The sequence below is a fragment of the Spinacia oleracea genome, chromosome 3, assembly GCF_020520425.1.
Source record: "Spinacia oleracea cultivar Varoflay chromosome 3, BTI_SOV_V1, whole genome shotgun sequence".
In the NCBI taxonomy this organism is placed as follows: domain Eukaryota; kingdom Viridiplantae; phylum Streptophyta; class Magnoliopsida; order Caryophyllales; family Amaranthaceae; genus Spinacia; species Spinacia oleracea.
The window spans coordinates 132080802-132152890 of NC_079489.1; the positions used below are offsets into that span (position 1 = coordinate 132080802).

The window sequence follows — 72089 nt, forward strand, 5'->3', positions numbered from 1 at the left end:
TGTGGACTTTCTACGGAGGGACGACGTTTGGCGTTCTAACTTGTTCTTGTTCGGTTCGGGAGCAGCAAGGGAAGGCACGCATAACAAAGTGTGTTCACTAAATTATGCTAAATGATTATGTACATTTAATTTGGATTTTGGCATTTATGATTTTTCCGCATGACATTATAAACCTTACATGTGGTATGTATGCAACTGAAGAAAGCAAAATTTTAGAGGTTTCGGGTTTCACCAAAGGTACCGTGCCATTCAAAAACCTAGGGGTACCTATTTGCTCTAAAAGACATTTAGCTGCTAATTGTGGTGTTTAGTTGAGAAAATGACTGCCAGAATAAGAACTTGGAGCTCGAGAAATCTCTCATATTCAGGTAGAGTTCAATTAATAAATTTTGTTCTACTTATTATAAATTGCATGTGATCATGAACCACATATTTATAAGGTGGAAATAACGGAGTTTGAATTCTACTAGGAATCGATTAACTAAATCCATTAGGATTCTAATTAATTAAAAACATTAGAATTTTAGGTTTAATCAAATACTTAAGTATTTCAGATTTAACTAAAACATCTAATTTCACTAGAATTAGGAAAACATGATTACTTGACAAGCAGGTAATCCTAGCCGGCCAAGGCTTGTGTAGCACGCAGCCCGCAGCCCCGCAACCCACGAGTGGGTGCTGCTGCTTGGCCCATGTGCGATGGGCATTGGCAGCAAGCATGTGGCCCACTTCGTTGGGTGCTTCTTTGCTCGGCACCTTTGCCTCGCTGCTCCACGCGCGGGCTTGCTAGGAGCTGGGCCTGGCGCTTGCGCTGGGCCTTGCGTCTTGCAAGCTTGTTCGTTGATCGTCCGCACGTCGCGCTTCCGATTCGTTTTCCGATTCCGGAATTCATTTCCGATTCGAACAAGTATTTAATATTTCCGATTCGAACAAATATTTAATATTTCCGATTCCATAATTTATTTCCGATTCCGACAATATTTCCGATTCCGACAATATTTCCGATTTCGGTAATAGTTTCTGGTAATATTTCCGATTCCGGCAATATTTCTATTTCCAATAATATTTTCCGATACGTACCATGTTTCTGTTTCCGGCAACATCTACGACTTGGATAATATTTATATTTCCGTCATGATCCATATTTTCGTTTCCGGCAATATCATCATTTCCGAAGTATTCTATATTTTTCCTTTTGACGATTTCAGCTCCCACTGGAACCGAGATCCGTCGTTTCCGAATGTTCATAAATAGAGTATTTAATGAATTATATATTCACTTAAATACTTGATCTATTCACGCACTATTTGCGTGACCCTACGGGTTCAGTCAAGAGTAAGCTATGGATAAATATTTTTAATTCCACTTGAACTAAAGTGGCCTCTAGCTAGGCATTCAGCTCACTAGATCTCATAAATTATTAACTTGTTTAATTAATACTGAACCGCATTTATTAGACTTAGCATTGAATGTATACTTGGACCAAGGGCATTATTTCCTTCAGTGTCACACTTGTCCTTATGGAAAAGTGTGCATTGCCTAATTCCTTTGTCGCTTGATGCTTGCTCATGAACATAAGGTAAGAGTAGTCATCCTTATTAAGTCCAGAGGTATTTCTCGGTTTCAGAGTTCAACTGATCAAATAAACAGATAATCATAGCCTATGATTCATCTGAGCACCGCCATGCATTTATCAGTTTCTAGCCTTGTACAACTTTCGGCATCTCATCCCGATTTATGGGAGGAAAATCCCAATCTTGTGATCTTGAGGTTAGACTTCGTTTGATAGGTGATTACCTGAGCGTTGCCGTTATAGTCTCCTTTTACTGTGCGACGTTTAACAACGTCAAAGTAACCAGTTCTCAAACAAGTATTCTCAAATCACTCAGATATTGAGGATTAGTGTCTAATAATGTAATGAAATTTACTTATGACAGATTTTCATCTCTTACAGTAAAGTTTCATAGGTCTGTCTGATACTAATCTTCTCAAGTAAGAATCTATGCAAATGATTGCGACATCGCCATGTCCACATAGTTCAAGAAACAGTACTACTAGTCATCTTGCATTCTAGTTGTCTAGCGTTTTCTATGCGTCCACCTTTATAGAAAACTTCCGACCAGGGACCATTTTCAATTTTTGACATTCAAGTTCACTTGATAGACATTTCTTACTCACAAGACTGGTCCTGACAGTCTATTTCGAATATATCGTCAAATTGAAAGGACTCATCATTTAATAAACCACAAATTAAATGGAAAAATGAATTATATTCATTGATATGAATGGTTAACCAAAACGTTTTACAAAGTATTAAACTCTAAAACTTTAAAATATTTATTAAGGACATCAAATCCATTCTCCAATATGCTTGATTCACATAGTTGCAATGTGCGAGTTGTGCTTCGCTTGCGGCAGAGGTTTAGTTAATGGATTTGAGATATTGTCGTCAGTTCCAATATTGCTTATCTCGACTTCTTTTCTTTCAACGAAATCTCGTAGAAGGTGAAATCTACGAAGTACATGCTTGACTCTCTTGTGGTGTCTAGGCTCCTTTGCCTGTGCAATATCTCCGTTATTGTCACAATATAGAGCTGGTCCTTTAATGGAGGGGACTACACCAAGTTAACCTATGAACTTCCTTAGCCAAATAGCTTCCTTTGATGCTTCATGTGCAGCAATGTTCTCTGCTTCAGTTGTAGAATCCGCAATGGTGCTCTGTTTAGCACCTTTCCAGCTTACTGCACCTCCGTTGAGGCAGAAGACAAACCCAGACTGTGATCTGAAATCATCTTTGTCGGTTTGGAAACTTGCATCCGTATAGCCTTTAAAAATTAATTGATTATCTCCACCATAGACCAGGAAATCATCTTTGTGCCTTTCAGGTACTTCAGAATATTCATGGCAGCAGTCTAATGTGCCTCTCTTGGGTCTGACTGGTATCTGCTCGTAGCATTGAGTACGTACGCAACATCCGGGCGTGTACATATCATAGCATACATTATTTAACCAATCAATGATGCATAGGGAATCCCACTCATTCGTCTACGCTCATCCATTATTTTTGGGCACTGAGTCTTGCTTAAAGTCATTCCATGAGACATGGGTAGGTAGCTAGCCTTGCTTGGAGTCTTCCATATTGAATCTTTCAAACACCTTATTGATATAAGTGCTTTGACTAATTCAAATCATCTTTTTAGATCTATCTTTGTAGATCTTGATGCCCAATATGTACTGTGCTTCTCCTAGATCCTTCATCGAAAAACATTTCCCAAGCCAAATCATGACAGAGTTCAACATAGGAATGTCATTTCCGATAAGTAATATGTCGTCGACATATAATAGTAGAAAAGAAGGTTTGCTCCCACTGACCTTCTTGTATACACAAGATTCGTCTGCGTTCTTGATGAAGCCAAAGTCACTGACTGCTTCATCAAAACGTATATTCCAGCTCCTTGATGCTTGCTTTAATCCGTTAATGGATTTCTTAAGCTTGCATACCTTTTTAGCATTCTTTGGATCCTCAAAACCCTCAGGCTGTGTCATAAACACAAGTTCTGTTAAAACGCCGTTTAAGAAATCGGTTTTGACATCCATCTGCCATATTTCGTAATCGTAATATGCAGCGATTGCTAACATTATCCGAATAGACTTTAGCATTGCAACTGGTGAAAAGGTTTCATCGTAATCCACACCGTGGACTTGCCTGTAACCTTTCGCAACCAATCTAGCTTTAAAAGCTTCTAGTTTCCCATCCTTGTCCTTTTTAAGTTTAAAAACTCAATTGCTTCCTATGGCTTGGTAGCCATCTGGCAAATCAACCAAATCCCAAACTTGGTTTTCAGACATGGAGTCTAATTCAGATTGCATGGCTTCTTGCCATTGCTTGGAGCTAGGGCTCGTCATATCTTGTTTGTAAGTCGCAGGTTCATCGCTTTCCAGCAATAGATCCTCATGTCTCTCATTCATCAAAATACCTAAGTATCTTTCCGGTTGAGACCTATATCTCTGCGATCTACGCGGGGTTACATTTCTAGTTGGTTCTTGATTCTCACCAGATACTTCTAAAGATGTCTGAGTTTCAACCTGAATGTCATCTTGAGCATTCTCTAGTGTTTGTTGTTCGACTCGAATTTCTTCTAGGTCTACTTTTCTCCCACTTGTCATTTTGGAAATGTGATCTCTTTCCAAAAAGATACCATCTCGAGCAAAAAACACCTTGTTCTCAGGTGTATTGTAGAAGTAATACCCCTTTGTTTCCTTTGGGTAGCCCACAAGGATACATTTGTCAGATTTCGGTTGAATTTTGTCAGAAATTAATCGTTTGACGTATACTTCACAACCCCAAATCTTAAGAAAAGACACATTTGGAGGCTTTCCAAACCATAACTCATATGGTGTCTTTTCGACAGCTTTAGACGGAGCTCTATTTAGTGTGAGTGCAGCTGTGTTTAGTCCATGTCCCCAAAATTCTATTGGACGTTCGGCCTGACCCATCATTGATCGAACCATGTCTAGCAAAGTCCTGTTCTTCCGTTTTGACACACCGTTCCATTGAGGTGTTCCAGGAGGAGTCATTTCTGACAAGATTCCACATTCTTTCAGATGGTCATCAAATTCATAGCTCAGATATTCACCGCCTCTATCAGACTGCAGTGCCTTAATCTTCTTGCCTAACTCATTCTCTACTTCACTCTGAAATTCCTTGAATTTGTCAAAGGATTCAGACTCATGCTTCATTAGGTAGACATAACCATATCTACTGAAGTCATTAGTGAAATGATAAAGTAGCTGAAACCACCTCTAGCATTTGAACTCATTCGTCCACATACATCTGTATGGATTAAACCCAATAGATCAGTTGCTCTTTCTCCAACATTAGAGAAAGGTTGCTTTTTCATTTTGCCAAGTAAGCATGATTCGCATTTACCATAATCCTCTAAGTCAAATGGTTCTAGAATTCCTTTCTCTTGAAGTCTTTCTATGCGCTTCATGTTAATATGGCCTAATCGGCAATGCCATAGATAGGTGATATCTGAATCATTCTTTTTGGCCTTTTTGGTATTTATGTTATAAACGTGTTTGTCGTGATCTAGCAAATAAAGTCCATTGACTAATCTAGAAGATCCATAAAACATCGCTTTAAAATAAAACGAGCAACTATTGTGTTTTATTAAAAAGCTAAATCCCTTAGCATCTAAGCAAGAAACAGAAATGATGTTTTTGGTAAGACTTGGAACATGGAAACACTCTTCCAGTTCCAAAACTAGCCCAGAGGGCAACGCCAAATAATAAGTTCATACAGCTAATGCAGCAATCCTTGCTCCATTTCCCACTCGTAGGTCAACTTCACCCTTACTTAACCTTCTACTTCTTCTTAGTCCCTGTGAATTGGAACATAAGTGTGAGCCACAACCTGTATCTAATACCCAAGAAGTTGAATATTCAAGTATACAGTCTATAACGAAAATACCTGAAGATGGAACGACCGTTCCGTTCATCTGATCTTCCTTATATTTGGGACATTCTCTCTTGTAATGGCTAATTCCATCACAATAAAGACAGCTTGATGTGGACTTGTCCTGCTTTGTTTTCCTTTTGGGAACTGACTCAACATCGCCCTTGAACTTTCCACCACTACCTCAAAATCGGCCAAAAGAATCATCAATAAGAGACCTCTTTTGCAAAATAAGAGGTTTCTTAATAAAAAGAAACCTATTACCTTAGAAAAGTGGTTTCTTTGATTTGATATGTAAGAAACCCCTCCTTCAGAAAAATGGTCTCTTTATATGCTTTAGATATCATATCTTACATAAGGAACCATATTTCCTTTTAGGTGGTTTCTTTGATTTCTGGAAAAAATAAAACATTTTAAAAATAGATAAGAAACCTCTTTTTTAAAGTGGTTTCTTCAATAGTATGTTTTTAAAATAAAAGAAATTAAAAAAATGTGAACGCCGCATACTCCATTTCCTGGCCTCCATTATCAAGGGAAAAACTCCCTCTCACTTTCCCTCCATATTCTTCATACCTTCGATGGGTCGCTCGCCGTTTTATGTTATTCGAACTTAATTATTTGGCAAATTATTAAGCATAGTTTAATCTTAAAACTATATGAATACTTATGATTATGTGTTATAAATTGTGATTATGTATCACCTATTTATAGGAAGGAAATATCGGACTTAGATATCCACTAGGATTCAATTTACTAATTCAATTAGAATTCTACTTAAATCAATCCTTTGTATTTTGGTGTTTAATTAAACGACTAACTCTAGTGGATTTAGGAAAACAACTAACCGGACAAATCCTAAGCGTCTAAGGATTCGTAGCATGCACGAACACAACACACACACACGCACAACCCACGAAGGGTGTAGCCTAGCTTCCATTGTTTGAGTCATTACCGAAGTAAGAACCTCAAGCGATATATGATACCAAGAAAGTTTGATTGCTAGGTCACTTCACTTTTAAACATAAACTTATAGGTAGAAACGGAATCGTAAATTCCTTTCATTTGTTCCTTGTTTTCCTATTTCTTGTACCCTTTCTTATAGTGTTAAGAATTGAATTCTCTAGTGTTGACTTTTGTACTTTGTTTAGACATGTCCAATGTCACTCCAACAAAGTTCTTACCATTTAATTTATGTTGAATATTCTGTTTCAACTAGATGATATTACCAGAAGCTTCTAAAGTTCTCTAAGAATCGATCTATTCGAATGTCTAGGGACTAGACTCATTCGAGAATTAAATGGACAAAGATATTAAATTGTTAACCATTGGTCAAGCTGAGTGTTTAAACTCAATGCTTTATGATCTCAGAACTACATTGTATTTTGAATTCACAAGCACCAATCGGTTTTCCATTCGACTTTGATATTGGAAAACAACCATAAAAGTCGCTAAAGAAACGTACATTTAAATTGATCACTTTCTCTCATTTCCGTGAATCGTTCTTAGATTCACTACCAGTCGAGGAAATTTACTGTTACCTTTCTAAAAGGATTTACTGCAGTGCAAGATATTTAATTATAAACAATAATTAAAACATACATTGAAGCATGCAAAGTCTAAACATTTATCATGAGTAATAGCTTGAAAATTAAAGCAATCATGCAATTTAAACAAGTTATTGGCATTTAATTCGAATTTATTGTTCCGGCATGTGTGAATAAAATGAATCCAAGATCCTAAAATCATCGAAGAATTAAGCACATATATTTTATGCGGAAAAACCATAAAGCCAGGAATCCAAATTAATTGTCACATAGTCAATTAGCATAATTTAGGACACATACATGTGACGCGTGCCTTCCCTAGCTGCTCCCGAACCGAACAAGAACAAGTTTAGGACTCCAAGTGTCGTCCCTCCGTAGATAGTCCACAGCACGTTCGGATCCGCCTTAGATTCAATTAACTAGAATATAGTCTAAGGTTTTATGTTATTCGAACTTAATTATTTGGCAAATTATTAAGCTTAGTTTAATCTTAAAACTATATGAATACTTAAGATTATGTGTTATAAATTCTGATTATGTATCACCTATTTATAGGGAGGAAATATCGGACTTAGATATCCACTAGTATTCAATTTACTAATTCAATTAGAATTCTACTTAAATTAATCCTTTGTATTTTAGTGTGTAATTAAACGACTAACTCTAGAGGATTTAGGAAAACAACTAACCGGACAAATCCTAAGCGTCTACGGATTCGTAGCATGCGCGAACACAACACACACGCGCACAGCCAACGAAGGGCTTGTTGTGCGCGCGCGGCTCTGCCCAGCAGCGCTGGCACGCGGCCCATCGCAAGGACGCTGCCAGCTGCTGGCCTTGCCTTGCTCGCTGGGCCTGGCCTGGCTTCGTGCTGGGCCCTTGCGTCTAGCAAGCTCGTCCGATGTTTATTTCGTACTTTGCGCTTCCGATTCGTTTTCCGATTCCGGAATTCATTTCCGATTCGAACAATATTTAATATTTCCGACTCCGGAATTAATTTCTGTTTCGAACAAATATTTAATATTTCCGATTCCGATAATATTTTCGATTCCGGCAATATTTCCGTTTTCGGCAATATTTCCGATTCCGGCAATATTTTCATTTCCGATAATATTTTCCGATACGTACCATGTTTCCGTTTTCGGCAACATCTACGACTTGAATAATATTTATATTCCCGATACGATCCATATTTCCGTTTCCGGCAATATCATCGTTTCGGAGTATTCATAATTTGCCTTTTGACGATTTCAGCTCCCACTGGAACTGAGATCCGTCGATTCCGAATATTCATAAATGGAGTATTAAATTCACTTAAATACTTGATCCGTTCACGTACTATTTGTGTGACCCTACGGGTTCAGTCAAGAGTAAGCTGTGGATTAATATTATTAATTCCACTTGAACTGAAGCGGCCTCTAACTAGGCATACAGTTCACTTGATCTCACTTAATTATTAACTTGCATATTACTGAACCACATTTATTAGAATTAGCATTGAATGCATACTTTGACCAAGGGCATTATTTCCTTCAGATTCGGTATTTATCTCTCTTCTGTTTTCTCTTTAAGTGGTTAAGAACTGAATTCCTCCCTAATATTTGTGTTGTTTATCAGTTATATTAATTTTATTTTGCTTAGTTGGTGTGATTTTTAAGTTTTGTGCCTATAATTCCATTTGTAATTGATGATTTAGAATGTAGTGAATTTTTAGGGTATTGAATTCGATCAATTCTTTGGTATAAAGGGACGATATAGTAGAGCAATAGAGCATCGATTCTCCTTATTGTTGATTCTGCTTCATCTAATTCTCCTTATTGATACAGGATCACAGGAGAACCATCCCCAAAAGCTAGCTCAAGGGGAGGAGAGCCCATGATCCTATATAAACCCCACATCAGCCACCCATATGACCGATGTGGGACTTAAGTCCCATACCTTACAATGGACCGTAACATACCACCCCTCTTCGCAGCCACATGCCCTCATGTGGCAGGCTTTGCGCTAGGCAAAGAGAGAAGGTTCCTAGCCCCGGACGAGCACCAGCGTCACCTCCATCGGTCACATGTGGTGCTAGGAGCGGTGGTCGGCTATGATACCATTGATAAGGGAGCTCGAATAGCTCTCCTTTAATGGAGACCAACAACAGAATCTAAGAGAATTCAGATAAAAGAAGAGAGAGAGAGAGAGAGAGAGAGAGAGAGAGAGAGAGAGAGAGAGAGAGAGAGAGAGAGAGAGAGAGAGAGAGAGAGAGAGAGAGAGAGAGAGAGTTTGGGATACAGGACCACAGGAGAACCATCCCCAAAAGCTAGCTCAAGGGGAGGAGAGCCCATGATCCTATATAAACCCCACATCAGCCACCCATATGACCGATGTGGGACTTAAGTCCCATACCTTACAATGGACCGTAACATACCACCCCTATTCGCAGCCACATGCCCTCATGTGGCAGGCTTTGCGCTAGGCAAAGAGAGAAGGTTCCTAGCCCCGGACGAGCACCAGCGTCACCTCCATCGGTCACATGTGGTGCTAGGAGCGGTGGTCGGCTCTGATACCAATGATAAGGGAGCTCGAATAGCTCTCCTTTAATGGAGACCAACAACAGAATCTAAGAGAATTCAGATAAAAGAAGAGAGAGAGAGAGAGAGAGAGAGAGAGAGAGAGAGAGCTAGAGAGAGAGTTTGGGAAGATTTGTATTGTATTATGATGCCAATACAATGTACCCGGAATTAGTTTATAAGCTGCCAAAACAGCTAACTAACTCTCTAACAAATCCCCTATTTTTAAGCAACTTATTCTTCAAGCTAGCTAACAACTTTAACTAACTTTCCCGCCAAAACTTTCAATGACAATATTTGATCATTTTGGATTTAAAAACTGAAAATTAAAGAGAATAAAGACTTCTCCTATAACATAAGGATGGACTTTAATTTGAATGTTTGGTTTAATATATAATTGACTTGTTTAACTAGTCACTTGTGCTTGTTTTGGATCCGTTATGTCGAATTACTTGATTTTGAATGTATTCGGTTAATTTTACACGTCTTTTGCCTTTTGGATATTTGTTTTGCTGTGATGTTACAAAGACATGAATTTGAATCTGATTTAGTTTATACAGTATATATGTAAATAGTAGTTTAAATTACAAAAAACAGTAATAAGTTAATTAAATGGTGTTTAGGAAGTTGTTCTATATACGCAAGGTTTGATTTGAAAAGTTGATGTCTGGATATTATTAGAAATTAGTGGTTTGTATGAATCTTTGGTCTTTTTTCCAATTTAGTTACAGTTCAGATCACTAGTGTACTTCGCAAAACTCTAGAGTTAAATGGAACTGTGTTGTCGGTTGAGTCTGATTTTTGTTACTTATTTACCAAAGCGACTGATTTCGTTATTAGTCTTTATGAATGATTTGAGTCATATGTATAATATGGTCTTGCTTGTTGTAGTGGCAGGTTAAGTATTTGTGGATTAGGAACATAAATTTTTAGATGACATTCCCTTCTAAGAAATAGAGTCATACGTATAATATGGTTTTCAGGCCTCCCTTATAAGAAATCATAGTTTATAGTGGTCAGGTACTTTTTAGCTTGTTTGTAATAGTCTGAAGAGTCGTCTCCTTTGCATAGACAGTCTGATAAAGTCGTCTTCTTTGAATAGAATTGTATTATTGTACCACATGTTTCTTCTTGTGAGTTTTGTGATGTTTGGATTTCAGGTTTTGGAGAAAATCAGACTGGGTTTAGAGTTGAATGACTTCACTATGCAGCAACGATTGATTGCATACATGTGTTTCTTACGGGAGCTATATAAAAAATTAACAATGAGCATGTGGACTCATCTGTTATCTTTGAGACGATATACTTTATTCTTGTTTTTGGCCATGGTACTGCTAAGATATTAAACTGTACATCTCTATGAGCTCACTCTTCTTTTATAAGATGATTTCTCCTGAAAAAGTTTGCTGATACTGACAGAGTGACATGTGTGTTATGATAGTTTTTATAGCTGTTCAAGTTGTTTATATTTTTTTTTGCCTTCCTTTTACTTAATGAGCCTTGGCCAATGTCAATGTTGACCTATGCTGACTTGAGGCAACATGGTCAAGCTTGATTCAGTCTTTTGACATGCCAGACTGGCTTTAGCTCTTGCCAAAATCATTCACTAGTCACTATCTTATGTGGTGGACAATTACAATGCTATCGAAGATGAATGTCATGAAGAGTCCGACACATTTTTATATTCAGGGAATTTTTTTTGTAATATTGTTTTCATTATAAGCAAGTTAAACTTTTTATCTACCAAAATGTGTTAGAAAACATAGCATAGGCTTCAAGTATATGCATTTTGTGAAAATGGAGCCTTGTTTATGGTGATGTATTTGTTGGATTGTTTCCAATAGTCTGATACGTCTATTTTGCTTAGAAATGTGTCATATATATACGTAATGCTAAGAGAGAGACTTATGAAGTTATGATAGTTTTGTTTGTTTGTGGTTAAAAATTCAGAATGAATGCATATGATTTTTGGTGAATTAATTTCTTAAAACTGAATGTGGATTGTGGATTTGTGATATTTTTTACTCAAATTTTGAGTGCCAATTGATGTTCCATGATGTAGCCTTGAATGAGCGCTTAAGACGAGTCTAGATGTCTGCTTGTTAGCATTCGTTTTTAGCCATTAAGGTTCTGTTTTGCATTCCCTCTTGGAATTCGGTTCTGTTTTGCAGAAAGTGGCCAATTTGTATCTCTGACAGCCATCTAGAACTCTTATGAGTACTAACAAGCATATTCAATGCCCTGGTCATGAGTTGTGTATGTGCGTGTCCACTTTAAGGTTTTTTGTCCTCTGATTACGGAAGCATGGAAGCTCATGACCAATATGCAATGGTGTGTTCTTCGAATCAGAACGGAAGCATGGAAGCTCATTTCTTATTAAAAAAAATAAGCGTTTGATGTCGCATCCCATGGTAATGGTGCCCATGTTAAGCTTCCTAGACCTTCACAGAGTAAACCTAATGTTTATAAGTTTGGTACTCCTTATAAGAAAATGTCCAAGGAGCTTTGTCGCAAAGACCCCAAATTGTATCCTTCTAATGGTTGGGAAGTTCAGTTTTTACAGCATTTGAAATGGGTTTTGATTTTTTTTGTATCACTACTACAAATCGCGTCTGTTATCGACGCTTTTTAGACCGTTTTTCGACGCCTATATGCGTCGAGAAATTATCCCTCGACACTTTCCTGAAGCGTCGAGAAAATTAGAGTCGAAAATATTTGCGGCGCTTTTTGGCGCCGAGAATGTAGACGCTTTTTGGCGACCACCTTTTCCTTTCAGCGTCGACAGCCTCGCCGCTTTTAAGCGTCCACATATCTGATTTATGAGCGTCGATAAGATTTTTTTCCCGGTTTGCCCAACATTTTCCTATTTAAAGTTCTCGACACTTACGGGTGTCTAGAAATTTGTGTTGGCGGGAATTATAATTCTAAATGACCACCATAATACGACCCCAAAAAAGCGTCCAGAATTATTTGTATAATATTAATTACAATAGCATCAAAAATTAAGAGTTATGATTAATTATCATTTCGGGGGTCCAACCGACGCTGTACTCAAATTTTATCCACAAAGAAAATTCAGTGAAGGTAAAACTTACCATAGAGATCAAAATGAATAAACGACAAGAAAATCTATTCATTACTAATGTATAAATAGAAGAAAAAATGAGTCTTACATGAATTTGTTCAAAATTGATATATACTACAACAAAATAATTATTTATACCGTACATTAACATTGTAATATTATGCACACTTCTACCATTTGTTTACATTAAAGGAATTGAACAACTTATATTGAAGTGCTTGTTTTCAAAGAACTGCTGCCAGACACATCCTTCAGCACATTTAGCACACTTAATACAGTAAAGCCTGCAAATCCAAAAAAAGAGAAATAAATCCAGTGCATAGTCTAAAAAACTTCGAAGAAGAATCTGCACTTAAATATGTCACAATATCATGCACGGATATCTTACGGGAAAATTACCTTCTGACATGGCTGTAAGCTAAATACTCTTCTGGAACAAAAATTTGATAGCTCATTTGCATTGTCAATTTTTAACACACCTGAAATAGCATTAATATTACTACATGAACATTAATATAGAATGTGGAGATTCAACATTATTATATCACTCAACCGATTTCCTAATCTGACTCAATATGATTCAATAAGTTCACCCAACATATGTCCTACATTTACTACACATAAACCAGTTAAAATTGGACCACAAGTACAGCAACGGAAAATAGAAAAGTTGTGAAATGTGTACTTTATATCTTTCCTTTCCTTCCAACTTCTTTACAAATTTCAGGATCCAGACAGGTTAGCTAACATACCCAGTTTGATCACAACGGGTGGCTAATATAGACGAGATGACACAATGCTCATCACATTATATGGCTTGATTAACCGAACAAAATATTTTATTTCACGAAAGTAGGAGTGATCAAAATAGGGACTGAAAAAATGTGATTGTGAACCTTCTCAACGAACCTCACATTCACGCCAACTCGAGTCCCAGTACTTGCTAGTATCCTTCTGTTTGTTGAAGAAACCGTTAGAGAGAAGCCATCTATATTTCTTCCCTCAAAGGGTCGCAATACTCAAGGAAGGCCGGATGGCATAATTCCTATCGCCGACTGTCTAGCGTTTAAGCCTCTAAGATGTTTAAGCTAAAACTGTAACGGGGAATATCTCAAACTCTTGTCAAGAAAATCCTGGTTGTGAAGATATCTGGGTAGCCAACCAGATGCATGGTCTGCAACCATTCAGCCACACCCAGACATTTGAAAGTGGACTGAAAAAAGGAGACATAATATTAGGTGACAAAGATAGAACATATTGTTAAGGAAATATGAAAACTTTTAGCTTTTTTGTGTTTAGTTTAATGAGGAAAATGAAGGAAAGAGTCCAAATACTCCAAATATATGACGGGTAATACTAAGAACGAACATGTACTTGTTTGGTGTAAACTCTAATTACTGCCATTATTAATGATTCTAGCAAAACTACAAGAAAAATATCGCTTTGGATTTTGAGATGCCATTGAGCTTTAACTTATTAACTGAATGACCTTAAGGTCCTTAACAGAACATTTAGAAAATCAAGAATATCACCCGCATCTCCCTCGAATGATAGGTCATAAATTATGCAGACCTTTCATAAAATCATTTTACTTCATAAATTCTGCAGACCTTTAATCTCTCAACTTGCTTGAATGATATTCATCCTTGAAAACCTTTTTTTAGGTTTTCATGATCAGGGTAAAATATACTTGCAAATTGCTCTTTTCTATGTGACGGGCGTAATAAAAATTATTCCCCTGTTAATAGCGCAAGATAAATAGGAACTTCGGATCAGTTTATAAGAACTTTTTCTATTTAAGGCACTTTATGAAGATTTAGAGGAGCGATGAAATACAAAAACAGTTTAATGAGAAAAAATTAGAATAATTACCCGTTGGTGTGCCATTCCCTAGACTTGTTGTAGGTCTAACCCTCTTGCGATAACTCGTCTCTTACTATATAGCAACTGCAAGACAAATCACACAAAAATAACCAAACAAGCCACATTAGTAACAAATGTTTACAAAACACTACTATTACATATCTCATTAGTAATAAAGCCTTTGTTAATCTTACTCCATGTTCCCCTTAGGCTAATATGAATGATAGAATATGAATAAGTCTATCATACGAGCTACAATTAAGAATAATTAGAATGTTCTAACCCTAATGAAAAACCAAATTTCAGATTTGATGGTAATAATAAGAATAAGAACTGTGATACAGTTAAACAACACAAAAAAATAACTTTTCAATGGGATTTGAAGATACACTAAACAATACATTTTCAACAAGCTCACATTCATCTGAGACAAAAACCTTATGGATTAAGTTAAAAGACAGCCTTTACGATTCAGAAATTCATCATTTCTTGGAGATTTTTTTTAGGATCATACCTTCCTACATTGCCTTTCAAAAGTCGGTGAAAGGTATAAATCAGAAGCAAACAAAAAGTGGATATTTAGTTAACTCACAGATTTCTAGTATCAACCACATAAACCTAGTGCTCTAAGTTGCCAAATCAAGGCCTCCAGGGCATACACAGAACATTCTCTAAGAAACTGCAACAGAAACGTGTCTGTTTGAATATTTGATCACCTCCCCGCTCATCCTCATCCCATGCCTTCAGTTCACATCCTATAACATCACCCAACTGACAGTTACGCTTCATCAGAGTGATTTAAGGTAAGGGTATATTAAGCCTAACTTTCAAGTTCAAACATATATAATGCTTCGCCATGAGTTAACCATGTTCATATTGAGAATACTGATTCACAGCTAAGTTACGATTTGTTGCCCAAACCTGTCATTCGTTTTCTAATGCCAAATATCAATTTTATCATGTTTGTAATTTAGAATACTGATTCACACCTAGGCCGGTTAAGATTTGAAACTTAGAAAGAATTTCAGACGATCGATACCTTAATACCTTCCCAAACTAATTCCACAGTCCTAAATCTTAAGCCCTATCTAGACAAATAGGAACGAAATTTACCACTTTCTCATTATAAGCCTGCATATTATAGTAATCACTAAATATCTGAGCTCCCAGCTCCTAATGTCATTGAAACAGATTCTCTGCATATTCACTCTGTAGAGAAGACTGTTATTGCTAGTTCACATAAATTCAGACCTGAAATAGTAGGGCCAAAGCCAACGGAAATCAAACTGAAGACCAAAATGGATAAAAAAAAAAAAAAGGTATTTAGACCAAGGTACTACCCAAAAAAGTTGCTAGTACAAGTGTGGGTATAGTTCACTGCAAGTTATTGTTAAATACAAAATATTTATGACTGGTAGCTGCATCTTTACCTGGTATTATGTGTTATTCAGAAAATGTTCCTCGATCAGCAATTAAACTCTTCGCCTAAGCAACAGCTCTCATGATAAAAGAAAAATGAGTGTTTCGGATCGAGAGAGCACAAAGGTTTCTTTTAAGTCGGATGTGGGCCATGTGACTAGTGATGTACCAGGTATGCATATCCCCGTCTGATATAATAGCTAATTAGAGAATCAAAAGCAGATGGTGAGGATTTATATTCTTAGTAGGGGTTTATAATTGACATGCAACTTATAAGTTGGACTGTCGTGTAGCAGATTTGCCTAGATTATTCACCACCAAACCGAATTGGTGGGGCTCTTTGCCAAGAAGTAATCAACTATTCAAATCAAGAAGAGGACATAAGATAATTGATATGTAAGGTTTCAGGAAGGTAGATTGATCTCTGCTGAGTTCATTAGCTTGATTTTTAGGATAATAATAATAACATTGCCAATTGAGAGTTTATAAAAGTATTATAAAAGAAAAGAGAGAAATTGAGAATCACATGGCAATGGTATAGGCAGCGAAAAGCAACATCCCCAAAATCCAGCCTTGAAATAAATTGAAGAAACAAACTACTTGAACATCTGAAATTTACATAAGAAAGTCATCTCTTCTCAATGGAGGCACCAAACATTGATTTATACCAAAATTGTACTCTCAATAGATGAAATATGACTGTAAAAGAAAAGTGAGAAATTGAGAATTACATGGCAATGCTATAGGCATACAACGGAAATGACTTTATTCCCAAAATCCAGCCTTGAAATAAATTGAAGAAACAAACTACTTGAATATCCGAAATTTACAGAAGAAACACAAATAACAATGTCAGTTCTTCTCAATGAAGGCACCAAACATTAATTTACCAAAATTTTACTCTCAATAGATGAAATATGACTATGATATTCTCTTAAACCATCAATTTACCCAAATTTGAAAGTAAACCCTTAACACACAAATCTAAAATTAACAAGAATAGAAAAGAACAAAAATCAACTTAAAAAAATGCATTGATGTATTGTTCGAATTACCCAGCGCCAGACCAAACTTAGGAAACTAGATTCCGCGAAATGTAACTGCAATTTTTTTTCACCCAATATTTCTCTACCAAAGAAGAAGGTAAGTAAAGAATCAAGAAGAAAATAATCTATAAATCTGCTCAATATAAACCCTAAACTCGTTTAAACAAGAAAATAACTAATTTATCGTGCAAAATATTTGCATTGAGTTGACAGATAAAACTAATTACAATAAGATAAAACTTGGAATTCACTCAATCAAAGAACAAAGAGCAAATTGAATTCCCAGTAATACATTCAAGATCTAAAGAAGATAAGAAAAAAGTATGATAAGAGAGCTTGAATAAAGAGAAAGAGAAATTATTACCTGAAAGTTGAGTTAGAAATGTCGACCGAGGACTACATGTATGTTAATGTTGATCTGAAGGCAGAGAAATGCTTATTCATGTAGATCTGGAAGAGAGAGAGAGAGAAGAGAGAGAGCGGTGTTTAGGGTTGAATGCCGAAAGTTTTCCCCCAATTTGGACCCGGGGATGTGAAGTATGACACGTGAGCCTCACATGGCCATTTTCTAAACTCTCGACGCTTATATTCATCGAGAATTTCAGAGGACACAGATAGGCGTCGAGACGACGCGCGGACTATCATGTAGTTCAACGCTCTTCCCCTTGCGTCGAGGCCAAAGCGTCGTGAAACCACGGTTTTTGTAGTAGTGTATATTGTTCTTAAATTTTAGAAGTGTGGATTTATTTTAATGTTTTACAGCATACCGTTATTTTAAATTGGTGAATTTCAAGTGGAGTAGGTTGGATTTCGATATTTCTCTTCTTAAAGATCAGTTATGTGTGTTCGTAAATGACTATATAGTTTATATTTGGAGTTGTTTGGTTTAATTAGAATGCTGTTGTAGCTTTTGGTGGATCAATTTTTTTATACCATTTTGATCTATGTTCTTGTTTTCAAGGGTAGTGGGTCTTTTAACTAGTGTTCATATAAAAATCTTTCAGTGTTAGTAGTAATTCATTAGTCAGGCATTATTTGGTCAATATTTGTTTTTGCTCTAGGGCAGTCATTTCCCTGATAGAGGACTAGGAATCAGAAAAATATCGACTGCATCTTATACTTCCCTTGGGGTGAAAGCATTTAACTTTGAGAGGTGCAATGAAATTTTTGCTTAGAAATTGTAGCAAGGAATCATGGTGACAGCTAGTATCTGGAGTTCTTGACTGACTCTAATAGGACAGGGAAATAATGTTTGAGCATATTTCAATAGGACTTAGTGACCCAGATCCACTCATACTACATTTTGTTGAAAATAAAAGGACCTATAAGCAAGATGTGAGAACTAGAAACAAAGTATTTGTAGTATGGAAAATATAGTATATTCGGAATGTTGCATTGAATTCCCTTCATGGGTTCTTGAATGGTTATACTCCAACATATAATTTAGAGTTGTGTGTGTATCTCAGCCTGCTTCCATTAATTACTTAGAATAATCTTATAACTTTACCTTGTACATTGAATAATGGTAGTCAGCATTTTCGGGTATAGTTAAAATGTTTAAGTTATATCATAAGATAATATTGAGATAGCCTATGTTTTAGATTATTATCATGTTGCGTATATAACTGAATCACTTTCATAGTTATTACATCAATATTAGCTTTTACTTCGGGGTGGTTTGCATTCACTACTTTTAAGTCTCAAGCTTTCACCTCTTGTTTGTAGCCTCCTCACTTAGTATCAGTCGAGTCATGCTTGATTATACTCCTAGAGATTCAACTGAAGTATTCATGAAGCACTTGTTGTTGGACAAATTTATACAACCGTGACCATGTACTTATGAAACATGTTGCCATCACCAACCTTGAGGTTAAAGACAATCACGAGGATCGAGGAAGTTATTGGTGGTTGCCTTACTCTTGATTTATGCCAAGAGGTATGCAATGTTCTACTCTTTTATTAGTAATTAATCTCTCGATTCTATCTCATTATCTTTTTCTGAAATCAATGTTGGTGTTACTTGATGTAAACTTGGGGGGAGTTTATACTAATTATTTTGGTTGCAGTTAAATGTTAAATAGAAGCGCTTCTAGCTTCATAGAAGAGCGGCAATTTCGCTGTTTGTTTATGCAATGTAATTCCATTGTTGGTAGTATTGATGTTAAGAGTGTATGTTGCTCTATTTTCTTGGTTGTTGCTTTGAAAAGTATTTTAATTGTTGGAGCTATAGATGTAAAATTAAGTTCATTTTAGGGTATTGGGACTCCAATTTGGCTAGCTGATTCTTTGGACCAAGTTCTGATGTCAGTCGACCAACTTTCTGTTGATAGTCATGGAAGAAGCCCATATGAATTATGGTGGGATGACGATATAGTCAACCTAGACGACCTATGAACATTGGATGTGTACGTATTCATCAAGAAATGATCAGAATACTTGGTTTCTTTCTGTGTCCTGAATCTTTGGCGTTATGCAAGAGGCTTCATACCTCTAATAAACCATTGCTGGTTTTTCTGAACCTGGTTGATTCATTTTAGGGAAGACAGGAAAACTGAAACCATTGCTGGTTTTTCTAACTTGGCGATCTCCCATAATTGGGACTTTTGTTGTTAATTTTTCCTATATTGTATGGCTTTATATAAATTAAAAAGCTGATATTATTTCATTTGGTCGTGTTTTATAATATTGATTTTTGATACAAATTTTTGATGTTTTGTAGTATTATAGTGGAGAGTACCTACTACTTATTCTCAAGCGAAGATTGATAGTTGAGAGATTTGTGGGTTACCTATGTGTCCGAGCATAACGAAATCGATGAGGAATCTGAAGATGATGATATGATGTAGGTGATTTGTGACTTCATTTTAGTTTTAGAATTTTGTATTTCTTTGCGGAGAAGATTATAGGACGAAACATTAAGTACCTTTAGACGCTAACATTTTTTGTAATGTTTTTTTGGGATTAAAGAAATTAAGATTTGGATTATTTTGGCATTATAAGTATGTGATACTTTTGTAAAACAAAAATTGTACTATCAGGTGGCAAAAAAATAGTTACACGCTTCGGATTCGAAATATAGGGTCGTACGTACCGTACAATTGCACACAAAAAATATAGAGTGCAATTCAACGCAAAATAAATAAATAAAAAATAATCAGTGTAAAAAAAGGTTAAGAAACCTCTTTTGCGGAAAAAAAAAAAAAAAAAAAGTGGTTTTTTAGGTATATAATTATTTATGCCCAGTAAAATATAAGAGACTTCTTTTCTGAAAAGTTGGTTTCTTAAATAAAATTAAAGAGACCTCTTTTCGGTTGGAGGTGGTCTTTTTTATTTGATAAAGAAACCACTATTCTGGAATAAGTGATTTTTTAGATAGGGTAATTAAATAATAAATTGGAAAATTGGTAATTATTAATCCAACATTTGCCCGGTTTTCTTTAATTAAGCCTACCTATGCGATATTTCTAAATAATCCAACCTTTATGACCCAACTACTATTATTAAGCCTGGATGACCGGTTACCTGCTACAAAGTCAAAGAAAATTTGTAATTATTAATCCAACCTTTGCCCGATTTTCTTTAATTAAGCCTACCTATGCGATATTTCTAAATAATCCAACATTTATGACCCAACTACTATTATTAAGCCTAGATGACCGGTTACCTGCTACAAAGTCAACGTTAAAAACGTTGACAACCCAAAGTTGGTTTCCCTCCTAAAATATTGGACACGTCATCATCACTTGCCACCTAAACAAGGATTTCAATATTTTTTCAAAAAACCCTTAACCCTTCTCTTCTCTATACCGTGTTTCAATTCCTCTCTCCTCCATTACTGCTGCTTCAACCACAATTGTACTGGTTCATGACATTATCAACGATTTTCTTGTGGAAATAGGTGACTTCATCCACGCGCATTCAAATTTCGTCTCCAAAATCGTACAATTGAAGGTGAACTTACGAACCTTAGCGTTTTTGTTCCTTTTTTGGTAAATTTTGAATTTTGGGCTTCCTTGATGGTCAGTTCGTAAAAACTCTGAGTTGTTGCAATAATATAGTTTTTTTTTATTTTGTGGGATGTTGGTTATTGTGGTCTTGTTGAAAATTTAGAAAGAAAAAAAAACCTTGAATTTGAAGAAGATCCAGATCCAACAGGCAATTTCTTTACCCCAGCCATAGCAATTGCTGATTATTTTTGATGAACTTCGAATGGAGAGGTATGACCGTATGAGGGATCGACAATGGTGGAGAAGAGGTAGAAGAGAAATAATGGAGAGGAGTGCAGAGATGAAGCAGAAAATCGCAGAGGATAGAGGAACGAAAATTAAAATAGGAATTAAAGAAAATAAGGGGAAAAGAATAAAAATAAATTATAATTGGTATATGCCACGTAAGGGTGAATACCGCCTATAGCAGGTTAGTAACTTGTTAGGCTTAATAATAGTAGTTGGGTCATAAAGGTTGGATTATTTAGAAATATCGCATAGGTAGGCCTAATTAAAGAAAATCGGGCAAAGGTTGGATTAATAATTACAAATTTTCCTAATAAATTTAATATATAAATAACACCTTTCTAGGGCAGGTAGTTTCTTACTTTTTACAAAGAAACCACCCCAAAAAAGTGGTTTCTTAACCTAAGAGACCTGTGATTCTGAGAACACCTCTCATGAGGTCTCTTATGTATATTTTTAGGTGGTTTCTTTTGGGTTTTTTGAGGTAGTGCACCTTTCTTGAAGGGTCTCCCTTTAGCCTTGAGTAAATCTTTGGCTTCACAGTTGAGTACTATTTCAGCATTTTTGACTAGCCGACACTAGTGGAAAAAGGCTTATTTGCATCCCCTCATTTGCCACGCCATTCTGAACATGTGACGCAAATGACAAATTTTAGCATAAAATTTAGTCATTTGCGTCGCAGCTTTGTTAAACTGCGACGCAAATGACTCTAGGATGCCCCCAGAGTCATTTGCGTCGCAGATTAGTAAAACTGCGACGCAATTAACTCAATCAAGTGCGTCGCAGATTTACTAATCTGCGACGCAAATAACTCTGGGGGGCATCCTAGAGTCATTTGCGTCGCAGTTTAACAAAGCTGCGACGCAAATGTGTTTTGATTTTTTTTTTTCGAATTCGCGCTCAGCTTAATTGCTTAGGAACATTCTGACTTAGGTTAATATTGCTCGACAAACACTAGCTGCTTCCCTCCCAAACGAAACCAACACCAACACTAGCTGCTTTGTTCTCACCGGCGGCTTCACCCTGTTCACTGTCGTCGTTGCCTTCGCCGCCTTCCGTCGTTGCCGCGCCGTTCCTTCGCTGCTTCACTGCTTCACTGCTTCGCCACTTCACTACTTCACTGATTCCTGCCCTTCTTCCTTTTTAGAGCCGCCGCCCACGGCCAAGGAAGTCATCCACGGCACGGCAGCCGCCCACGCCGCCGCCCACTCAGCCGCCCTTGTTCATTGTAGTCTCTCCTCTCTTAGGTATTGAATTTTAATTTTGATATTTATTGAATTTTAATTGTGCATTTTAATTTTAATTGTGGACATTATAATTGAATTTTAATTATGCATTATAATTGAATTTTAATGGTTGATATTATTTGTTGAATTTTAATTGGGTACATTTTAGGATTTAGGTTTTGTTGAATTTTAGTTGTAGGTTTTGTTGAATTTTAGTTGAATTTTAATTGGGTACATTTTAGGATTTAGGTTTTGTTGAATTTTAGTTGTTAGGTTTTGTTGAATTAAAAGTTATGAAATGAAGTTTTGGGTATGAAATTGAAGGAAATAATGCCCTTGGTCCAAGTATGCATTCTATGTTAAGTCTAATAAATGCGGTTCAGTATTAATTAACAAGTTAATAATTCAGTGAGATCAAGTGAGCTGAATGCCTAGCTAGAGGCCGCTTCAGTTCAAGTGGAATTAATGATATTAATCCACAGCTTACTCTTGACTGAACCCGTAGGGTCACACAAATAGTACGTAAACGGATCAAGTATTTAATGGCATTAAATACTCCATCTATGAATATTCGGAACCGACGGATCTTGGTTTCAGTGGGAGCTAAGATCGTCACAGGCAAGAAATGAATACTCCGGAAACGATGATATTGCCGGAAACGGAAATATGGATCGTGTCGGAAATATGAATATTATCCAAGTCGTAGATGTTGCCGGAAACGGAAACATGGTACGTATCGGAAAATATTATTGGAAATGGAAATATTACCAGAATCGGAAATATTGCCGGAAACGGAAATATTGTCAGAATCGGAAATATTGCCGGAAACGGAAATATTGTCAGAATCGGAAATATTGCCGGAAACATTGTCAGAATCGGAAATATTGCCGGAATCGGAAAATAATTCCGGAAACGGAAATATTAAATATTTGTTCGAAACGGAAATTAATTCCGGAATCGGAAATATTAAATATTGTTCGTATCGGAAATAGATTCCGGAAATGGAAATTTAATTGGAAGCGTATCGTACGAATTAGCATCGGACGAGGCCTGCCGGACGAAGGCCCAGCACGAAGCCAGGCCGTCGCCCAGCAAGCACGCACGCCACAAGCCCAGCGCGCGCCAAGGCCACGGATGCGTGGGCCTTGCTGCGTGGGCTGCAGCTCGCACGCATGGGCAGTCCTTGTGGCTGCCGTGTGTGTGTGAGTTTGTGCTCATGCGTGATTCCTGAATCTGCAAGAGTCAGTGTATGATTAAATGTCTATTCCTAATTGGATAAATTAATTAAATAGAATTCATGTAGGATTCTAATTCCAATTAATTCGCATCCTACTAGGATTACGATTCCTTTTCCATAACTCTATAAATAAAGGCCTAGGGGTCATAATTTATATACAAGTTTCAAAGTATTCAAAAGTGAGTTTTTGAGAGAAAATTCAAACACCCATCTTGCCCCAAAAGTGCCGAATTTTCTGAGTACCTTAAGGGCGATTCTAGTTGGTCAATCTTAAGGCGGATCCGGACGTGCTGTGGACTTTCTACGGAGGGACGACACTTGGAGTCCTAAAAGACTTGTTCTTGTTCGGTTCGGGCGCAGCTAGGGAAGGCACGCAACAAAGAGTATGCATCTAAACTATGCTAAATGATTATGTGTAAATAATATGTTTCCTGGGTTAATGGTTGTTTCCGCATGATCTATGTAATGTCATATGTATCATAACCTAACAGTGGTATCACGAGCCCCTTATTATTTTCATAATCTAAATTGCATGAACATGGTTAAATATTACAAATTTGCAAGAATTAAAAGGGGTGATTAATTTTCGTAATTGTTAATTAATTGCAAATTGCGTTTATTTAATTATATGTACGCAGTTTTTCGGCAGTTTCTTCATTACTCATCCGAATTGAGTGATTTTTGTGTCAATTCCGCATGTAAAAGGCATTCTAAAATTTTGACAAAAATAGTATTTTTCTGCCGAACCCAGAATTCTCAAATTCGAAGCTTAACTATGACTTTTCGAAGGTTTTAGTTTTTCGGATGCAAAATTTCGTAAATTTAAGATGTTAAATTAAATATTTGCGATTCTTGTTGATAAATCTTGAATTTTTGATTGACCTACTGCATATGTTTAACAAGTTTGAATGCCTAGTCTTGTTAATTATGCAATCTAATTTGTAATTATGATTAATTTGTTGAAAATTAGAATAATTTAGAATTAATTTGATTTTCATAATTAATTGTAATTTAATTAGAAACCTATGATTAAAAACCACCATAAAAGTTGTAAATTTACGATAAATTTTAAATTTTTATGACCTAGACTTGAATCCATATCAATCGGAAATCAATTGGATAATAAATTTTCGATTTTTCGCCCTAAAATTATGAAATTAATAATATTTATTAATTTGTCATTAATTTTAAATATAAATTTTAAATTTTATGCGATTCGTTCAAATAACTTGCACGCACGAAGCAATGGACGCTTCGTGTTACCCTTAAGGGGTGTTGTATAATGCGGGCATGCGACGACGAGCAAGGGAGCTCGTCGCCCGTGCGGCACGAATGCAATGAGCAAGGGCGTAGTGCACGAGCACAAGGCAGAAGCCCTGCCTTGTGTCGTGTGCCACGAGCAATGAACGAATGGGCATGGGCGAAGGGCGAGCCAAGGCAGTCGCGTGTGGGCAGCAAGCGAACTGCGCCACAGCGCGCGCTGCCTCGCACAACAGCGCGCAACCTCGTGCGCAGCGAGCGCAAGCTCGCGTGCCACGAGCGCTGCGCACAGCATCACTCGCGCGCACAGCGCGCGACGTCGCCCGCCCAGCGAGCGATGTCGCGCACCAGCGAGCGATGGCTCGCGCGCGCGCAGCGAGCGATCTCGCGCGCCAGCGAGCGATGGCTCGCGCGCACCAGCGAGCGATGCAGCGCCCCAGCGAGCGATGGCTCGCGCGCACCAGCGAGCGATCTCGCGCACCAGCGAGCGCGGTAACGCGCGCGCGCTGCGAGCGATAGCTCGCGTGCGGTGGGCGTTGTGCGGAGGCTTGCGTATGGGACAGCAGCAGCTATGCAACGAGCGCATGGGCTGCGCGCACATGGCCAGCAATGGCTGTGTGCGTACAGCCCATGGGCGTGCAACGCGTAGGATGTTTGCGTTTCGATTAGATCGTTTTTGAATGTTTAATTTGAAAATTTCAGTTCACGTAATTTTAATTGATTTTAAAATTAATAATTTGAATTAATTTCTTGGATTTTAATTTTGAATATTATAATTATAATAAATGGCATTTATTCTAATTATTTTACTAAAATTAAAATCATAAATTAATTTAAATGTGACTGAAATTAAAATTAAATTTTTGGATTCAATTATAAATTTATATGAGCTTTAAATTTTAATTAAATTTGTATGTTTCCGGTTAGACTAGAAATACAATTTTATGTTTAAAATTAGTAAAGCATATGAATTTATTGGTTTGAGTGGGACGCTTTTTAGTCATAAACTCTTGATTAGGTCTACAAATCCTTAAGGTTAAAACAACTCGATTAGAATTAATAAGGACTGAATAATTGGTAGATTATTGGTGCCCTTGATTAATTGCTGCAAATGTTTACGTGATGCATAATGTGTTTTACTAACCAGCTATGTGGGCCATTCATGATAATGAATGGGTGAATGGTATATATTGTATATGTACTGTTTTGCAGGTTATGAAGTGACTAGTATGGCCCAAATAGGATAGAAAATATGGTCTGCGTACCATTAATTTGAATGTAATTGGTCTAAAGTACCAAAGTTATTTTTCAATTCAAATATGGTCTGCGAACCATCAAATAGTTGTAATTAGTTATAGCTTATCCTATTTGAAGAAAATGGTGCCTCCCACGGAGATTTTCAAGACGGACTTTGAAGTCAAAGCTTCAAGATGAAGTCGGGCCATACTAGATCACAAATATCTTATGCATGTTTTAAGTTATTTATTGTTTTAAATATGTCTTAAAATGCATGAGATCATAAGCTTGATTATGTTGCATGATTAAGGATTTTAGTTCACTTAAAATCTAACCAACATAGTAAGAGCCTTAAGTTCCAAACTTAAAAATTGAGTTAAAAGGTGCCATGCCAAAATATACACTTGCTTGGATATCCTTTACATCAATCTAGTAATAGTTTTCGCTCAGCGAGGTGTTACTTATTGGTCCTAAAGGGGCAAGGTACACAAATAATTGTGAGTACACGTTAGTTTTGGTGAAACTCAACGATATAAGTAAGGAGTCCTTTTATGTCGTGGCAAATTCGATAGGTTTACCTAATAAGTTCTTAGACGTACCTATCAACCAAGAATAGTTTTTAGACTATTAGCAAAAGGCTTTTTGCTTACCTAAGATGTTTTAGGATTAAGTCGACAAACTGTGCTTAATTCTTCAATGATTTTAGGATCTTGGAATCATTTTATTCACACCTGCCGGAACAATAAAATCGAATAAAATGCTAATAACTTGTTTGAATTGCATGGTTGCTTTAATTTCAAGTTATTATTCATGATAAATGTTTAGACTTTGCATGCTTCAATGTATGTTTTAATTATTGTTTATAATTAAATATCTTGCACTGCAATAAATCCTTTTAGAAAGGTAACAGTAAATTTCCTCGATTGGTAGTGAATCCAAGAACGATTCACGGAAAAGAGAGAAAGTGAGCAATTTAAAATGTACGTTTCTTTTAGCGACTTTTATGGTTGTTTTCGAAGATCAAAATCGAATGGCAAACCAATTGGTGCTTGTGAATTCAAAATACAATGTAGTTTTGAGATCATAAAGCATTGAGCTTAAACGCTCAGCTTTACCAATGGTTAACAACCTAATATCTTTGTCCATTTAATTCTCGAATGAGTCTAGTCCCTAGACATTCGAATAGATCGATGCTTAGAGAACTTTAGAAGCTTCTTGTAAGATCATCTAGTTGAAACAGAATATTCAACAGAAATTAAAATGGTAAAAACCTTGTTGGGGTGACATTGGACATGTCTAACAAAGTATAAAAGTCAACACTAAAGAATTCAATTCTTAAGACTATAAGAAAGGGTACAAGAAATAGGAAAACAAGGAACAAATGAAAGGAATTTACGATTCCGTTTCTACCTATAAATTTATGTTTAAAGAGAAGTGACCTAGCAATCAAACTTCCTTGGTATCATATACCGCTTGAGGTTCTTACTTCGGTAAAAACTCAAACAATGGAAGCTAGGATACACTAATGACCTACAAGTGAGAAATGAAGCATGGCAATGCTACATTAGTTGTAGGGTCATCTAGTTTGTTTTAAGTCCTTTCAAAGGCTGGAACTAAATGGCTATTTTGTTCCATAATCAGCATACCTAAATTTCTGCTTCAAACACAGAAAGACTCACATTCAGAAGAACAAAAACAATGCTTGTTTGTTTGTTTATTTGAATGAAATGGTCAATTACTGGTTGAGTCAATATGCTTGATTAAAACAAACAACTCTTTAAAGAACTTTACTAGGTTCAAATCAAACCCTTGATTTGAGTTCCATTAAATCTTTGGCATTGTTGCTTAGACCATATCAACAAGTTAACATTCATAAGCTCTATTTTGATGGACTTTTGAAAGTTGGTTGATTTCTAGATCAACTTAAGACAAGCTAGTCTTACTTGTTGAAAGTAACAAAGAATATGAACTATTGTTAGAACGCCTAGACGATAGAGTTCAAAGCTAAAGAAAGTTTTTATGACTTTATTATTTCACATGGATTTGAGTGAATATAGGTTTATTTACTCAAATGTGATATAAGTTGAATCTGTTTGGCTAGTTCAAAGATTCAGAAGTATAAAATCCACTCGGCAAGAAATCATAAAGATCTAGGTTAGATCATGTTGATGATTACTTGAGACCAAATATGATCATCAATGATTGTGTGTTGTAATTTCACAATCTAGGTCCATAAGATATGGCATATCTACGTTGGAATGATCGAAGTCAATTAGTACTTGATTCGATCAATGATGAATCATAAAGACTTTTCCTATAATTTCTAAAACAAAATGCTCAACTACCACCAAACTAAACCAAATTCGTCAAAGCTATTGAAAAGTAATTTCAGAATAACTTTTCATAAAATATATCTAGAGAGTTGCAAAACTCAGTGGGAGCTTAGTGTTTGTCATTCGACAAACTAAGGCCCAAGTATAGATATATGTTTCATTGTGATTTATTCAAATGAGACACAAGGGTATTGTTTCTACCACGAATTTTTGAGAACATAATGTTTGTTTGCTCGAAATAATGTCCTTTTGGAGATTCGTTTCCAAAATGACAAGTGGGAGAAAATAGACCTCGAAAGTCTTCGAGACGAACAACAAACATAAACGGACATTCCGGAGGCTTTTCGAAGTGCTTCAGAAAATCCGAACTTATTCTTTAAGGACTTTAGAAGTGGCTTTAAAGAATAGACATCTCTTAGAAGACTTTACAAGTGCTTCAAGGAGAACAGAATATTCAAAGGACTTTCAAGTGGCTATTGATATTCTATTGTTTGATGTTCTATACCCAAGTAGGCATAGAATTCAAGTCACTGAAACTATGAGATTCTTCTATTAGATAGTGAAGAAACATAGAGATCAGGTCAATGAAACTATGAGATTCTTCTATTAAATAGTGAAGAAACCTACAACTTGCAGTCAAACTATTATCATATAGATTAATGAGTTTGTGACTTGTAAGAAAGCTATGACGAAACCCAAATTCCCTAAAATGGTTAGAGGCCATATATAGACTCAAATGTTTTAAATGGTTAGAGGCCATAAAACATACTCAATGTTTTGATGACAAAATTGAAATTTTGTTGATTTGCAAGAATAGTTTCACACCTATTGGTTGCAAGTTTGTTTTAAGGATAAAAACCATCAAACATGGAATTGTGTTCACACACAAAGCTAGATTAGTTGCTAAAAGTTACAAGCAAATTCACGATGTGGATTGTGTTGAAACCTCATGCAAAATCGTAATGCTTCAAGTCTATAATTCAAGCAATGATTGCATATTGGTAAATATGGCAATTGGATGACAAAAGTATTCCTCAATCAAATGTTGGAATAAACTATGTACATGGCATGTCATAGGATTTGTGGATCCAAATAAATGCTTGAAAAGGAAAGCTAGCTTATAAAATCTAAGTACAGATTTAAGCAAGCAATTGGGAATTGGAACTGTATTTTAAGTGAAGCTAATAAGCATTTTAGTTTCATAAAATATACATGATTCTTATAGATGTATAAGAAGTTTAGTGGGAGTACATAAAAACTTATTTGGTCCTATGTGTATCACACACATATCTCTCTATTGTGAAATAAAATTCAAATGCTAATGACTTAGATTTGAAATTATTCATCAATAATGGACCATGGCGAAACTTAGTACACACTGGGTATTAAGATCTGTTTACAAAGATCTTATAATATTGTTTTGGATTAAGTAATGGCATTTACTAAATCAAACACGAAAGACTCCATTGGAGATATTCGACCCATATGAATAAATCTAAGTAAAGGATGTTTTGAACTATGTATAAGCATTTACTAAGTTAAACATCAAAGAGTCTAAATGAAATTCTTAACCTATATTATATGTCAAAGAATTTAGCTGAATTTAGTATCTACTGAAACTAGATAAGCTAAAGTTACATGAATAGAATTCAATTGGGAATTATTCTGCAAAAGAATTTATCATGTATGATATAATATGAGGATCGCCAAAAACGTATCGTATGACTTTAGGCATGACGAACATATACCAATCTCTATTGATCTAAGTGAAGATCAACTAGATCGAGATCAGGAATACTTATGGTACTTGAAAAGGTACATAGGAATAGTTCTTGATTCAAGGAAATAAAGATATGCTAAATATTGATGCTACACGCATAAACACTGGCAAAGGATCAAGCAAGACCCTTTGGAGTTAACCATTGATAAGGACGAGCTATAGAGCATCGTGTTTTGAAATGGCAACATGGGTTGGAGACCATGAGTTGTTGCGTGGGAAATTAAAATATTAATTTCTATGTTCTAAGATACAGCTGGAAAGTCTTCCACATATCTGTGAACTACTTGGATAAGCAAATCCAAACAAAGCATCACTAGCAACCTAAATAGTTGAAGTAAAAGTAATTATTGCCTAAGAAGCAATAAAACAGGGTTGTTTAAAGTTCTTCACTGAACTTGGGTAGATCACCTGTCTGCTGGCTCGATGGTTCTTCATTGAAAAATGCGTAGAACCACTCTTGAAGCAAGAAAAACGTCTGCTAACTTGATGGTTCTTCATTGCAAAATGAGTAATACCACCATCGAAGTAAGAAAGACTAGATCACATAATAAACAAACTCGAAAAGATCTTATCATCATATCTCAAAGAACATTCGATGAAAAGGATGTTAAGATTGGCAAAGCATGATAACTAAACCTATGCAACAAGTGAGAAGCAACACTCACATTGTAGCACTGGAAATCAAGCATAGCTTTGAATTCCATGAATTGTTTTAGAAGATGGGTTTGAGGCCCATGGTTATAAAACATTGGGGTTGAACATTTATCATATATGAAATGTATTTTCATATTCCATTTAATCTTGGTTTAGTATTAAATGATGAGTCCCTTCAATTTGACGATATATTCAAGATAGACTGTCAGGACCAGTCCTGTGACTAAGAAATGTCTATCAAGTGAACTTGAATGTCAAAGGTTGAAAATGGTCCCTAATCGGAGTTTTCTATAAAAATGGACGCATAGAAAACGTTAGACGACTAGAATGCAAGATGACTAGTAGTTCTGTTTCTTGAACTATGTGGACATGGCAATGTCATAATCATTTGCATAGATACTTACTTTGGGAAGACTAGTATCGGACAAGACCTATGAAACTTTACTGTAAGAGATGAAAGTCTGTCATAAGTAAATTTCATTAAATTATTAGACACTAAATCCTCAATACCTGAGTGATTTGAGATTACTTGTTTGAGAACTGGTTGCTTTGACGTTGACCAACCGTCGCACCGTAAAAGGAGGCTATAAAGGCAACGCTCAGGTAATCACCTATCAAACGAAGTCTAATCTCAAGATCGCAAGATTGGGATTGTCCTCCCATAAATCGGGATGAGATGCTTAAAAGTTGTACAAGGCCACTCGGAGAGCTAGAAACTGTGAAATGCATGGCCGTGCTCGGATGAATCATAGGCTATGATTATCTGTTTATTTGATCAGTTGAACTCTGAAACCGAGGAACACCTCTGGACATAATAAGGATGACAACTCTTACCTTATGTTCAAGAGCAAGCATCGAGCGACAAAGGAATTAGGAAATGCACACTTGTCCCTAAGGACAAGTGGGAGACTGAAGGAAATAATGCCCTTGGTCCAAGTATGCATTCTATGTTAAGTCTAATAAATGCGGTTCAGTATTAATTAACAAGTTAATAATTCAGTGAGATCAAGTGAGCTGAATGCCTAGCTAGAGGCCGCTTCAGTTCAAGTGGAATTAATGATATTAATCCACAGCTTACTCTTGACTGAACCCGTAGGGTCACACAAATAGTACGTAAACGGATCAAGTATTTAATGGCATTAAATACTCCATCTATGAATATTCGGAACCGACGGATCTTGGTTTCAGTGGGAGCTAAGATCGTCACAGGCAAGAAATGAATACTCCGGAAACGATGATATTGCCGGAAACGGAAATATGGATCGTGTCGGAAATATGAATATTATCCAAGTCGTAGATGTTGCCGGAAACGGAAACATGGTACGTATCGGAAAATATTATTGGAAATGGAAATATTACCAGAATCGGAAATATTGCCGGAAACGGAAATATTGTCAGAATCGGAAATATTGCCGGAAACGGAAATATTGTCAGAATCGGAAATATTGCCGGAAACATTGTCAGAATCGGAAATATTGCCGGAATCGGAAAATAATTCCGGAAACGGAAATATTAAATATTTGTTCGAAACGGAAATTAATTCCGGAATCGGAAATATTAAATATTGTTCGTATCGGAAATAGATTCCGGAAATGGAAATTTAATCGGAAGCGTATCGTACGAATTAGCATCGGACGAGGCCTGCCGGACGAAGGCCCAGCACGAAGCCAGGCCGTCGCCCAGCAAGCACGCACGCCACAAGCCCAGCGCGCGCCAAGGCCACGGATGCGTGGGCCTTGCTGCGTGGGCTGCAGCTCGCACGCATGGGCAGTCCTTGTGGCTGCCGTGTGTGTGTGAGTTTGTGCTCATGCGTGATTCCTGAATCTGCAAGAGTCAGTGTATGATTAAATGTCTATTCCTAATTGGATAAATTAATTAAATAGAATTCATGTAGGATTCTAATTCCAATTAATTCGCATCCTACTAGGATTACGATTCCTTTTCCATAACTCTATAAATAAAGGCCTAGGGGTCATAATTTATATACAAGTTTCAAAGTATTCAAAAGTGAGTTTTTGAGAGAAAATTCAAACACCCATCTTGCCCCAAAAGTGCCGAATTTTCTGAGTACCTTAAGGGCGATTCTAGTTGGTCAATCTTAAGGCGGATCCGGACGTGCTGTGGACTTTCTACGGAGGGACGACACTTGGAGTCCTAAAAGACTTGTTCTTGTTAGGTTCGGGCGCAGCTAGGGAAGGCACGCAACAAAGAGTATGCATCTAAACTATGCTAAATGATTATGTGTAAATAATATGTTTCCTGGGTTAATGGTTGTTTCCGCATGATCTATGTAATGTCATATGTATCATAACCTAACAGAAATGAATTTAGGTGATATATGAAATCATGTTTTGGGTTTGCTACAAAATTTTGGATTTATAATGATATGAATAGCCTAGTTTATATTCTAACCTTTGACAAAATTTGGTCTAGTGGTTGAAAATGGATCGGAGTTGGATGTATGGTAGTAAACGATTTTCTACAAGGTTCTTACAAGGGATTCAAGAGTTCATTAAGGTTGCCTTGAAACATCAATCAGAACATGAATCAAGTTTAATTCTGTGTCCTTGTTGTGATTGCAATAATTCAAGGGGGTATCGGGATATTGATGATATTGTTGATCACATAGTTCGTCGCGGTTTTAAGGGTAACTACACGACGTGGACATGGCATGGTACGTGAGAGCATAGATCATGGGGCAAGTTCTAGTATGCCGAGCTCGAGTCAGCATAATCATTGTGATAATGGTGATGATAATGAAATTGAGGATGATATTGGTGTTGAAAGTGAGGAAGAAGAGGAGAAAGATAGGATAGATGATATGATGCATGATGTGGAAGACCATCATTTCGTTGAGCGTCCCCATATGTATGATAGTATAATCAAAGCTTCCGCAACACCATTATATCCTGGTTCTACACAAACTGTACTTGGTGCCGTCATCGAATATTTCAACTTAAAGGTGGAAAACGGTTGGACCAACAAGAGTTTTTCACAGTTTTTGGAGGCCACGTCTGGTAATCTTCCTGAAGGAAACAAACTTCCAAGGTCTAACTATGAGGCCCAGAAGCTTATGTGTCCTTTGGGTATGGATTATGAGAAGATACACGCGTGTCCAAATGATTGCGTGTTGTATCGAAAGCAGTATGCAAATCTGCATGAGTGTCCAAGATGCGGATTGTCCCGTTACAAGATCGTGGAGAATGATGCAACATCAACTAAGAAGAAACCTTCTCCGGCTAAGGTGCTTTGGTATCTTCCAATTATACCAAGATTTAAGCGCCTTTTCTCAGAAGAGAAAACTGCAAAACTCTTGAGGTGGCATGCCGAAGGGAGGAAGAAAGATGGGTTAATGAGGCATCCTGCTGATTCTCCACAATGGAGGAACATTGATCGAAAGTACAAGGTCTTTAGGGAAGAAGTTCGGAATCTCAGGCTTGGTCTTTGCACGGATGGAATGAACCCATTTGGGACACTTAGTACCCAATATAGCACTTGGCCGGTTCTTCTCACCATATACAATTTGCCTCCTTGGTTATGCATGAAGCGTAGATACATCATGTTGTCGCTCTTAATCTCTGGGCCTAAACAACCCGGAAATGACATAGATGTGTATCTAGAGCCACTCATTGAAGATTTGAAATTGTTGTGGGATGAAGGGGTGTTGATGTTTGATGCATACACCAAAACCAATTTCACTTTACGTGCCATGATTTTTTGTACGATAAATGATTTCCCGGCTTATGGAAATTTGTCAGGGTATTCTGTAAAGGGAAAGAAGGCATGTCCAGTTTGTCATGATGATTTGGTCTCGAGGCGCCTAAAATTTTGTGGGAAAGATGTGTACATGGATTACCGGATGTATCTTCCTGAAGATCATCCATTTCGAAAAGAGAAGGAAGCTTTTAATGGAGAATTGGAGATGAGAGAAGCTCCTGCCCCCTTATGTGCGTGTGAGGTTTATGAACGGGTTAAAGACATTGAGACAGAGTTTGGTAAGCCTTATAAAGGTCAGCCAAGTGGTGGTTACAAGAAGAGGTCTATCTTTTGGGATCTCCCATATTGGAGAGATTTGGAAGTTAGGCATTGTTTGGATGTAATGCATATTGAGAAAAATGTTTGTGATGCCATTGTTGGGACATTGTTGAATATGCAAGGGAAAACGAAGGATGGGCCTAAAGTTAGACAAGATATGGCTGCTATGGGTCGCTCCGAGTTGGCACCTCAAGAAAGGGGAAAACGCTGGTACCTTCCCCCAGCTTGTTTCACCTTGTCTAAAAAGGAGAAAGTTAGCTTTTGTGAGTCTTTGCATGGCTTAAAGGTCCCTGCCGGTTACTCTTCAAATTTTCGTAGACTTGTGTCCATGTCTGACTTGAAATTAGTTGGAATGAAATCTCATGATTGTCACGTGTTGATGCAACAATTGCTGCCGGTTGCAATTCGAGGGATATTGCCGCCACAAGTGAGGTATACCATTACAAGATTGTGTTTCTTTTTCAACACAATTTGTAGCAAGGTGATCAATCCAACAATACTGGATGATTTGCAGGCTGATGTACTTGAGACCATGTGTCGGTTTGATAAGCGTTGGAGGGAATTCAAATCAAGATTTACGACTGGTTGGATCCGGGGTACAAGGAAAAGGCCAAAAGATGAAAAGATGCCATATGATTTGTATAGTTATATAACTAAGGATATATGGAAGGAATTTGTGAAGATACGTACCTCCGAAGAAGCTGAGGTATAAAAATTATTCTTATTTAAAGTCTTGTTATAATCTAAGTTTTATTTTGTTGTAATAATTTCTTTTACCCCCCTAAAATTAGGAAATAAGTGAGAAAGCAAGACAAAGTCAATCTTTCAACATATATCCTCATCATATGGGACAAAAATCATATGCTGAAATGACAAGTGAATGGCAGAGAAAAGGGTACATTCCCTCAGTTTCTTCGTCATCTGAAGGTTCCTCTGCGTCTACAATTTCTTCAAGTTTGCCGAGTAGGACATGTTTATGGCTTCTTGCAAGATCGGTACCAGATGAGAAAGGAAATCCTTACTTGCCGGATCAGGGCACACAAAAGGTCAAAGAAAATATTGTAAGTTCATTTAACAATTTTGCGTAATGTTGTGATTCCTCTAATTTCATATATGTTCTTAAATATGAAACCAAGTGTTGAACTTTTCTCAAAACCATTTGATTTCATGTAGGATGAATGGAAAAGGAAACAAGATGAAGGGGAATTTGTTCCCAAAAGTGCACGAGATGATGTCTTATCTCGTGCACTTGGTAAGACTAAAGAAGGGAGACCACTAACATTTGGTGGTGGAGTAGGCATCAAAGCTGTGTGGGGGACCGGAGAGCGGCGTAGCTTTCGACGGTATGGAGATGCGGAGATGGAGGAAATGGAAGCAAGAGTGACCAAAAGGGTCAAAGATGAGACAATACAAGAGATGAACTCCAAGATGGATGACATGGTCATGGAGAAATTTATCACATTTGCTAAAGAACTTGGTGTCCAAATACCAAGCCATATGAGGATAGACGCAAATGTTCATAGTAGTTGTCGTTCCGGGGGTTTAGATCCATTTGCCGACATTACGGTATGATAATTTGTGTTTTTCAAGTACTTTGTTTCTACTTAATTCTATTGAACTTTTCTAACATGTTACATTGTATTTGCGTTATTGTTCAAAATAAATAATAAGGAACCTGTCCCGTGCCATCTATACCTGAACATAGGCTCGGAGAAAGTCTTTGTTGCCTATGGTACCATATGTCCAGAGTTGCTCCTTGATCACCACAACGACGTCACGTCCGATAACGTGAAAGTGAGCGTTGATGATTTTGAGCCCGCGTACAAAGAAGCTCCCGTCCCCGTGCCTTCTCAATATATTAAGAAACTTGCTCAAGCTCATGGTACCTTCACTCAGTGGCCAAAGCATTTGGTGTCGCTTACGAATGAGGAGGTAACTAACATATGCATGATAATTTGAAGTAGAACTATTATACCATGTATGCTCACTAATATGTATATCGTTATTTGAAAATCATACCTCAGGTAAACAAGCCTACAAGTAAAGAGCCTAAAGGGAAAGGGAACAAAGGGAAAGAGATAGTGGTTGGGGGAAGTGGAACAAAAGCGTCCAACACTAAATCAAAAACCTATTTCCTTGAAAATTATAAAGTGCAAAATTTGAGTGGTAAGTGCAATGTGATGAAAACTATGATGTTGGGATTAAAAGAAGGGGAGCACGTTAAGGTACATTGCACTAAAAGGACATTCAATATGGAAAAGGACTTTGAAATTAGTTTCACCGTTGAAGACACCGATCAACTTCTCTCGGGAGCATGGCTCAATATATCAATAATACAAGTTTTTGCTACGTGAGTTACCTAAATTCATATTTTGCCCCTAAATTTGATTTTTATGATTGTCTTAACGTTCTTACACTCTATATTATAGGGCTTTGAGTGAGTTGTGTTTTCACGATGATTGTCACCCCAATAGTATTGGATTCATGTGCCCGGAGATGATCTCGGCCACCATGTTAAAGTCCGATGCAGATCAAATTCTATTGTACATGACGAGGTCCATGAGTGCACTTAGTTCTAAGACATTCATCTTATGTCCATACTACGAAAAGTATGAAAATTACTTTGAACTTCGTTTTTAATTGATTATTATAAATTTAACTTTTTTTTTTTCTAACTACATACGTTTATTGTTTGTATGTAGGAGTCACTGGATGCTTTTAGTTCTTTGCTTGTCTAAACGTGAGGTCTACATATTTGATTCTCAACAGAAGAAGAGAAATTTGATGATTAAGGAGCCACTAAACAAGTAAGTAAAGTATGCATATGAAAATGTCATTTTTGCCTAAATTTTTGCCTTAGGTTCTTTAGTTCAAAGTTGGGTTCGAAAACATCATTTTTGCCTAAAAATGACCTAGGACGACCCAATTAGCCTTAAATGTGAAATAATAGATTGTAAAGGGACTTAGAAAGTTATAACTATGCATATGAGACGTATAATAAGTTTGAAAACATTCCTTAGGTTCTTTGGTTCAAAGTTGGGTTCGAAAACATCATTTTTGCCTAAAAATGACCTAGGACGACCCAAATAGCCTTAAATGTGAAATAATAGATTGTAAAGGGCCTTAGAAAGTTATAACTATTCATATAAGACGTGTAATAAGTTTGAAAACATTCCTTAGGTTCTTTGGTTCAAAGTTGGGTTCGAAAACATCATTTTTGCCTAAAAATGACCTAGGACGACCCAAATAGCCTTAAATGTGAAATAATAGATTGTAAAGGGCCTTAAAAAGTTATAACTATGCATATGAGACGTGTAATAAGTTTGAAAACATTCCTTAGGTTCTTTGGTTCAAAGTTGGGTTCGAAAACATCATTTTTGCCTAAAAATGACCTAGGACAACCCAAATAGCCTTAAATGTGAAATAATAGATTGTAAAGGGCCTTACAAAGTTATAAATATGCATATGAGACGTGTAATAAGTTTGAAAACATTCCTTAGGTTCTTTGGTTCAAAGTTGGGTTCGAAAACATCATTTTTGCCTAAAAATGACCTAGGACGACCCAAATAGCCTTAAATGTGAAATAATAGATTGTAAAGGGCCTTAGAAAGTTATAACTATTCATATGAGACGTGTAATAAGTTTGAAAACATTCCTTAGGTTCTTTGGTTCAAAGTTGGGTTCGAAAACATCATTTTTGCCTAAAAATGACCTAGGACGACCCAAATAGCCTTAAATGTGAAATAATAGATTGTAAAGGGCCTTACAAAGTTATAACTATGCATATGAGACGTGTAATAAGTTTGAAAACATTCCTTAGGTTCTTTGGTTCAAAGTTGGGTTCGAAAACATCATTTTTGCCTAAAAATGACCTAGGACGACCCAAATAGCCTTAAATGTGAAATAATAGATTGTAAAGGGCCTTACAAAGTTATAACTATTCATATGAGACGTGTAATAAGTTTGAAAACATTCCTTAGGTTCTTTGGTTCAAAGTTGGGTTCGAAAACATCATTTTTGCCTAAAAATGACCTAGGACGACCCAAATAGCCTTAAATGTGAAATAATAGATTGTAAAGGGTCTTACAAAGTTATAACTATGCATATGAGACGTGTAATAAGTTTGAAAACATTCCTTAGGTTCTTTGGTTCAAAGTTGGGTTCGAAAACATCATTTTTGCCTAAAAATGACCTAGGACGACCCAAATAGCCTTAAATGTGAAATAATAGATTGTAAAGGGCCTTAGAAAGTTATAACTATGCATATGAGACGTGTAATAAGTTTGAAAACATTCCTTAGGTTCTTTGGTTCAAAGTTGGGTTCGAAAACATCATTTTTGCCTAAAAATGACCTAGGACGACCCAAATAGCCTTAAATGTGAAATAATAGATTATAAAGGGACTTAGGAAGTTATAACTATGCATATGAGACGTGTAATAAGTTTGAAAATATTCCTTAGGTTCTTTGGTTCAAAGTTGGGTTTGAAAACATCATTTTTGCCTAAAAATGACCTAGGACGACCCAATTAGCCTTAAATGTGAAATAATAGATTGTAAAGGGACTTAGGAAGTTGTAACTATGCATATGAGACGTGTAATAAGTTTGAAAACATTCCTTAGGTTCTTTGGTTCAAAGTTGGGTTCGAAAACATCATTTTTGCCTAAAAATGACCTAGAACGTACGACCCAATTAGCCTTAAATGTGACTACTACGTATATAATTGCATTTACATGTGTAAACAAAGTATATAATTGCACTTACATGTAAAATATTCTTTGCATTTACATGTGTAAACAAAGTATATATAATTGCATATTTTATCGAATGTGTAGTGCTTTTCGGAGTTACAAGAGACTAGGTGGACAATCTAAGGGAACTAAATTAACATGGATTCCAGCACAGGTATATATATATATAATTAGTTTATTATTTACCTAAGAAATAAGTTTTTCAAAATTATAACATACAATGTGATAGAAATTTTACTTGTGTTATTTATTTTAATGCATTTAGTGTGCTCAACAACCCGGATCACTAGATTGTGGCTACTACGTCATGCGTTTTATGTACGACATAATAATGAATCATGGTAATAGTCAAGATCTTACTAAGGTATGTTCTCATAAACTACGTACTTTATATAATAAATTGAAGTACACAAAACTATTATATTGATCAATCGTTAATAAATTGAATTATTTACACTTTTTTAGGATTTTTCAAGAACATTGCCTTATTCAGCGGAGGAGATTAATGAGGTGAAAGATTTTTGGGCAGATTACTTCATGAACAATGTCGAATTTTTAGCTTAATTTGTAATATGAACTTGATCTCTAGCTAGCTACGTACCTTTGTTGTAATAATTTTATGTTTGTTGTAACATGTTGGTTGATCGATCTATGACGAATTTAATTGCCTTTTATTGGGAACGTTAATTACGTTGTAAACTTTTGTGACAGGTATTAATTATAAATGTATTCCCGGTATTGGGAATGAACCGTCTAATTTCAAAGACGATCATGTCGGAATTTCCAACTAAAATATTAAAAAACGAATATTTTTTTTTTAAAAAATAAGTCATTTGCAACGCACGTTAGCTCAATGTGCGAGGCAAATGACTTAATTTTTTGGCGCTAAAATTGTCATTTGCGTCGCACATTAAGCTATTGTGCGTGGCAAATGACTTTTTTTTTGCGCCTAAAAGTCATTTGCGCCGCACATTTATCTAATGTGCGTTGCAAATAACTTTTCAACATGGTGCCTGAAAAGTCATTTGCAACGCACATTAGCTAAATGTGCGACGCAAATGAACCTTATTTGCGTCGCACATTTAGCTAATGTGCGTTGCAAATGACGTTTCAGGCATCATGTTGAAAAGTTATTTGCGTCGCACATTTGCTAATTGTGCGACGCAAATAAGGTTATTTGCGTCGCACAAATGTGCGACGCAAATGACTTTTAGTCATTTGCGTCGAGAGCTTTTGCCACGCACGATGTGCGACGCAAATATGCTTAAAAGTGCGATGCAAATGACCCTTTTTCCACTAGTGCGAATAAACTCACCGATTGTCTCTTCTCTTGGTTCACTGATGTAGTATTGCTTGAAGCGTCTAAATCCTTCATGAAGTGAATTGAGAAGACGGAGACAACCATCCTTTCGCTTATCGGTGAACCTAGAAGACTCAAGTGATCAAGCAATGATATATAACATGTAGTTCACATGATCCCTAAGAGGTTTACCAACTCTTTGTTTAGTGCGAAGGACTTGAGCATGTGTTTCCTGAACTTCTTGCCTGAAACATCTGTTATGAAGATCAACCTTCAGCCCTTTCATCGATTCAATCAGCTCATTGACATTTAGGTCTCTTTCTTCCGTGCTTCCACGACAGATATCCCTTAGATGCCCGAGAAGCATATATGGTTCGTAAGCTACAAACCTTCTATGCTAATCGTCAGGGATGTTGCTCAGCATGAGACTCATGACCTTCTTGAGATCCGCATCCCAGGCGGCGTATCTTTCAGGAGTCATGTCTCTTGCATAATAGCTTGGCATGGGGTAGAATAGTGCATACTCAATGCCATTGAGTTTTACTACTTCAACCAGCTTGTCTTGCCATTCAAGAATATTTGTTAGGTTCAACTTGATCATAAGTTCAAAACCCTTGATGATGTTTTGATTGTTGTTTGCCATAGTTAAAACTACAATTGAAAAGAATAAACAAATAAATACCCATTCATAGTTTATCTTAATAAACTTAAATTCTAGCATTCATGCATAATTCAATATTTATTAAGCATTTTATTCGAGTTATGTGTTCCGACAGGTGTGAATAAAATGAATCCAAGATCCTTAAATCATTGAAGAGTTAAGAACATTATGTATTTAGACTCAATTCCAAAATATTTTAGGTAAGAAAATCCTTTGCTAATAGTCTAGAAACTACTCTTGGTTGATAGGTACGTCTAAGAACTTATTAGGTAAACCTATCTCATTTGCCACGACATACAAGGACTCCTTACTTATATCGTTGAGTTTCACCAAAACTAACATGTACTCACAATTATTTGTGTACGTTACCCCTTTAGGATCAACAATTAACACCTCGCTATGGCGGAAAACTATTACTTAGATTGATGTAAAGATTATCCAAGTAAGTGTTATTTTCGCATGGCACCTTTTAACTCAATTTTTAAAGTTTGGAAATTAAGGCTCTTACTATATTGGTTAGATTTTAAGTGAACTAAAATCCTTAATCATGCAACATAATCAAGCCATAATCTCATCCATAATTAAGACATATTTAAAGCAATAAATAACATAAAGCATGCATGCATAAGATAATAATTTCTTAATTATGGATAACTTAGTTCCACGTGTTTTTCCTAAGAAGGTAAGTATTAAAGATAGTGAGCGGTTTAGAAATCTGTAATTTCTTAGCTTTTTCTTTTGAGATGCTAGGTAGTGTAGTTGGGTCCTTCTTCTAGAGGATCGGGGGAGTCCATCCTAGATGGTTTGCTCCCTAGAAGTTAGGCTTAGTTTGTATAGCTTTTGATGAGAGTTTCAATATATCTTCCTTATCAAAAAATAAAGTTTGTGGTTACTAATTGACGATAATAATTATCAATGATACGTAAATATGAATTAATATGTTATTATTAATTACTATCAATATAATTATAAGGGAAAAACTTAATAAACAATTTTAAAATTACGTGTACATGACAAATTAAAATCAATGGACGATTTTTTTTTGTGAGACGCAAATAATTATAATATTACTTCTTTACTTCAATGCATCAAATGAAATTCTAGTACGGAGTATCAAAGAGTTAGTTTTTGTCTGTGATAAAGTTACATTACAAAGTATAAAGATGTTTATTAAAGAGGTTAGTTACAATACATTTTTACAAATTGGTCGAATTCGTACTTGGATTTTATAAATTTTGGAAAATTATAACATAAAAACATAATTATTAATATAAGAACTAAATAATAATTGCTTTATTAATTTATATTTATTAATACTTACAATCAACTATTATCAATTATACTGGTTAAAAATTTGGTAAGATAATCTAATAAGATTTAATAAGGTCTTATAAAGTCATATAAGGTTTTATAAGGTCCTATAAGATCTTACAGCGCGTCTCCTGTGAGACCAGTCACACCATCAACTTGATGGTGTGACGAGCGCGAAACCAATAGCGTACATCCTTTAAAACTATATATAAAAAAAAGTAACAGATCTAAACTATAGAAGTAACATACCTAAACTAAAAAAGTACCTCCTCTAAAATTATATAAAAAGAGTAACATGTCTAAACTATAGAAGTAACATACCTAAACTAAAAATGTACCTCCCCTAAAATTATTCCGTATAAAAAAAAAAGTAACATGTCTAAACTATAGAAGTAACATACCTAAACTAAAAAAGTACCTCCCCTAAAATTATAAAAAAAAAAAAGTAACATGTCCAAACTATAGAAGTAATACATAAACTAAAAAGGTACCTCCCCTAAAACTAATCCGTATAAAAAAAGTAACATGTCTAAACTATAGAAGGAACATACCTAAACTAAAAAGGTACCTCAGCTCCCCTAAAACTACTCCGTATAAAAAAAAAGTAATATGTCTAAACTATAGAAGTAACATACCTAAACTAAAAAAAATACCTCCTCTAAAATTATTAAAAAAAAAGTAACATGTGTAAACTATAAAAGTAACATGCCTAAACTAAGAAGGTATCTCCCCTAAAACTACTCCGTATAAAAAAAGTAACATGTATAAACTATAGAAGTAACATACCTAAACTAAAAAAAGTACTTCCTCTAAAATTATATATAAAAAAAGTAACATGTCTAAACTATAGAAGTAACATACATAAACTAAGAAGGTATCTCCCCTAAAACTACTCCGTATAAAAAAAGTAACATGTATAAACTATAGAAGTAACATACCTAAACTAAAAAAAGTACCTCCTCTAAAATTATAAAAAAAAAAGTAACATGTCTAAACTATAGAAGTAACATACCTAAATTCGCAAGTGTGAACTGGTCTCACCATCAGTTGATGGTGAGGACAGTCTCATATAAGAATTTGGGAAGATCTTATAAGTCCTATAAGGTCATATAAGGTCATATAAGTTCAGATAAGTTTTAAGAAGTTCAGATAATTTCAGACAAGTTTTGATAAGTTCATATAAGTTTAGGTTCTAAAAGTTGAAGAGAACACACCCTTAGAATACCATTAACAGACATACAAAAATACATTCGAATGTACAATACACCCAAGTGCATCTGATTATTTTTAGCATGGCAAGGCAAAAGTTGTTAACCGAATTGTTTGAGTTATTTTTTACATACCTTCCTAAATCCTACAAATTTAGGCCATCTATGTACTTATGTGAAATTTTAATACGTACTACTACTTCCGTTTTATAAAGATACTAGTCTTATATGCACGCGATGCGTGCGAGATTATATAAAACTTTAGTATTTCAATTAATCATCACAAATATGTAGTAGGCAAGAAAAAATGTTTGCAACATTCAACTAAAGAAAAATTAATCATCCCTATTTAAAAAAAAAAATCTAAACCATAATCCGTAACACAATTTATTCATGCGCTTACATGATTAATAATCAAAACTTAATACCAAAGTAACTAAACATATAAAATAGTTTGTTTCCAAGTCACTCAATTCCTTTATATTCATCAAATCCTCTGTACCTGCAATAACCAAGCCAAATGAAAACATTCTAAATAGAAAACTACCTTATACAGGGTTTAACTTTTATAGAAAGAATCCACATATGCCAAAAGCTTAACCGTACCTATTTATTGATAATCTCATAATCAGAAGGTATTGCAATAAGAGACGTTGCATATCAGACTTAATTACTGAGATTCTAATTCTTGTATCAACCTAGATTTAGCATATAAGGCTGGTAATATACTAAATCCTACAAAATTGATTTGGAAATTTTCTAAAAAAATCAAAGAAAAACAACTTTTCTGCTCAAACACACAAAACCAAGAATTTCAAAAGTTGTAATTAAGCATTAATTATCCAAAAGAAAACAATATAAAGTATTAATTATCCAAAAAACTAGCTAAAGACCTCACCTTTAGGAGGTTCTGACACTAAATCCAACACCCAGTTTCCACTTTTTTGCTTTGTAAAAAAAAAAAATTAATCAGCAATTACACAAAACCTAGAAGTTTATGCAACAGCAAAACAACTGCAGATTAGGATAGATGAAAAGTCTTATCTCCTGTAAATTTTGAGAGATGGGAAGAAGAAAAAAGACCAAAGGAATTTGATGATCCGGAGCATGTTGCCAAAATGAAAGATTGTGGAGGCAGTCAGCTTGTGAGAAACTCCGTTAGTGTACTTAGCATGGATCCTGAACATATGCATTCATCTATTGATATGACAGGTTCAAGAATTTCTATGATTGGTGCTGGAGCTTCAATGCAAGGTATGTTTTCTACTGATGGCTGGCAGGACTCAATAGCCTTCACGTCTTTCAATTCAGCAACTTTTGCTTCTCTTTTAGTGGATTTGGTTGCAAGGCTTGTAAATTTGGTGCCAGCATTTGAAGAGCTTAGTGAGAAAATTCACATTTCAAGGAACCAACAGAACTCCCATTAGACAACTAATCACCAAAGAAAAGGTGGACATACCAACCACCAAAGAACAACTACTGAAAACAACAACTAAAAAGAGTAGTTTTATACTAATCAACAACTAACTACTGAAAACAAAAAAGAGTTCGGCACTGATGAACTATTAAAGAACAACCAACCACCAAAGAACAGGTGGACATACCAACCGCCAAAGAACAACCGTTGGTATTGGAAGAAGGTATGTGGTATTAAGAGCGAAGAGGATCACCAACAGAACTTAGACCGCCAGAGCGATAACTTTAGTCAAGTGAACTTCTGTGAACCAATTTCTTTTACAAAAAAATAAATTGTAGCTATTCAAGCTCATACTATACTGTTGGTTTAGATTGTCACAATCAGAAAGAAGACACCATATAGTAAGATACATTTGATATGAACCTAATATGAAGTATCATTGACGAAAAAAGAAAAAACACCGGTACAATCAGACAGAGAGGCTAAGAGCTGCTTAAGGATTCTGTAATTCTTATGCAAATAGTGAAGCTGCCTAGAGAAAATTCAAAAGCAGAAACTACATAGTTATAAATGAGCCAGCTGATAATAGGAAAGGGTTAATTAAGTCTCTCCATTAAAAACAAAATTATGCATACAGATGTAAAAACACCCACAAAGCCGTTTCTTAAATGAGACTGCAGAGCTCCCTGCCTATGTATGAAGTTCTATGAACTTATTCCTGTTGAAAAATGAACTTGGCAGACTTAATTTGAACCTATTTTTCCCAATGTGACTTTTTCTCGTAAAATTAAGCAGCAGATCCAGCACAACTTACACAGTTACAGCTACAACCAAAAGAAATTAAAATCTGAACCTTGACTTTTAGTAAACCAGCCCCATATTATAATTGGAGTACTATTCAATAAGACCCTACTTCTGACATATGCCTCCATTTACGCAGTTGTACTCTTCTTAGCACTTTACCAAAGATGATAGGCAGAAGTATGCCTCTTATATGAGATACGATGTGGAATGAACAACATATGGAAAGGTAATCAAATATGCCTTACCAAACTTTAGTCAGGAATTTCATCTTGGGTGGCTCAAAAGGGTATGCATCTGTAAGACAGAATACAACATTGGTAATATCAGTAAATTTAGTCATCTTGAGAACCTAACCTTAATTTAGGTAACACAAATTCAAAGCAAATCATGAATTTACTAATATCCATCAAATGATATCCATCCAAAAGTATACACCAATGGAAAAATAAATATGGAATTTTATGTTCAAGAATATTTAAAATAATCTTATTTTCAAATGACACCCAAAACTTTCTCCAATCAAGATAGACTATATGAACGATTTTTCTTACATGTTTATTTATGCTTAAATATGATAACGTAATTTTGCTTTTTATTTTATTTTCCAATATTCCCTTTCAGATTCCCAATATTATAAACGCAATAACACACATTTTCTCGCATTAAAAAATGACAACCTGAATGTCAACTTGACAAAGCAAAGCAAGTTAAAAAATGACAACTTGAATGTCGCTACCTTAAAAATTTGAGCAACAAAGAAGTAGCATTGCCACCAACGCAACTAAAACCCAATACTGGTTCAGGCGAAGTTCCCTATAAATTTCAGATTTTCATAATAAACAAACAAATATAAGAAATGAAGTAGACATATGAGTAAGACACTGAAACAGCCCCATTAATGGAATACCTCGTGAAATTCAAACCAAATTAAAATAAACAAACTATATGTTCGATGAGAAACAAAAGGAACGGAAAAAGAACCCTAAATAAAATCCATTATACAAACTGTTAATTCAAATCAAAAGGTCCAATAACATAAAATGAATGACCTGAAACCCTGCATTTTTACTCGATCCCTATGGTCAAACAAAGCAGAAGAATTAAAATCAGGTTATTGATTCACTATGATCAACAATTACGGAAAAAAAGCCCAATAACAGAAAATGAAAAACCCTGCATTTCAGGTTATTGATTCACTATGATCAATAACTACGAAAAAAAGGTCCAATAACAGAAAATGAAAAATCAATTCAACAAAACTACCAGAGTTATATTGCTCCTGTTTTAAGAATCACCCAGTTTCATCTCATAGGATGCGACTAATAGCTCTCTGATTTTAATTCTTTTCCTTAATTATAATCAAAACCCATCATACTAATTTCAATCCTAAACAAACAGCAAGAAATGTGACTCTAATTGATCAGGGATACAATTGAAAATCCCAAATCCAACCATAATAAAGATGAATTTCAATAAGCAAGAACCCTAATTAACAAAACCCCAATTAGACGTTACCCACAACAACATAAATTCTAATTGATCGGGGATTCAATTGAAAATCAAGAAGTTGAATTGAATTGAAGTAAAACCCTAAAACCATATTACGAATCAATCACTGAAATGAAAAAGTGTAGAGAGAAGCTTGAGATTAAACCTGAAAGGATGAAATCGAAGGTGAGTCGCCTTCGCCGCCGCCTCCAAGGAGCCATCACCCACCATCGTTTTCTCTCTCCTCCATTATCGACCTTCAATTTGTTCTTATCTATAATCGAATCCCCTTCCCTAAACCCCTAAATTTGATTATTTATCACGAAAGTTTCTTATTTGAATCTCTCTCCTCCAATGAAAAAATTCCTAGAAACCCTAAAATCCATTTTGCAGAAGATGAAGAAGATCGAGGAGAAGATTGAGGAAGGAGAGGATTTGAGGAAGATGAAGGAGAGAGAAAACGGGAGGAATACGGGGAGGAAGGCTTGAATCAATGTAACGCTCCTCAGTTTTCTCTATCTTCAGTAACGCTCCTCTGATTTGCACGGGGTTGAATGAGCTACATAAAGATAAAGAGGGTATTTCTGTAAATTTATTGGGGGACACGAAAAGTTAATTTACAAAAACGACCTCAGGAGCTGGCTTATATAATAGAGATTTACGGTTACTATTTGCACAAATATTAAGATAAAAGTAGAAAAGTTGGTTGAATATAACATCAAATCTTAGATGGATCCAGTCCACATTAAATTTATTGCATAATATGCCTAAAAAAGGTCAACTAGTTGTTCTTAATTTATTTTGGCATGTTTATTAGGTTTATTATGGGAAAAAATATCAACTTGGTGTCGTTGATAAATGTTGTGCTTGAATAATGAGATTTTAAGTCATAATTCGCTTTTAAAAAATATAGGTTACTATGATTCAAAAAATGGTTACTATGTAGTATATCTAAGAAATTTGGTGTTTAATTTATTATAGTCACTATATGAATAATAAAGGTCCCTATGTATATAAAAAGAGTGCTAGAGAAAATTATTTGGTTTGGGTCCGCACTAATATTATTGTGGACCAGGTCCACGCACGAATAATCCTACATACGGAGTACAATAAAATATGGATAAAATAAGAGAACTGTGTAAAAATGGGGGTGAGTGAGTGGAAAAAAAATAAGTAAGAGAAAGCGAGTGGAAAATTGTAAATATTGTGAGGTAATTAAGAAGGGTAATGTAGTAAATTTTTAAGTCCAAAATTAGAATAAAGCAAAATGTAACAAACATTATATAATGGACTAAAACAAAAATCGTAAAGATCATTTTAAAATGAAAATGTGTATCAGGACACACTACATAGTACGGAAAATAAAGTTTCAAGATAAGACACATCTTAATGACCGACCCCATGTATTTCCATCTCGAAGAGCACTCCCAGCAGTGGGGAAAAATGTGCTCACGAGTAAAAATCGGTGAGGAAAAAAAAGAACACGGATACCATCAATGGGTGAAATGAAAAATGCTCGCGAGGAAGCGTAAATGTGCTCGCGCGGCATTCCGTTTGAATTATTTGCTCACGAAAATGTGGGCCCTGAATTGCTGTTTTGCAGGCGAATAATGCAGGAAATTGCAGGCGAATACTGATGATATGCAGGCGAAAATGGCAAAAATGTCGTTGGAATTGCACAATACAGCCAAAACATTTAAAGCAAAGATTCCACTAACCCACCATACCCAATGGACGGTCGCCACGTGTAACATCATCAACCAATCACAAAATTGTACAATTTACAACGGCTATATTTCTTTTAACGGGTAATTTTGCCTTAAATAATTAAAAAAAAAAATTATACCAACGGTCATAAAATTTCAAGACCTATAAATAGAGACCAATTTTGTTATATTTTGACACACTTTCAAAAATCATTTTTCTCTCTCTAAAATCATCAAAATCATTTTTCATATAAGTATTACTATAATTTGTGTTATTTTTTTAAAATTACTGAACATTTCCAATAACATATATTTTCAAAAATCTTATTTCCGGTTGTTATTTATAAATTGTATTATTATTATTATTATTATTATTTATTATTATTATTATTATTATCATTATTATTATTATTATCAAGCTACAAAGATCAAATGAACTACAAGAAGTTGGAGGGGAGCCGAGAGACAATCTGGGCCCCCACTCCTCTAGCTATGGCGAACCCGATCCTGCTGAAAATGTGGGCAGCTGCCCGTGCCCCAATGTCTTGAGCCCTGGAGTACGCCTGGACCCGCTTCAGCAAAGAAACAGCCCCTTTCTCTAATTCCCCAAAAGAAGAGAAGGAAAAAGGGAAGAAACCGTAACCCAAAGCCCTACAACGTGCCCCATACTTATTCTGCTTCCGCTGCGCTGCAACCGCCACAACCCGACCCGGAACGAAGCCTGACAACCCAGATTGCGTCATAGGGGAAGACCCAGTCAAGTCAACACACACATCCAGACCACCATCCCATGAGTAAAGCAGTATATCTGCAGGACGAAGAGCTCCATCACTCTCACTAGCCAGCCCAACATCAACCTCCTTGCGAGCAGAAATCCCCGACCGATAGCAAATATCCAAAAGGGTATCACGAACAACATTATGACGATGTTTGATACCCACAATCCCAGCACAAGACACGGCATGATCCCCATAAATGTCCCCGTCGAAAACCCGAGAGCAAGCAGAACACGGCGTCGAATCAGAGAACAACGGAATACCCAACCGATAGCAAAGAACCGAACGATAAGTCTTACCGTTCATAGTCTGGCCTAACCCCGAGATGGGGACTGCCCGCAACCAAGCTGAGGAGTGATCCCCCTGCTGAGATTTCCATAGGGCAACAAAACGTGAAGATAAGGAGTAGGCGGATTCCGCATCAGCAATAACCTTCGTGAAATATATGTCTGCCAATTTCTTCATGAGTCTGGGGGCAGCGATCTCACTAGGGCTACGCATAAGGTCGGTCTCCACGGTCCTGTTGAAAAGACCAAGAGCATCATCAAAGGCCGGTCCCGGACCTTCAACACCTGAAAGCCGAAGAAGCGAATCCTGCAAACCAGAAGACTGCAAACGGGATGCAAGAAAAGCATAATGCCGAACATCACCAGATTATCATTATTATAATTATTATTATTATTTTTGTCATTATTTTTATTATAGGAAAACACCAAAACATTACAAGCTACAAAGATCAAGTGAACTACAAGAAGTTGGAGGGGAGCCGAGATACAATCTGGGCCCCCACTCCTCTAGCTACGGCGAACCCGATCCTGCTGAAAATGTGGGCAGCTGCCCGTGCCCCAATGTCTTGAGCCCTGGAGTACGTCTGGACCTGCTTCAGCAACGAAACGGCCCCTTTCTCTAATTCCCCAAAAGAAGAGAAGGAAAAAGGAAAGAAACCGTAACCCAAAGCCCTACATCGTGCCGCATACTTATCCTGCTTCCGCTGCGTTGCAACCGCCACAACCCGACCCGGAACGAAGTCTGACAACCCAGATTGCGTCATAGGGGAAGACCCAGTCAGGTCAACACACACATCTAGACCGCCATTATTGTCATTATTATTATTATTAGCATTATTATTGTTGTTACTAGTAGGTATATTTACTGTTAAAATTATTATCGTTACTTATTAGTGTGCTTGCGTATTTTTTTAAAATAAAATGGACCCTAATTACCATTCTCAAAATTTAGAAAACAATTTTGATGATTTTGATCTCAACTCTGACAACAATCAGCATCCCAGCTATGATTCTTATTCGCAGGGTAATTCTTCCTCTCAAAATTTCCAACAATCTTTTTATGCTAACACTATTGTTGACCGTGAAGTTATAGAGGAACGTGTTATGGAGACACAAGAGCCGATCATGACACATCCATTGCCCGTCAACCCAAATCAACCAATTAAGGTTGCATCTCAGTCTCGAAGTTAGTCGATTCAGGAGGATGAAGCTCTGGTTGATTCCTACATTAAAGTTTGCTCCAATCAGATTATAGGCACCAACATAAGAAAAACTGATATTTGGAGGCAAGCTGCTGCGCACTATAGCCAAATTCAAGTAGGTAGACCGTACAAACTTCCTATAAGAAATGCAAAATGTTTAGAGAGTCGTTGGGGAAGGACGTCTCCAGACATCATGTTGTGGGCTGCTAGTTTTGAAAAGGCTGGTAGGTTATTTGCAAGTGGGAATAATGATGCGGACCAAGTTGCTACCGCTGACCAGTTATTCCGCACAGAAAACAAAAAGAACTTCACATTGATGCATGTTTGGAAGATGCTTACTAAAGAAAACCCAAAGTGGAGGGTGATGATGAGGTGGGGTATGTCAAAGACAGAGAGAGAAACATACGATGCCAGTCTACCAATTTCTACTGAAGAGAGTGATGGAAGTGGCAAGAGAACTGGAGTTGATGATGATGGTGACACCGTCTTGCCAAGTGGTGGAAGCTTCGTATCTTGAGGTATATCTCGACCAGATGGTGTAAAGAAAGCTAAGGCCAGAAGAAAAGGAAAAGGGGCAGAATCATCAGAGGCAGTTTCGTCTTTTGGAAGTCGTTTGCAAGCTAACACTGAAGTGAGGAATAATGAGCACGAACTTAATTTAAAGAGATTCGAGCGAGAAGCAGAAAAGACTATAATGAGGAGGCGACAACTTGACATAGAGGAACAGAGAATTCAGTTGGATAAGCAAAAAATGAAACATGATTTCTTGCAAACATTGGTGTCTAAGGCTTGTCTAACTCCTGATGAGGAAAAAGTTAAGGCAAGATTGATGTTGGAGTTTTATGGTGGTGATAATTAGCAAGGTGTTTAATGTTTAGTTTATTTCATGTGTTTAAATTTTATTTCACAATCTAGTTTTAACAAGTTTTCAATAAGCTTGTATTAATTCGTGTTGTGCCTTTAAACTTGTATTAGTTCGTGTTATGTCTTTAACTTTGTATTGTTTTGTGTTATGTAATATATTATATTATGTTTTATTGTCAAGTAGTATTTTACACATTGTTGTTATTATATTATAAGAAAGTACAATATAATCTTATCAAGAAATCCATAAAATCTTATCAACCAACTGTAGACACCTACTTTTGTCCCCGTTCCCGCAAGGGAAAGGTTCGATGATGAAAGCATAAAAACTCCACTTGACAACGCATCTCCTATAAAATAAACGAATCTCGATTCCCCATTTCATTTCACCCAAAACCTGCTACTTATGAAAACCTGCTAAAAATAGTAACTGCCGTAAAAGGTAGCTTCTAAAAGTGGCAAATCATAAAAGATAGAAACCTGTCAGAATTAGGTGTTGCACTCCAACATAAATCCTAAATGAGATAGAAAACTGCGAGAATCCTATTCCTAATATGATTCGGAAATAAGAGTTACGTATTAATTAAAATCCTAACGAGCCTAGAGTTCGTAACGGGCCCAGACGCATCCCGTCACAAGGTTAATACGCACTAAAAGACTCGATTAAGTCTCAAAAACTACGGATTTCAGGAATCCGAATCTGACTAAGAAAACAGCCCAGACCCTATTTTCAACGCCTGGCTCTGGGCGCCGAAGAGGCCTGGGCGCTGAAAATACCTGGGTACGTGTTTTTTCCTAATTCTTTGTGGATTAGAACTCTGCAATTCTATCTTTCCACGAACTCTTCCCTATAAATACAGCCCCTAGTTTCGACGTGAAAGAACACACAACAACACATAATATATTCTGAGTATTGACTCTAAACCCCTTAACCTAAGCCTCTCGCTGCGAAATTGTTCACGCGTTCTGTCGCAATCGATCCATAAATCGAACAGAACGTATCCTGTCCCATAATTGAGATTCGTTAAATAAAAAGGAGATATAGCAAAGTCAAAGTGGTTAGTTTTCTGAGAACCGTGACGCACCTCTCAAGGGTACGTCGTAATGTCTCCCTTTTCGATGATTTAACTGCTTTCCTCGCCCTTTTTATGAACTGTTAAACTAACCTAATATGATTGTTCTATCACGCCTAACAAATATAATATTTTTGGGAAATCGGATTATCATGCTAGGTCCCTTAATGTTATTTAAATCAGATAATCGCGATCGAATTAGTATTATATGTTGCATATTGCTAAAATCAATTCAGATTAGTTTAATAGTTAACGCATGTCCCTTCAATTATTTATGCTGAGCTAGTAAGGATATCCTGCCTCTGGAGTTATCGACAAGCGAATTACTCCTCTCGGTAGTTACAGTCCCCCGAACCCTCAATCTCTACCTTGCGGGTGTATATTGAGAGATCCCCACACCAGGGATCACAAGGGAACCTACGGCTGTCGTGGTCAAACATAATTGCACTCCCTTTATGTCACGATAACCGGGTTTTGTCAGTTTTTCTCATTGTCGTTAAAAACTGAATGGCGACTCCTATATTACTAGTCAATTGGGTGTATACTCACAGGAAATCCAATTACACTTGATTGAATAAAAAGAATCGTCACACCCACGAGGGACAAGGTCATGCATTAGCCTCGTGCTTTTTCGACCCCCTCACAGTGGCGACTCCACTGGGGATAGTGAAGGAAATACTCGTGCTTGTAGGTAATCAAAATAGCCGAAGGGTGAAACGATCCTACCCCGCGTTTATTTCCCCATCAAGTTGGGACGACCTGAAAATCAGCATATTAATGTGAACGGGCAGAACATCATAACGAATCTCGGCTCCCTCGGGAGTTGGGACTAAGGATACCTCTTTTCGCCAATAGGGGGGTGCATACGCCGCGCATGTTTCCCACTCAGTACTTGCGCAGGTAGTACACCTATCCCGAACCCAATCGCTCGCCCATTAGGTCCCTCTCGCCTGCATGCCCCCTTGGCTTGCACTTGCGGGTTGGCCTCTTGAGCGAAATTCGTCTGTTGAAGACACTACCTCGACCGGGGCATGTGTTGGATCTACGATAGAAGCGGTACCAAGCCAGGCGCAAATAAACTACCCATAGAAGCCTATCATAAACTACGTGGCATATTTAATTTCCAAATCCATGTTTGTAATGTAGTTATGTGTAGCGAAGTATGTGATTGTGTGACAAACTATCCTAGAAAACCAACGACCTTAAAAATTGCCCAAACATTCATAGACTAATTTGCCAAAGAGTTATACCGAAACACGTGTTCCGCAAACCCGAATGATCGCCACAAAATAAGCGACGCTCGGGATGGCCTGTAACGAATCCCACAAACGCTGCCACGCGTAAAGGACGTTATTAGGCAAGAACGCAAATCGAAGTCGCATAAACAGAAGACAGAAAACGAGAACCAGCCAGGGACGCATTTTCAACGCCCCTGGCTGGGCGCCAGAAATTCTCACGCCCCTCGCTGGGCGCTGAAATTGCTGCTTGGCCTTCTGGTCAGGCGCAGCAGCTTCAGTGCCCGCACGAAAGGAAAATACGTAGCGCAAAAAAATGTTCGTCAAAAGAACTGCTACGAGGGCGTAAGAAAAGCACTCGATTTCAAAAAGCGACTCATGAGAAATTAATAACTCTTTGTGTCGTTGTTAGGCCTCCTACAACGGCAATGCTCGGCACCAAAACCGAACATGCTAACAACTATGAATGTCACACGGGCAAGTGTTTCGAAAATCCAAAGAATGACCAAAATCAAAAAAAAAAAAACCAAAAAAGTGTACCGACAAAGAGCAATAAAAACCAATTTACAGAGTCGAAGTCTAGACTAAGTAACGCTTGAAACTTTGGGAACCTAAACTTTAGCTTATCTTATGCCTAGGACTGGTCCTGCCACTTGGTGCCGATCATGGAATCAACGGCTAGTGCGTCTCGAAGATACATCACCAACATCAGGTTTAGTAACTCCAAGCTCCGTCCGTCGTCCCTCATTTCAAGGATCTCCGCTTCCCCAACCTCGATTCGCACCTTCAAACATGTCCATCGAAGATTTACGAGACCAAATGGTCCAAATGACCCAACTTATGGGCCAACTGAAAATGGAAAACGAAGCCTTAGCGGCTGCGCAAGCCAAAAATGACCTCGAAAACGAGAAGAGGATTGAAAAAATGGTCCTACAGCAAACCATGGGGAGAAAATACTTCTCCCTCGAGCCTGAACCTTTTTCTGGCAAATTACCAGAAAAGTTCAGTTCATCTGACTTACCAAAGTTCAAGTCCACGGACAACCCCCGTGATTATCTACTGAGCTTTGTGAATACCATGAACTTGAAAGGCGTGGACAAGTCCATGTACCTACCTGCCTTTCCTTTGTCCTTGGAACCTGTGTCGCTCAAATGGTACTATCACCAGGACCCTAAGATCTTCCCCACTTGGGAAGACTTTGTCAATGTCTTCATCAAGCAATACTTGTCGAACATGGATTTCCAAGTCACCATGCGCGAGCTGGAAGTTCTCTTCCAAAAGAAAAATGAGGGTTTCACAACCTACTTTGCTAGATGGAGGGACCAGGCGGCCCAGCTAATCAATAGGCCTCCCGAAACAGAATTGGTCCAAAAATTCATTGACAATCTGGACCCAGCTTATAGACAACACCTTAGGTACCTGGGACTCGACACTTTCAAAAGAGTTTATGATGTGGGAATAAAAATCGAAGACGACCTCGCCAAAACCATACATAGCAAACCTGCATATAAGACCAACACCTATAATCGGGGTAACACATCCCAAGCCCAAGAAGTCCATGCTGTAGAAGAGGCTCCTGCCCGAAGATACCCTGTAAGATGGGTCCGGGACCGAAAGTTTGCCCCACTCGGGTCAACTTTGGTACAAGCCTTTGAAAGACTAACCAATCAAGGAAAGTTGAGACCTATAGGCCCCACCCGTGACCCTCCTGTCAAAAACAAATATTGGGTCGAAGGTACTTACTGCAAATTCCATCAAGGAAATGGGCATGACACTGAAAACTGCTGGAATCTAAAACATACGATCCAGGACATGATAGAGGATGAAGTAATACCTCTCCCTAACGTTGGGAAACCCAACAACAACTAGAGCCCACTCGGCTCTTGTCACATCTCTCTCGACCAACCAGAGAATTTCGACCCCACGGTGTATATTACACCTCAAGGTGCACCACTCGCTGTGGTACCTATGGATCGAATCAAGGGGGAAGTGTGCGGTGTGTGGAACGATGATGCTGAAGATATTTACCTATCTCAAGTCTCGGGCCAGGACCTCTTCACTGAAACTTGGCCCGGGTATGCTCTCATTGACACCACCCCTCAGGAGCCCGAGGTCGACAACCTCACCCGATCCGGAAGGATATATCAACCGGATATTCACCCACCGCCTATGGACGACATCCCGGTTAGGCAAACTCCTGAGAACGGGCGGCACGCCACCGTCGCGGAAGTCATTGAAAATCCTCTCCTGAAACAACTGAAAAGAACCAAGGCTGAGATTACCATCTGGGATCTTATGTGTACTTCAAAGGAACATCGCGAAAAGCTTATTCGCTCACTTGACCTCATCTCAGTACCCACAGATATCACACCTGACTCATTGGTTAGCCATGTCACGAGAGATGCCGGAGAAAAGGCCATAGTTTTCACTGATAAAGACTTACCCAAAGGGGGGGGGGGGTGCTCACAATAAAGCCCTTTACTTAGTGGTTGGATGCAAAGGACAAAACATCCCCCTAGCGCTCGTAGATAATGGTTCGGCAGTTAATGTCTGCCCATTGCGAACCGCCCATTGCTTGGGGCTAGGAAACGATGATTTCCAAACCTCCACGCAAGGGGTACGAGCTTATGATAACTCCCGAAGGCCTGTATTGGGAAAAATCAACCTTACCATACAAATCGGGCCTGTGGCACGCACCACGGAGTTTCAGATTATCGACATCAAGCCCACTTTCAACCTCCTCTTGGGGCGACCTTGGCTCCATGACTTAGGAGGTGTGGCTTCAACCTTGCACCAAATGGTTAAGCTTAACCATAACGGGGTAATACTAGAAATCCGTGCCCCTCCTCTCGACGTCAGTTGTACTATGGTTGGAACGGCTGAAACTGCAGACGACCTTTATGGGTTTCAAATGGAAGAAACAATCCAGTTCATCGAAGATTATGATCCAGCATTCCTAGACCCGCACGAATCCCGAGTCATCCCTAGAATGTTGTTACCTCAAGGCTATTTTCCAGGAGCCCCATTGGGCATAAGGAAGAAGGAATGCACATTCCATCCCTTTCCCGACAAATCTACTCCCTTTGGCTTAGGTTATGAACCAACGGAGGAAGATATTGCTGACCGCCTATCCAGGTTACGCCTTAACAAAACCAAACGAATCACCCTCCTTCCCCCATATCAAAGGACCCTTAACGGGATGTTCGTTCGGGAAGGAGAAGAACACCCATGCTGCGATTTCCCTGAACCCTTCGTTCAGGACGGCTTGCTAAAACCCGGATTTGAAATTTTCCATGACTGCCACACCTTGGATGAGGCACCCCACCTCGCCAAGGCTAAAACAGCTGAAATATTGGACAACCAGGCTCTGTGGACATTGTTTAACGAATCGAGGCCTATGGAGGACGAGACTGTGATGACTACCCTAGCTTTACAAGATGAAGGTTTCGATCCAACCCGGTTAATCTCTCCTGCATCAACACTAGAAGAGGTCGAGAACGGATGGGTGAAGACATATCAGTGGGTCAACGCAAAAGGAATAGGATTCAAGATGAGTACCGGTGAAGGACCGAAGTTTTATGAGACTAAACCCCAGGCTTGAGCCATATAGAGCACCATTAGTAAAAAACGCCTAGTAGTTCTTTAGATTGATAGAAAAAATAATAGAGACTTTAGATGGTCCTAAGGCCCCTTAGAATATGGGTCAGTTTTATTTCAGTGTGTTTTCCTTACTTTCCAAATCAATAAAGGCGTAATATTTCTCCTAAAAATTTTATTCTAACACTAAATAAACACCAAATGTACTTGCAAAATAAATAAAAAATAAAGAAGCGGCCCACTATAGGCCCAACAAACAAAGCCCACTCGGTTTTGAAATAATGCCATGTGAACCAGTTCCCGAAACCCACAAAATAAACCACACTATCCCATCCTCAAAACCTAAAAAGCCAACCAATGTCATCATAAGAGACAATCCATGCAACCCAAAATCAAAAAGAAATCAAAAATTTAAAACAAATGCAAATGTTACCAAAAAAATAAATTCATAAAACGTAGAATCCACCAACAACTGTTTCACATAGATTCCACCAACCTACCTCCAAAGCCTACACAAAGATCTTCATAAGTTCCGCACCCTAACTCCATTTTCAAAACTGTTTTGAGTCACCAATAGAAAAAATTAATCTGGACAAAAATGCGTTTCACGCTAACAGTCAAAAAAGCCTCCAAAACAGCCTCAAAATTAGCTTTAACTACAAAGCAAAATATCAAGGCACAAAAAACGAAATAGAAATAAACGCAAGAACATGTGAAGCAAAACGTCAAAAATTGACCGCCCAAGTCATTTTCAGCGCCCAGGGTTGGGCGCCGAAATTTCTGACGCCCCAGCCTGGGCGTTGAAACTCTCTGCCTGCCAAAGGTTTTCGTTTTCGGAAGTGCTCGTCATTTTATCCGCACACAACGGAAAAACAACGAACACTTGGGGGGTACAGTACGTATCCAAATAGGTTTACCAACAAATTGGTCGAATTTTACGCAACCTATAAAAAAAAACGGCAGATGAAAATAAATGGCAAATACTTCACTCATTTGACCGATTAAGTAATATGTTTCCACTTCAGGACATATCTACCGAAATCCGGCATACTAGAACTTATTCTAAAGCTAGAACTACGCGCGACCTGATTCTAACAAGATACGTAGGCAATCCTTACCAAGGATTCGGTCCAAATAATAATAAAAAATTATATTCTTTGTGTAAAAAAGTGTTAGACATATAAACAAAATTGAATGGAAACTAAAAATACGCTTTTATTAAAATATAATAAGAAGGAAAACAAAGTGCTAGGAATAAAAACAAACACAACTGAAATAAATAGAGGGCACCTACACCCTAGCAAAGAACTACACTACTCTAGTTCTTCCGGATCATCAAATAAAGTCTTGAAGAGAGCAATGTTCGCAAGATCCACCCCCATAGTCTTCTGCGCTGCCCCAATATCAATCTCCATAAGAACTGGCTCCTGGACACTAACTTCCAAAGATGCCAAAGCTTCAGAAACATTATCGGTTATACCCCGCTCAGCCTCAAGGGCACAAACAATGGTGGGAGAAGGATTACCATCATCAACTGGACTAGCCACTGTTTCTACGGGCGGCTGAGCCTTACTAACCCATACATTGTTCCGGCGACGATCTCCGCGAGAGCTTGCATTTCTTTTAACAACAGCAGGCCCCTTCATGTTAGGCATCTTTTTAGGCCTGGCACTGGAACGGGGAAGAACTTCCTTTCGCTTTCGATCAGGACGAGCTTTCACAGTCTTAAACCTATAAGTACGAGGTCTGGCAGAATCAGGACCCTCATACTTAACACGAATACGAGGTATCAAAAGCTCAGCCGGCTCCCCATTTCGAGCCTCGGTCCTCACATCCTTGTCATCGGAACTCATCCACAACTTATAGTTTTCAGAAAGACCCACAAACCCATTTGTAGCTACAGCCCAACGCGGGAGACCATCATAATACCTAGCCCACGCTAAGACCCGTGTTTGTGCAAAGGTCGCTACCTTAGGTGGTACCGTATCAGAAAAGGGGATAGTCTGCCTTAAACCATATTGACGCATGACTCGGTAAGGGAAAATATAAATAGGACGAGATAGCCCCAACAAAGAAACATAAACCGATACATCAGACCCCCCTGTCATAGTAGTCAAACCCCACCATGGTACCACCCACTTAATAGAACAAATGCCATAAGTAAAAAAGGAGGTCCATTCGGCCTCGTCCTGGCCTTGGTGCAAGTATTTTCGGTTACCCAAAGCTATAGGGCGATAATGTTTAGGATCGGCAGGGGCTTCCAAAAGTCTAAGTCGTTCCGCAAGCCAAATCTGCAAAAACTGGTACGATCGAATTAAAAGAATGAAAAGAAAGAAAAAAAGGGTTCCTGGGGCGCAGTTTCAACGCCCAGGACCAGGCGCCGAATATTCCAGCGCCCATCCCTGGGCGCTGAAACTCAGCCCCAGGCAAAAACAAATATATAAAAGTAGCGTATGTGTGCGCAAAGAAAAAATAGATTACCTGCAGTAATAGGGGGCTTCCCTTAAAAATTTCGGATTTGGCATCCTTCTTCAGCTCATCCGCACTCAGCAAAGTCTCAGCAACAACCAACGGCATAATAGAATAACAACTTTCCATCTGGCTAATCAAGGGGATCAGCCTTATGTCACCGAACTCACCATTATTATTCGACAGCAAATAATGATTCAACAAGCAAAACACAAGGGCTCGAATATTCAATTTTTGTTCGGTCATATTCTTACTAGGCCTAAAATGATGTTTTACGAGTTTTGCCAAGTTAACCTTATCATCTACAACAAGTTCAGCAAACATGTTATCATCTAGCCCTAGGAAAGCCCTTATGGTTGTTTTACCCTCTTCAATAGTGCCAGGGGTAACAGGAGTAGCATTAGTAGGATAACCAAGGATCGCAGCAAATTCATCAGGCAAAGGACATATTTCATTGCCCCGAAAGGAAAAAACATGATGATCGGAGTCCCAAAAGTTTAGGGCAGCATGCAGAAAATTATAATCAATATTAATTTGTTGTAAGCCTAAAAGTGCCTCTAAGTGGTATTCTTTTAACAAAGCTTTTTCTGTGGGAGTAAGGGCTCGTAGCCAACGCCTAACAGTCCGTTGGAGTGAGAAAGTAGGGGTCGACATGGCAAAAGCAGTAAATAATTAGAGCACAACAAAAAGAGAGAAAGAATTTGAGAGTGGTGGAAAATAAGGACGTATCCAACCCCTATATATATAGCTGAACGCACCCAATAACATCCTGATCCCATTCGGAAACGTGTTTAGAAATCCGAAAATCAAATATTACCAGGAAAGAACTTTCAGCGCCCACCTCTGGGCGCCGAAATTTTTAACGCCTGAGCTTGGGCGCTGAAAATGCAGCCCAAGGCCCAGATTTCACAAAAACACGGAATAGGAAAGGACTTAAGACCGTGTTGCTAAAACACGAAGGCCCTATTACAAGTAAGATCAAGCCCAAAGCACCTTTAGCTCCCAAATAAGCAAAAAATAATAATAACATTGAAACTTGGTCGAAACTTAGACTCATCTCAGAAAACGCTCATGTACACTTTTCAAAAAAAAAAAAGCAAGTTAAATATCATGGTCATTCTTCGAAACACCAAAAATATGTGTCGTCAAGTCATTGGTTTTCCAAATAGAAAATGTATGTCTGTCAAAGGGATAATCCGGGCCAAGCCAAAACCGGATATCGCCTGAAAACTAAAGTCGCACTCCACGGCTTCACTAAAATAGCACACTACTATAGGAGGTCGCTCAAACATACGAGCGTGACCCAAACATGATTACAAGACGCAAAAAACAACCGACGAGCCCCAACGCTTGGGGGCTCGCAAAAATGGACTCCAACAAGGAGCGCGTAATCAAAATCACATTCCTAGACTGCGCCACGCGCCATATCATGTGTGGATGTCTCAAAAAAATATATTGTTAAACAAAAATATACACAGTGTGGACCCACTTACAGGACACATCTAATCAGGAAATATTACGACCCACCAACAGGTTGTAATCACCAAAAGCTCTTCTACATAGACAAAATAAGAAATTCAAAATGGGCCCGCCCACCCTCAGCGGGCGGGGTCTGCGTCATTAGCCGCGCAGGTCCTCAGTTTTCGAAAAATAAAGTCTTCAAATTTAAAATAGGCTCGCCATCTTCAGCCGGCGGGGTCTACGGCGCAAACCACGTAGGTCCTTATTTTCAAAAAAAAAATAACAAAAAAAAATTTCAAAACAGATTCGTCCACTTCTATCGGACGAGGGAGTCCACCTTCAGCGGACAGGTTCACCATCTTCAGCCGGCGGGGTCTACGTCACAAACCACGTAGGTCCTTATTTTCAAAAAACATCAAAACAGATTCGTCCACTTCTATCCGACGGGGGGTCCACCCTCAGCGGACAGGCTCGCCCATCTTCAGCGGGCGGGGTCTGCGTCACTAACAGCGCAGGTCCTTAGTCGCTGCAGCGATAACTTTTATCGGTTTTCCCTTTTTCCGAAAATTAAAGGATCAGTTTTCCCTTTTTCCGAAAATTAAAGGATCGGTTTTCCCTTTTTCCGAAAATTAAAGGATCGGTTTTCCCTTTTTCCGAAAATTAAAGGATCGGTTTTCCCTTTTCCGAAAATTAAAGGATCGGTTTTCCCTTTTTCGAAAATGAAAGGATTGGTTTTCCCTTTTTCCAAAAATTAAAGGATTGGTTTTTCGTTTTTCCAAAAAAGAACGATGTGCTGGATTTTCCTTCGTTTTACGTCCTATAAAAACAAGGGGGTTTTCTCGTTTAGCTAGCCCTGAAAATGAGAATCTTTAAAAATGTTTTACCTCGTGATTGGGCTTGGCCAGGCCCAATTACACTTTACAGCTTTAATTTCGAAAAACATTTGTAGCTACTCCCAATGACAAAGTGAGGGAGTTTCTACGCATCTTTAGATCCTTCCAATGACAAAGTGAGGAAGTTTCTATACTATCAGTTGACAAATCCCAATGACACGTGAGGGATATGTCGACACTTCAAGTGATGACCCTTAAGTCAAATGTTATCACTCGGGGGCTCGTGAGACCCTCGCAAAACAGGTCACATACACCATGGCTTGTGTGACGCACTTCGTCTAATACTTTGACCATCGTCTTACTCCAAGACTCAGTCAAAGTGGGGGCTAACTGTAGACACCTACTTTTGTCCCCGTTCCCGCAAGGGAAAGGTTCGATGATGAAAGCATAAAAACTCCACTTGACAACGCATCTCCTATAAAATAAACGAATCTCGATTCCCCATTTCATTTCACCCTAAACCTGCTATTTATGGAAACCTTCTAAAAATAGTAACTGCCATAAAAGGTATCTTCTAAAAGTGGAAAATCATAAAAGATAGAAACCTGTCAGAATTAGGTGTTGCACTCCAACATAAATCCTAAATGAGATAGAAAACTGCGAGAATCCTATTCCTAATATGATTCGGAAATAAGAGTTACGTATTAATTAAAATCCTAACGAGCCTAGAGTTCGTAACGGGCCCAGACGCATCCCGTCACAAGGTTAATACGCACTAAAAGACTCGATTAAGTCTCAAACACTACGGATTTCAGGAATCCGAATCTGACTAAGAAAACAGCCCAGACCCTATTTTCAACGCCTGGCTCTGGGCGCGGGCCTGGGCGCTGAAAATACCTGGGTACGTGTTTTTTCCTAATTCTCTGTGGATTAGAACTCTGCAATTCTATCTTTCCACGAACTCTTCCCTATAAATACAGCCCCTAGTTTCGACGTGAAAGAACACACAACAACACATAATATATTCTAAGTATTGACTCTAAACCCCTTAGCCTAAGCCTCTCGCTGCGAAATTGTTCACGCGTTCTGTCGCAATCGATCCATAAATCGAACAGAACGTATCCTGTCCCATAATTGAGATTCGATAAATAAAAAGGAGAAATAGCAAAGTCAAAGTGGTTAGTTTTCTGAGAACCGTGACGCACCTCTCAAGGGTGCGTCGTAATGTGTCCCTTTTCGATGATTTAACTGCTTTCCTAGCCCTTTTTATGAACTGTTAAACTAACCTAATATGATTGTTCTATCACGCCTAACAAATATAATATTTTTGGGAAATCGGATTATCATGCTAGGTCCCTTAATGTTATTTAAATCAGATTATCGCGATCGAATTAGTATTATATGTTGCATATTGCTAAAATCAATTCAGATTAGTTTAATAGTTAACGCATGTCCCTTCAATTATTTATGCTGAGCTAGTAAGGATATCCTGCCTCTGGAGTTATCGACGAGCGAATTACTCCTCTCAGTAGTTACAGTCCCCCGAACCCTCACTCTCTACCTTGCTGGTGTATATTGAAAGATCCCCACACCAGGGATCACAAGGGAACCTACGGCCGTCGTGGTCAAACATAATTGCACTCCCTTTATGTCACGATAACCGGGTTTTGTCAGTTTTTCTCATTGTCGTTAAAAACTGAATGTCGACTCCTATATTACTAGTCAATTGGGTGTATACTCACAGGAAATCCAATTACACTTGATTGAATAAAAAGAATCGTCACACCCACGAGGGACAAGGTCATGCATTAGCCTCACGCTTTTTCGACCCCCTCACACCAATAGAAAATCTAAGAAAATCTAAGAACATCCAGTAACATCTTATCAAGAAAATCTTATCAACAAAATCTAAGAACATCCAATAACATCTTATCGAAAATCTAAGAAAATCCAAAAAAATCTTATCGAAAATCTAAGAAAATCCAATAATTGTATCGAAAATCTAAGAAAATCCAAAAATCTTATCGAAAATCTAAGAAAATCCAAAAATCTTATTGAAAATCTAAGAAAATCCAAAAATCCATATATATTCTTATCCACAGTACTCTTTAAATACACACACATTATCAAACTCATTTCTCACACTCACTTCTCATTATCACACTCTACTATATCTCAAAAAAATGTTATTTGAATACAGTTCAAGCTCAGAATCTGCTGATGAGAATCCATACGGAGAAGTTGATCGAATGGTTGACGAATTTGTCACTCATCACTTACCAAACACATTTTTTCCAAGAGGTCCTAGACTTCGAAATGTGAATGATACCATTCCGATTCCAGCAGATAGAAACCGTGAAGAAGGGCATAACCGCTTGTTTAATGATTACTTTGCGGAAAATCCAGTATATTCAGACAGACAGTTTCGTCGAAGGTTTCAAATGAGAAGACCTTTGTTTTGCCGTATCATGAACAAAGTGGTTGAAAATGATGTTTTCTTGCAACAGAGAAGAAATGCTGCCGAAAAATTAGGGTTATCAGGATTGCAAAAATGCACTGCAGCTATCAGAATGTTAGCGTATGGTTTGGCTCCGGATGCAATTGATGAATACCTGCGAATGGGTGAAACAACTTCAAAAAAATCATTATTACATTTCACTCAAGGGGTAATCAAGCATTTTGAAGAGGATTACCTAAGAAGTCCTACAGATGAAGACTTAAGGAGAATCCTTTATCAAAATGAAATGCGCGGATTTCCAGGCATGATCGGTAGTATTGATTGTATGCACTGGGAATGGAAGAACTGTCCTACCGCATGGAGAGTCAATACCAAGGACGCAGCGGGAAAGCATCCCAAATTCTTGAAGCTGTTGCAGATCAAGATCTATGGATTTGGCATTCATTTTTTGGTATTCCTGGTTCATCTAATGACCTTAATTTTCTGCACCGTTCTCCTGTTTTTGATGATGTTTTGACAGGTAAGGCACCTCCTATCACTTTTCAGGTGAATGGACATGAATACAACATGGGGTGCTACCTCACAGATGGTATTTATCCAAATTGGGCTACGTTCATTCAAGGATTTTCTCGTCCCCAACTTGAAACGGAAAGGTTGTTTGCTAACAGACAAGCGCATGTTCGTAAGGATGTTGAACGTGCGTTCGGAGTTTTGCAAGCAAGATTCGCCATTGTACGACAACCATCTCTGGCTTACGATGAAGATATATTAGGCGATATAATGAAGGCTTGTATCATCTTACACAACATAATAGTTGAGGATGAACGAGATATGTATGCCCGAGCTGATGTGTTACGAAGGTACTATGAAGAAGACCTTTCGAGCTTAACCGCAACAGTGAATAATGGTGAACCCTTTGAGTTCCAGACTGGACAACCCTACTCCATTAACGCATTATTGGGGAGAATAACAGCTTTGCGTAGCAGTCAAATTCATCACTCTTTGAAAGAGGATTTAATTGAGCATAACTAGCAAAAATATGGAGGCAATAATCATTAAACTCATGCCTCGAAGAAGAGTTGTTATTTTAGTGGTTGCGTTTGATTTATCGTAATTTTGTTTTTAATCATATTTTGGCTTTGTGATGTTTTAGTTTATGACATAGTGTGTTTAGTTGTTGTAATGTTTTAGTTATCCAAAACTTGTCTTGCTTTAGTCCATCTATTATGTATTTATTCAATTATGTCCCTTTATTTTATTTAAATTTATGAAATATTTTCAATAAAATTTATAGCATTAAAAATAGATATAAAAATAACGTAAATAAGATGATTAACGTAAATTAAATAATTTATCTTAACTAATTGTTAAAATTCATTTAAGTTATTAATATAATTGAATAAATACAAAAAGGATGGAGTATGTGGGAAATAGAAAGTGTGGTGGGGTTTAGTGAATAGTAAAAGTAAAAGTGGTGAGGAGTTTTTTTTTTTTGCTCATTGGTGGGATGAGTTTTTTCTAACAAAATTTGTATGTGAGGAAAGTGATGTGGAGGAGTAAGAAAGTGGTAGAGAGATAGTGGTGAGGAGTTTTTTTTCCCCATTGATGGGAGTGGTCGAAGAATAGGGTAGGAAAACTCATAGTTTCACATGCAGATCGAGCACTTTAGTTGCGTAGTTAGTTTCACGATATAGCAAGAGAGGTACACTACATGTGCGTTTTACTCGCTTAAATCACTCATTGAACTTGTCTAACTTAATTAGACTTATGAAAACTAAAAATATTATAAGAACTCAATCTACTCGCAAATTAAATTTTAATATCCCTTATTTTTTCCGAACTTATCTAAACTTAATTTATATTTCTGAAGACCAACTAGTCAACTACCTGCAACTACATACTTGAGACTTCAAGAATCTTTCTACAACTACATAGTATATTATATCTAACTAATCCGTAATAAACACTTTTTTCGTCCTTAGAAAATTGCCCCAGAGAAAAAGTTCACTTTATTAAGAATTGGGTGTAATAAAAAAATAAATAGATAGAAGAATAAATAAGGGGCTTACTAAACCCTGCCTCATAAATACTCATTCGTCCTATTAAATGTCACAACTACCCCTCCCTATATTTACCCCTTCATGATTTTACCTTTCACCTTACTTTCTCTCACCATCTTACCTTCAACCTTATGATAGTGGTATTTTCCGTCGTTGAATGAATACACCTTTATCAAACAAAATTTGTAAACACCTAACTAACCGGCTATATTGACTATAGCGGCAAGCATAGGGATCGTCCCAAGGAAACGGAGTGAAGTGAGTTCAATTGTTAAGCTAGTTTAGGACGGAGTTTGAATTTAAATTATTGACTACAATTCTAAGCTTCCAAACAAGTTTTTGCAAATAAAGGAAAGCGTTAGGGAATTGGGGATAGACTAGGGTAATCGGGGAAGGACAAAGGCTAATCACACAATTACGATGCAATGACTTGACATATAGGGGAAAATCTACTATTGACGAGCTCGCCACCTCTCGGATAGAGCGCGCTAAATCATCTAATCTAAGAAAAGCTCTCGCATGATCCAGGGACTAGATGACTTGCAATTGAGACCTACTTTTCACATGCATCATAGAGACTCACAATCTCTTGCCAAATCAAGATGACACACTCCAATCAATTCTAATTAAACTAGCATTTGCAACTACTAATTCATTAGTCATGGAAATCCTATCATCAAATCAAATTTAATCACATCAATAATCAACAATCATCCTTTAATTTCCCCCAATTTAGCCCTAGGTTCACCCCTATCCCTAACTAGAAACTACTCACTACTCGTTATTTTAACTAAGGAAATCAAGGATACAAAGCAAGTATACATTGAATTGAAAAGTTGAATGCAAAGAATCAAGAAACTAAGAATTCAATTGATAATCAATGGAAAATTAGAATCAACAAAAACTATCATCAAGTAATTGAACAATCAAGAAACTCAAGAAGAATTACAAAGCATAAAAGATTGAATTGAAATTGCAATAAGAATCAAAGAGTTGAAAAAGAATTACAAGTTGAAGCTTCCTCCAATGGTAGTTTCTCTCTCCTAATCAAATCTTGAAAAACTAAGAATTCTCTCTTTAATATTCTGAAAACTAATTTTGGAAACTCTAAAAATGAATTATTATTAAAAAATAATCGAAAATCTATTTATATGTTTCCCCAAATAGAAGCTAAAATTCAAATTAACATAGCCCACGTCGACGTTCGGTCGCACAGACCCTCTGTGGCTGCGATCGAACGGGAAAAACTCATGCGAACACACATAATTTTTGTGCGAGCAAACGGGGCGAAGACTGATTTCCTTCGTCATGTTCGACCGCACAAAATATTTGTGCGATCGAACAGACCTGACATAGCCAAATTTCACAAAATCTTCAGTGTGGTCGCACATCCATGTTGTATGGGCGCACAAATATTTTGTGCGGGCGAGTGATAATTGTGTGCGATCGAACACCAAAGTTGGGGACATTCTACCTCAAAATTCCATTTTGTGCGATCGTGGTACAGAGCACGACCGCACAAGGGCCCTTTTGTGCGATCGAACAAGAAAACCGTTCGATCGCACAAATCTGCATCTTCCTTGAGTACACCATTTCTTCACTGTTCGGGCGCACAAATCCTTGTTCGGTCGCACAACTCTGTTTTTGCTCCAATCTACTTGGTTTTCCATCATTTTCCACAAGATTCACCTATAGTGCAAAAGATGGAAAGAAAACATAAAAATGCTATAAAAAAACTATAAAACTACGAAAATTATAATAAAACTAACACGAAAACCTAAGCTAGGAGCGACATAAACGTCGCTCATCACCTTACAACCCACCTTCAACCTTCAAACATTACAGCACCAACCACTCCAACCAACGCACATCTCCTGCGAAAAAATGCCTCGAAATTCTTACATGTACGAGTCATCCAATGGAACATCCAAGTCATCCCAAGAGATAATATTTTTTTTGTCCGGTAAACTTACGGAGGCTTCTTTATTTTGAGATTTCACCATGGTAGAGACTTCTGCAGTTTAAGCTCGTATCATGGTAGGAGCTCAAACCACATAAGTCTCCACCAGGGTGAAAGCTCGGAATGAAGAAGTCTCCATATTAATTAATTCAATTTTAAATATTGTTGAATTTGAAACAATTATTCAGGAAAATATTAGTTATACTTTTTCGTTTTGAGCTCGCACCATGGTGGAGACTTTTGTTGTTTGAGCTTCTACAATGGTAGAATCTTAAAACAAAGAAGTCTCTACCATGGTAGGAGCTTCAGACGTAGAAGTCTCAATGCTAAAAAAAAGAAATGTAATTCTAGTTTTTTATTTAATTAGTGTACGTTATTAAATATAGAGTAGTTTGTAATTAATTATTGAATTGAAATAATTATTCCAGAAATAAATTAGTTAGACTTTTTCGTTTTTAGTTCGCACCTTGGTGGAGACTTATGTTGTTTAAGCTTCTACTATGGTGGAAGCTTAAAACGAAGAAGTATCTACCATGGCAGAAGCCTAAAACTCAGAAGTCTCCATGCTAAAAAATAGAAATGTAAATCTATTTTTATTTTATTAGTGATATTAAGTAATTTTATGTAGCATCCACATTTAAAAAATTATTCCGGAAACAGTTAATTAGAGTTTAACACTTCTACGGTCTACCCGTCTCTGTACCTTGCCCAAATTTGTTGGGCAACATGTCCTCCAAAGCTATGAATGACGCTATCATCTGTAGGGCCACCAGGGATATGTCTAAATCATCCAAGAATCTTCTGTCAATGGCTTCTATCATTTACTAAACCTCGGAGTAGTGATATAGCTCGATTCAGATGTGACAAACCTCCCTCTCCTAGCCTTCATGACCACTAATGTAACTGTTTTGGTGGGTACATTGTGTGTGGATACAACGTCTGTGGGTACAACGTCCTCAACCATGTCCAAAACAGCCCTCCAACTCATGCTCAAATCCCTCATCGTCAAATGGACGAGAAGACCCACTCGCAACCACGGACTGCATTAACGGTGCAGTATGCCCATTCCAACAACTAATAAAATAGTGTTATTTAACTTATGAACCAATTATGCAAAAACACATAAATTGTTATCTTAACAGAACACAAATTATACTCCAACATAATGTGAACAAAATTAATGCATAGAAAGTTTGGCCAAGTCAAAATTAGAGTTGGCGGAAAAAAAGATCAGAATAATAAGGGTATAGTTGTCAATTTATATCAATTTCTCAAACCTTTAAAATACTCACAATTGGAGTATTATGCTTAAGAATAGTGTTATGAGTCACAAAATGGTGAAATTCACTATTACTAAGATTTTTTTTTCATTCCTTCCCTTTAGATGTTCTATGTTGTTTGTTCAAACAACCTAGGTGCAAGCCTTGTTAATTACATATTTTCCCAATTTCTTTTCTTTGTTTCACTTTCTTTTTGATATAATTTACGACTAATTTAATATCTTGGGGGACCGGGCGTTGTAGACACCTACTTTTGTCCCCATTCCCGAAAGGGAAGGTTCGATGATGAGAACATAAATCTCCACTTGGCAACGCATCTCTTATAAAATAACGAATCTCAATCACCCTTTCATTTCAGTCAAAACTGCTATTTATAGAAACCTGCTAAGAATAGTAACCGTCGTAAATTGTAGTTGTTAAAAGTGGCAAAGTCATAAAAGATAGAAACCTTTCAGAATTAGGTGTTGCACTCCAACATAAATACTAAAAGAGATAGAATTTACATTCCTGGTATAATTCGAAAATAAGAGTTACGTATCAATGAAATTCCTAACGAACCTAGAGTTCGTAACGGGCCCAGACGCATTCCGTCATAAATTTAATACGCACTAAAAGACTCGGATAAATCTCAAAAGTTCTGTGTTCTAAGAGTCCAAATCTGACAAAGAACTCGGCCTAGATCCCATTTTCAACACCTGGCCCAGCCCTGGGCGCTGAAAATGCCTAAGGCCGTTTTATTTCCGGATTCTTTTTGGATTCGTATCTTAAAATCTATCTTTCCACACACCCTTTTCCTATAAATACAGCCTAAAACCGACGTGAAAATAACACACAATTCCATAATCTGAGTATTGACTCTAGCCTTAAGCCTAAGCCTCACGCTGCGAAATTGATCCAGCGTTCTGTCGTAATCGACCCAAAAGT

General features: G+C 37.3%; 3 protein-coding genes and 1 long non-coding RNA gene across 5 annotated transcripts; 3 read left to right on the forward strand and 1 right to left on the reverse strand.

Annotated features, from left to right (window-relative positions):
* Nucleotides 1-12673: 12673 nt before the first annotated feature.
* On the reverse strand, nucleotides 12674-17709 carry LOC110794602 (uncharacterized). 2 transcript variants are annotated; one of them, XR_002535070.2, is made up of 5 exons: nucleotides 17338-17709; nucleotides 14518-14592; nucleotides 13398-13858; nucleotides 13045-13124; nucleotides 12674-12929 (listed from the first exon to the last, which is right to left on the reverse strand). It is a non-coding gene; the product is annotated as an uncharacterized lncRNA (long non-coding RNA). The 2 variants fall into 2 exon arrangements; XR_008931079.1 differs by having other exon boundaries at nucleotides 13555-13858; nucleotides 17338-17683.
* Nucleotides 17710-35795: 18086 nt separating this feature from the next.
* Nucleotides 35796-40464, forward strand: LOC130469407 (uncharacterized). Its single transcript, XM_056838698.1, has 9 exons — nucleotides 35796-36027; nucleotides 36140-36532; nucleotides 36638-36898; nucleotides 36991-37316; nucleotides 37396-37575; nucleotides 37669-37773; nucleotides 39800-39869; nucleotides 39981-40079; nucleotides 40181-40464. The coding sequence occupies exons 1-9, from the start codon at nucleotides 35812-35814 to the stop codon at nucleotides 40277-40279; spliced, it is 1749 nt and encodes a 582-aa protein (XP_056694676.1). The 5' UTR covers nucleotides 35796-35811; the 3' UTR covers nucleotides 40280-40464.
* Nucleotides 40465-51594: 11130 nt separating this feature from the next.
* On the forward strand, nucleotides 51595-52734 carry LOC130470079 (glutathione S-transferase T3-like). Its single transcript, XM_056839657.1, has 3 exons — nucleotides 51595-51859; nucleotides 51929-52351; nucleotides 52409-52734. The coding sequence occupies exons 1-3, from the start codon at nucleotides 51595-51597 to the stop codon at nucleotides 52732-52734; spliced, it is 1014 nt and encodes a 337-aa protein (XP_056695635.1).
* Nucleotides 52735-65301: 12567 nt separating this feature from the next.
* LOC110794596 (uncharacterized) lies at nucleotides 65302-67157 on the forward strand. Its single transcript, XM_056838699.1, has 2 exons — nucleotides 65302-66316; nucleotides 66412-67157. The coding sequence occupies exons 1-2, from the start codon at nucleotides 65591-65593 to the stop codon at nucleotides 66895-66897; spliced, it is 1212 nt and encodes a 403-aa protein (XP_056694677.1). The 5' UTR covers nucleotides 65302-65590; the 3' UTR covers nucleotides 66898-67157.
* The last annotated feature ends 4932 nt before the right edge of the window (nucleotides 67158-72089 follow it).

What these genes read in the sequence shown, in the direction of transcription:
- LOC110794596 (XM_056838699.1), top strand. Translation starts at nt 65,591, where the DNA reads ATGTTATTTGAATACAGTTCAAGCTCAGAATCTGCTGATGAGAATCCA. An exon ending in GATTTGGCATTCATTTTTTG is followed by an intron (nt 66,317 to 66,411) that starts GTATTCCTGGTT and finishes ATCACTTTTCAG; the next exon opens with GTGAATGGACATGAATACAA.
- LOC130470079 (XM_056839657.1), top strand. Translation starts at nt 51,595, where the DNA reads ATGGACCCTAATTACCATTCTCAAAATTTAGAAAACAATTTTGATGAT. An exon ending in GGTTGCATCTCAGTCTCGAA is followed by an intron (nt 51,860 to 51,928) that starts GTTAGTCGATTC and finishes ATCAGATTATAG; the next exon opens with GCACCAACATAAGAAAAACT. An exon ending in AACTGGAGTTGATGATGATG is followed by an intron (nt 52,352 to 52,408) that starts GTGACACCGTCT and finishes TATCTCGACCAG; the next exon opens with ATGGTGTAAAGAAAGCTAAG.
- LOC130469407 (XM_056838698.1), top strand. Translation starts at nt 35,812, where the DNA reads ATGGGACAAAAATCATATGCTGAAATGACAAGTGAATGGCAGAGAAAA. An exon ending in ATTAAGGAGCCACTAAACAA is followed by an intron (nt 37,774 to 39,799) that starts GTAAGTAAAGTA and finishes TCGAATGTGTAG; the next exon opens with TGCTTTTCGGAGTTACAAGA. An exon ending in ATAGTCAAGATCTTACTAAG is followed by an intron (nt 40,080 to 40,180) that starts GTATGTTCTCAT and finishes ACACTTTTTTAG; the next exon opens with GATTTTTCAAGAACATTGCC.